The 72,089-nt window shown below is 40.1% G+C and overlaps 2 protein-coding genes across 4 annotated transcripts; one reads left to right on the top strand and one right to left on the bottom strand.

The window, feature by feature from the left end:
* Window positions 1-19,750: 19,750 nt before the first annotated feature.
* SLC9A2 (solute carrier family 9 member A2) lies at window positions 19,751-53,807 on the top strand. 2 transcript variants are annotated; one of them, XM_082062425.1, is made up of 12 exons: window positions 19,751-20,155; window positions 25,732-26,195; window positions 31,697-31,947; window positions 38,124-38,341; window positions 39,661-39,863; window positions 42,661-42,750; window positions 44,013-44,083; window positions 45,568-45,729; window positions 46,318-46,414; window positions 47,310-47,441; window positions 49,297-49,387; window positions 51,474-53,807. In XM_082062425.1, the coding sequence occupies exons 1-12, from the start codon at window positions 19,867-19,869 to the stop codon at window positions 51,842-51,844; spliced, it is 2,439 nt and encodes an 812-aa protein (XP_081918551.1). In that variant the 5' UTR covers window positions 19,751-19,866; the 3' UTR covers window positions 51,845-53,807. The 2 variants fall into 2 exon arrangements, with proteins under 2 accessions (XP_081918551.1, XP_081918552.1); XM_082062426.1 differs by lacking the exon at window positions 19,751-20,155 and adding an exon at window positions 25,023-25,090.
* Window positions 53,808-57,041: 3,234 nt separating this feature from the next.
* MFSD9 (major facilitator superfamily domain containing 9) lies at window positions 57,042-68,650 on the bottom strand (the record flags this gene model as incomplete). Of its 2 annotated transcripts, XR_014185069.1 has the most annotated exons (7): window positions 57,046-58,586; window positions 59,411-61,581; window positions 62,114-62,323; window positions 63,639-63,768; window positions 64,783-64,826; window positions 66,113-66,200; window positions 68,501-68,633. XR_014185069.1 is itself a non-coding variant. In XM_082062439.1 (6 exons), the coding sequence occupies 6 exons, from the start codon at window positions 68,648-68,650 to the stop codon at window positions 60,791-60,793; spliced, it is 1,413 nt and encodes a 470-aa protein (XP_081918565.1). In that variant the 3' UTR covers window positions 57,042-60,790. The 2 variants fall into 2 exon arrangements, 1 of the variants encoding a protein (XP_081918565.1); XM_082062439.1 differs by having other exon boundaries at window positions 57,042-61,581; window positions 68,501-68,650.
* Between the last annotated feature and the right edge of the window lie 3,439 nt (window positions 68,651-72,089).

Here is a 72,089-nt window from a genome sequence, read left to right on the forward strand (position 1 = left end):
ACAGATACAAACTGTGTGAGATATAGGTTAACGGGATGTCTGGAGTGGCATGGTAAAGGACTAGACATACAACATGAAAAAGACAAGTCTGTTCAATTTTGTCAGTGTATGTTTGAAAGGCATATCTAAAACTGGCTCCCAAATGCTTTATTAAATATAATTAGAATTGTGGAGCATTTATATAATTACTGATTGTAAGCAGGAAGAAAAGCATTCAATTTCTAATTACTATTTATATTAGGACTAGAGAAAAATATGTCTTTCTAAAATAGAAATAAAACTAGTGCATAGCTGGAGTAAAATCTCCCACTCATGGTTCATTCCTAATCTTTCCTCTGATGAAATCAGTGAGCTGGATCATCAGAGATTGTAAAGCCATCGAGCATCTAGAAGTCAACAGAGCTCTCTCAGCTTTTGCAGTCTGACCTTCAAACATGTAAAGTCTATTTTCAGTTTTCTTTCTTAGCAATTAGAAAATAGGACTGGAAGACTATTTCCTTCTGCACCATTAGTTGCTGCTAGTGGTTTTGCTGGCTATTAGCCAAGTAACGATGCTGCAGATGCCTGTATAAAATATGTTCTAATATATCAAGTTGCACTGTTTATTTGTTTTCATGGGTATTTCATACTTGTGGAAGAAAGAGTTCTCCTTGAAGAAGCACAATGCTTGGGTTTTAAATCATGATAATTAAAGCAATATTTCATCACAAGTAACTTACTCTGTGTCTATAGGCTCTCAGACCTGGTCCATAAAGAAAACTGAAGTGGTTTAGGGCATGAATTGAAATCCCCTATGTGTGGGCATCCTTAAACTCTTTAACCTGGGCCACATTCAGGAAACTTGTGCTGATAATTTGCAAAGGTGAGTTAATTCAAGATCTCCTTTTTCAGGCTGGTACAGCACTATTTACTCAGAAATTTAAATTGTACTCAGATTTAAGATGAACTAGCAGAGGAAACTCAGGCCCAGAAGGTGGGGAATTATTATTCAAAATCCAGAGAGGAAACAGGAACTCAGGGAATTAAGACTATTTCCTTGAGGTGGGAGGATAGTCAAAGACAGGTGAGTTTCAGGAAGTAATAATAATGAATAACCTGTACCTTCAACAGTAGAGAAAACAGGAGATACACTTGAACAGTACTTGCTAACCAATGAGTAAAGTAAGACAATCATGAGAACAGTCATGATGAGAAAATATTTTAATAGTAAAAGCAACAATGGACAAATAGAGTAGTGCAGAAAAAGGGAGGGAGTTATCAAGGTCACTAGTACATTGTGAGCCACCGGCAATACTTTCATACTTATTGCATGGTGTGGTTAACTGTTAGATCCTGTTGTTCTTTCTGAAGCTATTATTCTTCAAATACTGTTCCAGACAAGTAGGAACATGTAGTGAAAGGAGAATCTTTTCCTCAGATTGCTTAGAGAATCTCTTCCTCAGAGAGCTTACCACCAAGGATGCGGCAGCAAGGGGAGCGCTGGCAGCCAGGACACAACTGCAGCCAGCATGGGGAGTGCCCAAGCTGTGACCTTCAGAAATACCATTTGACAGAGTGTAAAGAAAGAAGGCATCACTGTGGCCCTTCTTCCAGGGAAGGCGGTGCCCACTGGGAACATCTGCAACGACGTGGTCGGAGCTGCTGCTGCCATCTGTATGGCACCTGGGGAAACAACATGTTGGCTAGGTGGTGACACCATCAAGCAGGACTGGGAAGGGTGCTGTGAAGGACAGAAAAGCTGTTTGTGTGTTGCACAGGGGGAGGAGAGAGGCAGGGGGGATAATTCACCTAATAATGTGGCTCAAGTCCAGTGCGTGAAGCAGGTGTGTGTCCATCAAAGCCTGAGAGGAGAAGCTATAATACCCGGGAAAAGAAAGAACACCCTGGTAGGAGGATGGACGGGTTTACCACTGTGCATGTGAGCCAAAAAAGCAGACCAAATTAAAAGAAAAAAGTTACTTCAGATGCATTTAGGGCAATTAAGAAAGTTTATATGAGATCAGAAAAGTGGGCAAGGTTTTCAGACTGGAGGGACTGGTAAGGAAGAACCAACTGTGAATATCTTCAGCAGGAGTAGGACAGCTTATGAGCAAGCTAGTCAGAGAAAGAGGACCAGTGATATCTGCAGGGGAAATCATCAAATTGCTATGGATGAAAAACTTGACTTTTATGTAAATAGAACACAAAAATAATTGTGAAGTGATTCTTACTTTCTTGCTGGTATGTACATTTTAAGAACTGACACAGTGATTTTTCTGCACCCGTTAGACCCTGAAAACTCATGTTTTATTGTATTATATGAGTAGTAGCTATTATTTAAAAGCCTATGTGAGACTCTGGAAAACATAACAAATATTTCTAAGCTTCCTTTCTTCATAGGCACTCTTTCTAATTTTCTGTCTACATAAATGGTAGAACACAAACATTAAGAGTGGAAAAACAGATAACCTTATCTTTATATTTTATTTGCTTTTTAGGTAGGACAATTACATTCATTGTTTTGCCAAACTCACTGTACTTAAGAACCTTAAAATCAGAGCTCTGAGGTAACATGAGTAATATTCTGAACTAGTTAAGAGGACTTATTGAGCTAAGTTGCCTAATTTATTTCCTTTTGAGACTGTCTCAATGTTAATCACAAGTGAAACTCCTTTTTCTTTCCTGCTTTGGTTTCACGGGTGTGAAATTTCAAAAGTTAATATCAGTTCTCGTTTTTTTCTAGTCTACCCTTCCTCCTGGAAAAAAATTAGTTTCTACTGCCTTTCAAACATAAGGAATGAGATACGGACTGAAGAAAATAATACCAAGCTCTGATTTTCAGAGTTTTCTTTCTTTGTCATGGTAGACTGCAGCCACACCAACAGTGAAGAGAGCAGACAACCAAACTGGACATCATCGCTGACTCTTTTTTCCACTGTCCCTGTGGGAGAAAGCTAGGAGAAAAGAAGTATCTGTCAAGAATAGCCACGGTGAACTGTGGGCATAGGTATTAGTCATCTGCAACATCACTTTTACACACACAAACACAGGTCAGATCATTAGACATCTGCTCAGTGCTTTCTCATCAATAACTTATTTCACTAAATACAAAATTATCATGAAAGAAACCTGAAATTAAACTGCTTTTTTCACTGGTATGTACATCAGGTATTAATTTAGGCTCATTAGTTCGTACTGGGCCTAATGCCATTTGCTCCTTGCTCTACTGTATTATCAGCAGTGATAAGGGGTGAAAATAATGAGCTATGCACAAAAGCCAAAATAAAAGAGCTCTTTTTTTTTTTTTTAAGATATCTTGGAATAAACCCTCTAGCCCTCTAGCTAGCTTTATTCATGCCTTTTTTTAAGGGCAGATTTCCCATCACAGAAGCCACCTGCCCACATATATTCAGCTTCACTATTACATGATGATTAATATTGATAATACTTGCAGGGGTGCACAGTGTCTTTCAGGTGCTGTGTGAACACAAGGCACAGAGAGTTCAGACACAGGACACCCTGAGAATTATGCCAATGTTAAAACACAACGTGAAAGGTGGGGAAACTTGCACAAAGCAAATGAGCCGTGTGTACACGTAATGCAGGAACAGTGCCAGGAACCAAACACGAGACCCTGGTCCCTTGACCCTATGTCTACCTTTACTTCCCTTAGGCTTTCAGATGACTGAAACCTACAGAAAGGAACAAAAGAACAGGCTGAAACTGTTCCTCTGGCTCTCACCACAAAAAGGGAACAATCTGCACAAAAATTACATTGTTTGTGCACTGCTTCTAGCCAGGCATCAGGACCTGCTGCTTACAAACACTCACTGTCTTGGAAGATACCATTAAATTTTGCCATATTTAATATACTTATATAAAATACATGTAATGTAAAAAAGATGTAATTCTTCACTCATTCCCCCCTAGTACATTCACTGTTACTACTTCCAAAAAACTACATAGGTACTACATGTTCTGCATAGTTATAAAAACTTGGTAACATTGAAGAGTCTTGTGAATATACCATGGCAAATACAACTTTTCATTAGAATGTGGAACAGAAACACTTTGAACTTACTTGTTCCTCATTTTGTTCAAGTGAGGGAGGCTGTAGGTGTTTAGCACGGGTGTTAGACCAAGGACAAATCTCTTCAGCTTTCTATGCCCCCATTTTCTCACATATACAAAAGAGATAAAGACACTCAGGGCTAAGTTATACAAAGGTGCCACAAGCCATTTGGGTGGCACAAGGAGCCACAAGAGCCCTTTGCTTCCTGGATCAGCAGCTGGAGGCCAGGGAGGTCCCTTGGGGCACTTTCATGGCAGCTGGACTGCACCCCTGGGACTGGAGTCGGTGGGGATCTGCACAGACCAGACAATGGCACAAAGCATTTGAATGGATGTGAACAGCTACTTTGAGGCGATCTGATGAAGAGCTGTGATTCCACTAGCTCCACTGGGAACTCAGTCACCTGCCCCACATGTAGACACCTTTGTGGTGAACATCTAAAGGCACTTGACTGAGTCTCAAGTGGAATTCTGCTGTCCTCATCCTTTAAGTGATTTTGGCACCTGTGAATGAGAAGCAAATTTTCAAATCTGGGCATTAGGATTGCTTTAGCTTTGAGATGAATCTTGCTTTCCTCGTCAATAAACTAAGCTATTTCTGCATGTACACATAAAAGCATTTTTTAACAGTGTCTCACTGTGTACAACTCCTGTTTATTTCTAAAGGGCTCTCTGTCTGTAAGCATATTTGGCTCAATCTGCTGTAACGGGTTTAGCAACAGAAAATTGCAAGGCTCACATTACTGCTGGCTTAAATGGGCTCTTTGGCTTGAATTCCTCTTAATGATAAATATCCCCAAATCTTTCGCCATCATTTTCACAAGTATGCAAACATAGATTCAAATGAAAATGATGACTGCTGAAAAATTTGTTAATCAAGTCTTAGCAACTTGAAGGAGCTCTTTCAGGAGCTCTTTATTCCCTAATGCAAAAATGCCTGATACTGATTTACCATGCACTGTAGAGGAGATATAACAGCTCATGCCAAGACCAGATTTAGAGGTCTTGTTCCTAGGTAATGAGAAGAAAGACAGATGTAGTGACAAGACTCAAAGCATCACTGTAAACAAGGTTGCATAAATTAGGTTAAGTACCAAAGCTCAAAAGAACTGTCTTTACTACTATTATGATATTTGTTTATTTATTGTTTGTTTGTGGGTTTTCCTCTTAGACTCCCACTATGCATACATTTTCCTGCATCAGTCTCTAATGGATAAACTAACACTATGCTAGATGAGAGCATTAGTTCTGCTTTATCTGCTGGAAAAGGCATGCTTTCACCAAAGAGGAAAAGAGCTGCAGTGACCTCTGTTGATGGAATTAAGCAATATATTTATAGAGCCAAAAAGGAGAGGTGATACATTCACAAATTCAAGTCCTTCGCTAGGACTAAATAAGACCAAAAGTAAACTGTGCAAATAGGGAGTGGCTTTGAGGTTGCATATGAAAATGACTATTTCCCAACACCCACTAAAGTCACAATCCTCATAAGGACAGTTGTCTTTTAAAAATTATTTTTGGAAAATTTTTTTCTTTTTAATGTGGAATTAGAAACTATTGGTGTGAAGACAGAGGACAGAACACACTGGGGGAGATGTGGTTTTTTTTCAAGTGCTATACTGCATTCCAGGAGTTCAGATCACCACAGGAAAACATCATGCCTGTATGTATTGCGTGGTCTGAATTTAGTGACCGGTTCCCTGTGCCAGCCTGACACACAGTACTGAAGTTTTGAAGCAAAGAAGCTTTCCAGTTGGCGAGCTGCCTGCGGCAAGGAGAAGTATCTAGGAACTGTCATGCCTTTATGACCAGGAATTTGGAACATGTCTTTATGGGCTAGTTCTGATCCAGGAAAATAATTAAACACATAAATACCCACAAGGATCTGGACCTTAATGCTTAACTTCAAGGTTGGGAGTAGTCTTAGTAAAGCCAAGCATTTAAGGATTTATCCTGTATGATTAAAGTTAATGAAATCAATAAGGAATCTTCCATTAACTGCTAAGTGGAAATGCTTGTGGAAATCAGGCTATTATGTCCTTGTTTTTTCAGACCTGAGCTTTTGCTAAGGACTACTTGGTGTTAAACAGAGGCACCAATGAGGATCAGGGTTTCTTACTGTTAGAGTTATTTAATGCTTCTGTGCTGTTCAGTACCCACATCACTTTTCTAGGACTCACAGCGATACAGATTGGTGTCTTTTTCCCTCTATGGCTAGTGTTATGTCAGGTCTAACCATGAACACAAAGCTGGAGGTTTTCCCAGTTTAGCTATTTTAATTTGTTAATGCCTCTACTAGAGCCTGAGAAGATATTTTTAGTATACTTTCTAGAACCAGTGCTGTCCTTCTGATTCTAAAACATCCTTCTCACAAGAGGAAAATCGATATTGGTAATGACGCTTAACTAGTATCCACTATGATATCCTTGTTCAGGCTTTGTAGAGAATACTTTCTGCAAGTGTAAGGAGGAAAAATAAAAACCACAAGTTTTTTTAAATTAAAAAAACAAGTATTTTTAATAAAAATTATAAAAAACTGCACACAAAGCAATATCTTACTTTGATATAGATAAAATCAGAAAAATAAATCATATATCAGCGCATTATGGTAACACTAACTGTATATTAGAGGTGTTCTTGCTCTGCCAGTCTAAGAACAAGATGGTACACAAAATATGAAGTAATAAAATCAATCCTAGTTTGCATATGTTATAGATGCCATAAATGTTATGGCATCTTATACAAATTTCACAGTAAAGCCAAATATTACAGCTACTGGTTTGAGAATTTCATGCTTTCAGGCATGAAAGAAATATTGATGCATCTTCCATACATAATTAATGATCCTGACATGGATCTTCATTGACTTCTGGGAAATTCTGTCTGTTCTTTTTTCACTGTGCATAAGTCTGACAAATTTTTGTGGAGAGTGGTCAGATTGTGAAGTACAGCTGAGTGGTAGGTTGGATCAAATATTTCTTTGCCTCAACCTCTGCATGTTAAAGGACTCCAGTTACCCACTCACTCTTCTAAAGAGACCTCGAAGAAAAGCCTCTATTCCTGGGAGAATGTATACATTAAGTAAATTAATTTTATGATAGAATAGCACGTACAAGCATTCTATATGAATTCTATATGTTTACATTCTAGATATGAATTCTATATGTTTACATTCTATATATTTACAATGAGGGTGGTGAAACACTGGCCCAGGTTGCCCACAGAGGTGGTAGATGCCCCATCCCTGGAGACATTCTGGGCCAGGCTGGATGAGGCTCTGAGCAACCTGATCTAGTTGCAGATGTCCCTGCTCATTGCAGCGGGGTTGGACTAGATGACCTTTGAAGGTCCCTTCCAACCCAAACTATTCTATGATTCTATGTAAAGAAAAATTTTTTTCTGCCAAGCTTACCTAGTGACAGAACATTATTTTTTTTTAGGTTGCTTGACATAATTCTAGAATTAACATTTGTAATATTGCATATAGCTACAACTTTTGCACTGAAGGCTGAAATAATCCATACACTGATATCTGTATTAAAGCTGAGCCCCAAGTCCACATATATTAGCTTTGCTACCTCAAGTATAGTTTAGGAAGCAGGTTGTTACTCAAAAGAAAACAAAATATCTTATTGCCATTTTTCTACTCTGCATTCTTATTACCCAGCATTCAAGCTTTATAATTTAGTTGTTTTCCCATTTAATCTCACAGTGCATTTATGAACAAGTTCCTGAGTGCTTATTTATGTGCCAGTCTTCAGAGGTCAGCTCTTTTGGCTTATCTTACAGAAGAGAAAGGAAAAAGTCAGCAGTTATCTTTTTTTTTTTTTTTTTTTTTTTTTTTTTTTTTGCATCTGGAAAAGTATCTTTTTTCATACAATTATAACTGTTTGACAGGAATTTGCTCAAAGTTAAAGAATATCTTTGGATGGAGATTAAAAATGGAAAATTACATCTTCAGAGATGTACTTTTCTTTAAATTACTAGTATGTGAAAACTGTTTTGGAACTTTAATTGCTGCTACAGACTTACTACAAAATAAACTTTGCAATAAACTCTGGCTGATCCTTATCTATAACCAAAAATCTCCACACTGGCAAGAGTACAATATAGAGTGAAATCACATTTGGATTTGGATTTTTTTGCAACTGAGTTCAACAAGGCAGGATTTCCTCTTTCGAAGAGCCCCAAAATTCTCCTCCTCTGTGTATGTGGAGATTATCTGGATTCTGCAATAATTGCTGGTTGGGTCAATTGCTTGATTTCTTACAGTGAGGAAAGTTACATACTTTCTGGTTTTGGCCTCACACAGAAGCATTTGGGCATGATTTCTCAGGGTAAACTGGACAGCCCAAGCCCAGAGTTTGAGTGACCTCCTGAGTTAGAAGCCAACTTCTCTGCTCAGTGCCAGCTCTGAACCCTAACAATTATGCCTGTTTCCAAAAACTGCATCTGAAGCTGCCATTCTTTTAACCATTGTGATCTGGGTAATCTGCATCTCTCTGCTCATCTTGTTTTAGTGTGCTGCAGGTGGGACAAACCTGAGGCTCAACCCAAGGAGAGAAGGCTTCTTCAGAAGTTCCCAGAATACCAACAACTGCAAAGTTGATAGGTAAAATCCCTTCTCATCATAGAATCACAAAATGGTTTAGAATGCATCTCTGGAGGTCATCTAGGCCAACCCTTCATCCGTGGCTCCTTTCCCCTCTTGTGAGTAGTCACTTGGAGATGACCTGAACAATGCACACAGCTGCAATTCTCTTAGCAATGGCCAACACTCATATTCCATCTCAGCAATGTAAGAAAAAAGTCATGAAAAGAGGTACATGCAGTGAACAGTGAGGTAGAAGGCACCTTATTCAGCTTGGCCTGTGACTTCAGTAGCAACAGAAAGACAAATGAGGGGTTGGAATCCACTACATCTGGCTTCAGACATGTGTGCCAGCCTGTCATCCCTGGGCTCCTTTCGTGCTCAGCTCTAAGAGTCAGCATCTACAGGCAGTGATTGATGGGCCCTTTTGAAGTGCCTGCTGCTTTCCAGGAGCCATAAATAGAGCCCAGGGTGACAAGCTGGGACACAGATGCCATTGCTAAAGGACAGATGAGCCATACCAAAAATAAAATTAAGACTACCTTTTACTGATGGGTTGAAGGGGTTTTAATAGATTTTGGTCTTTCTATAAGCAGCATCTGTACACATTTTGTTGGATGCTAGGCCTGAACTTGTGATGAGTTGTTAAAGGCAGATACTTGCATTAGCTCTAAAAAATCAGTTTCCAGAACCAGAATAGCTTCATCAACATCTGCATAATGAGCCCTGTGCCCACGTTCATCTGAGAAGCCCAGCTATATTGCCCTAAGGACATATCTGCCCACATGTGTACTGTCCTGAGCCAACCTGGGACTACTTGTAGGATCAAAAATTTGTTAGTCCCTCATTGCTGGACTTCATGTAGCTTCAAGTTTTAAGACTTTTGACTTGTACAAAAGAAAATACAGTTTAGACTGACTCCTCTTTCCTCTCTGAGGTTTTTCAGATAACTAGCTGCTCTGTTTTATTTCAAACACTGTGGGATGGTTTTTGCTGCCATTACAGGACTGGCACCAACATGCTCATCTAGTGGAAATGGGAACCAAACTGCTTATGTGACAAAGTTACTTCACCACAAGAAAGCAGAGGTTGATTGCACAGGACAGATATGCAGCCTCTGTTTCTCTCCTCAGGACCGGCATTGTTATTTTCCTGGTGTTTTCCAAGGTATTTGCAAATGGAAAAGGGGATTTACTTATCTCTGTGTATCAAGAGAAGATAACTTATTTTGCCAATTCTGTTAGAAATTTTGCTAATTCAATTTTTTGGCAGCACATTCCTTCCTCAGGAAGTATAGATGGAATGTCACAAAGGAGGAGTTAAAAAAGATACTGGTAGTTAATGGCTATAAACATAATAGCTTCACTTTTTTTTTTCCGTGATGTAACATTCCAAGAAAGACTGTTGCACAAGAAAGCAATCAGAGACAAGTTAAAATACAAAGAAATGAATATAATCTTCTCAATAAAGTAATACTGTCCTGACATGGCTTGTGTGAGTAGATTGCTTGTTGTAGGGGTCAGAAGGCACTTTACCATTCCTCTGCGGTTTCCTGCTATACTCATTAAAATGGTCTTCTTGAGTTTGTTGTTGTTTGTTTTTTTCCCTGTGCAACCTTTTTTTCTGATTAAAAGGTATGCTTACATTTTGATCCCCATAAGTAACTGAGAGAACAAATTTGATTGTTTTTTTTATAACTTGTAAACACTTGGAATTAAGTTGGGAGCCCTAACATTTAAGTATCCATGCCTAGCTGAAATGATTTAAAAACACATAAGTAGATTCCAGTCGCAATATCTGCATTTGTGAAGAAAGGGAGAAACAATTTAAAATGTAGGACTGTTGATCAGAGCTAATTGCACGGAGGATATATAAACAAGATGATACACATATATATGTGTGTTTGTGTGTAAATGTATATGAAATATGAAAGGAGAAGATGTTGGATGTTAGACCGTACAGAAGGAGTAAATTTGTTCTCTACTGAATTATTAGTGTTGCAGTATAATCAAACCCAAAATATAGGTAGATACAGAGGGTATGGGAGTCAGAGTAATACTGATGCTCACCAAAGGACTGTGGCCACTGAAAAGGTTAGTCAGATTTTTCTAGTGGTATAAGTTACAGATATCTTGCATTTTAAAAGTTTATCAAATGCTGTTAACTGAAGTTATTTCGCTGTCTTCCTTAAGACATCAATGGGCCTAGTTTGTTTTATAGCAGCCAGCAACCATTAGTTTGTTAACAAAAGTTTCCACTCATCTGGAAGCTTTCCAAAGAAGTGTCCACATTTTCCATTCCTGAAAGCTCTTATATCCATCCCCCCAACTTAAAATGCTATTAAAATTATTTGAAAAGTTTTATAATATTAGTAATTCTACCTAGTACTATTTGGAAGTCTCTGCTAATGACAACATTGCACATTTTTCTTTATACTATTTTGGAAAGTTAAATGAGGCACGGGGTTCAGCTATATAATCTCTGAGATCAAGAGAAAGCTCTTTCTAGAAAACAAAGGATTTTGACGCTTGTCTGCCGCTTACTCTAACCACTGCAACATCAAATATTTCAGGCTGAAGCTCTGTTAACTCCATGTACTGATTCTGTTCCATTTAGGAAGTGCTAAAACCGGGCTGTAGGTTAGGGAGGGTTTTGGGTGCAGCTGAATACCATGCCCTTTATTCTCTAGAGCAGAGACAGAGTTTAACAGTCATAGTCCTTTTGACTCTATGGTGCCTACAGGGAACTTCAAAGGTTTTCTTCTAACACTCACAGCCTCACTGACTATATTCTCCCAAACACACTTTATATTTATGCAGCAATGTGGAGGGTGGACTTTCCCATGATATTTCTTCTTGAATGAATGAATGTTTTTCATTTCTTACCTGATGGTTCTATGCTAACTTTCCCAAGGACAAGATTATGTGAAGAGGTGAGGAATGTTTATTTCTACCCATGCCTTTGGAACAGCAATGAACTGGACTACTTTTTATTAGAAACAAGCTATATATAACGTTCTATGTAAAATTTAAAGCGGAACTCCCACAAAGTCAAGTGGAAAACCAATGTTCACACCAACTGTCTTTTGTTCGTAAAGCCAAGCAGCTGAGATCAACAGTTAAAGACTCTGCAAGGGTTTATTAACCTCCTGCAATAAAAATATGGTGACATAAGGCATGCGAGCAATGGCTAATTCATTTCATTGAGTAGGCTGGATAAAGAGAAATACGAAATAAGGAAAACTGGGGAGAGATAAGCAAAGCGTGTACTCAATCCACTGAAAAGAAGCAAGAGTTCATCAACTCCTGAAGCGTGTATTTCTGAACCCTAACATAAAGTTATATATATAGTGTATAGAAAATATCACCTACTCTAGGTCTCTTTCTAGATAACATATGCGCACTATTTAACCCCTGCATACACAGTATTAGTATGCAAGCACTTAATTCTTTGGCTCACCACTGCAGCAATTTACAAACTACCTTTTAGTGCAAATCAAACTGCAAAATGCCTTCTTTTGTATTGGAGCTGCTGCTTCTTCAGCCGTCAGGAATGCTTCCCTGGCTTCAGTGGGATACAGGTAGCATCACCCAAGACAAAGAGTCAGCTCTGAGGATTATGGAAGGCTCAAGGTAGTTTCAACATGCATTGCTAAAGGATGGTTCCACTTGTCTCAGTGATGATCAGTGCTGGTCAGGTCTGACTGAGCAAGCACAGGGTATATGTATTCCTATTTTGCAGGTGGGTTCTTGGTGTAAAGGAGAGACAAGGAGAGACAAGAGGGTGTCAGAAACAAAGGGGCAAGTGAGAAAGGGGCCATGGCGTGAACAGCTCCCTATACTTCCCTCATACATAAAGCAATTCCAGCCACTGGTTATAAACTGACCTGCATCACTGACTACAGGATGATGCTCTGTGAGGCACCCGATAGACTCTTCCTGAAGATCTAAGACTTCTTAGAAAAGCCCTATCAAGGGCTTTAATCTAACCTGCTATGCCTATACCAACCAGCTTGTGTTGGTCAAGGGGAAAGTAAACTTTGGTTCTCTTTGTGAGCTGAGTGCAAATACAGAGGAAAAACGGTCCTAGACCAGAGGAGAGTCTGAGAATAAGGTGGCAGCTGATCTGGTTCAAGAGGGAGCACAGCCTGGACACATTTTTTGCTTGCTTCAGAACTGCTTGAAAAACATTGTAACATTAATTTTAAAACAAAATTTTCTTCAGGAAAAAAATCCAACCCGTCAGCATATTTGAAAGCAACATTTGTTCAACACATTTGTGCCACTAATCTACTGAAAAAGGACAAGTAAGAAATGTAGCTTAGCAGAAGGCCTCCGAGGACTCTAGGACTGGATCAGCCTTTACCTTGCCCTTTGCAAACAAAGGTTACGCCTCTATGCTTTAAAGGTTGCCAGAGTTGTAAATATAGGCTATAGCACTAAAGGAATCACTTCAGTCACCAACTCCAACACTTGAACTCATGGGAGAGCAATTAAAAACATATTTATAAACCTGCCGAACTCTGCTTTAAAAGGAAAATTCTTGTTGTCAGTTATGATGCCATAGTAAGGCTGAAACTGGAGGCATTCTTTTAGCCATTAACTATTTTCCCCAACAAGTTAAACATTGAAATAAGTATTTCTGTATTCATGGCAGTGACAGGTGCTAGTCTTAGAGAAAAGTGGCTATTTTTGACAGCCAGCGTGGGGACACAGCCTCAGAAATTGTCCAACGACTAAGCGTCCTGGTGCAGAATGAGCTAAAGAGGGAATTTACAGTTTAAACATTAAACATGTTGCTTAGCTATTAAACAATTAGATTGCTCTAATCCTTGAGAGATGGAGACTAGTCTGTCATCTTTGGTTCTGGGCTTCCAGCAAATGTGCTCAGCAATGTCATTTTCCACTAATGCTCAGATCACCCAGGACAAAAGTAATGAAAGAATGGAAAAACAGCACAAGCCCCCTCTGGGCAGCTCCTCTCGATTTTGCCTGTCTTACGAACAGAAGAAGTGCACTTTACTTTCAAGTAATGGCAAAAATTAACTTCATGGGTTATTAGTGTTCTTGGGTTTTAAATGTCTCTCTGGAGCCAGAAACATCACTTAGCCCTCCTGCAGTGGCTGAAAGCAGGTCCCTTTTTCATTCTTGAGGATGATATTTAATGCTGATGCCCTGCAGCACTGCAAAAACCTCTCTGTTATTTGGTATGAGGTATAAAATGCTTCCCCAGAGCTTCCTGGGTGAACGTGCTAGAGATGCTTACTCATGGTGAGCACAAGTGCCTGTGTACACACCAGCTGCTGGGGAAGGCCTTAGGAGAAGTCTTTAGGAGGGCGTTCACAGGGGTGCAATTACTCTGATACCCAGATTAGCTCTGGCTCTGGGGAGGTGGTTGCCCATAATCCTCAGAAGCACCAGCACGTTGCTCCCTCAGGGCTTCACTTTGCAATAACTGCACCCGATGATGCGGCATGGCAGCTCCTTCCTGCGTGAGGCCTCCGGGGACCCCAAAAAAGCAGAGTTCATCACTCTGAATTCAGCACTGGCCATCTCCACTCTGCACCACAACCTCACGCTCAGCTGCTGCTTTGTTCATGGGGCTGCTTTTGAAGTTTAAAAAAATAGCTCTGCTCCTTCCTTCACGCTTCGTGCTTGTAGTTGTGTGGCCTTCTGCTCCTGCCATTCCTCAAGTTCTGGAAAGTTAGGTGGCTGCCAGTACCTGTGCCCTTTCTCAACCCTTTCCAATTTAAAAACTGAGTTGTGCAGACACAACAGTTAATGCCGTAAGGGCCTTAAAACGGCTTATCAAAGTTCAGACCTGTGCAAGTAAATTGCTGCCATTAAAGTGCCCATATTAGGAAGGTATTACGCCTCTGGTTTATGGGGACGGTTGCTAAGCAGCCCTGGAAAAGGCTGTGGAAAAACACATCCTCAATGGACTATTGATTTTACGTAATAAATCACTCGATAGTTGAGATATTCTTTCACTAATGAATGGATTTAGAAACAGAGTTACACCGTCAAGGCCCTCATGACATAACCCTCATAAAAAGGATCCAGCCTTTAATGGAAGAGAGACTTTGAGAAATGTTTGCTAGCATAATGCACACAGGTGAGCACCCAGCTCCCCACTCAAAGAAAAGAACTCTCAGTCAAGCACGTTTGTATTTTATAATCCTTAAATCTCTAGTGAAGCTATTTCTGAATAAATAAAAAAGGTCTATGTCACCTCTTTGGTTCTTAGTTCTTTGAACATCCTCATTGCAGGTATCACGGGCACAGGTACCACGGGCACAGGTTTTTCCCACAGGTTTTTCCCACTCTGATTCCCGTGCAGCTGCAGATGTCAAACTTCTTTTTTCTAATGGAAATACTCAAATTAAAAAAAACCCACCAAAATTAGTAACACACTGATATATTTCAGCAAGTTGGTCTGGTTTTATCTCTTCATTACTATACTTTTGGGAAAAATTGGAGAAAACCATTTTCTGTTTTAGAGAAGTGGCTAGGAAGAAGGGTGAAATTTCTACTTTTCTTCTGAACCAGGAACACAGGTTTTTACAATACTTCTACGTGGACTGTGTAAGAGAAAATTTTAAAAGTATGGAACCTAAAAGCTCCTCTACACAGATTGAATTTGCATCAAAATAAAATAACATCAGTAGAATATAATGAATTTTTTAATCTTCTGAAAATGTCTGTCAAACTAAAATAGCAATGAAAATATCTGGGATTTTTCCCCAAACCATTTTGGTTGCTTGATCGTATTTATTTACTAGAGAACACCTACAACACAGCTCGTAGAAGATCCAGTTATTGAAATAGTCACAATAACATTTTCCAGAAAGGCTTCTTTGATATCAAAGAGAGGTCAGAAAATAAGGTATGAAAATGTGATCTCATAAGTTTTAGGGAATGCCTAAAAATGGAGCTACATTTATAATACCGTGAAAATTCTCATTTGTTCAAATTGTTTTTTTGTTTGTTTGTTTGTTTGTTCATTTTTTATTGTGTGAGTTTTTATAACAGCAGTAATGATAGATCTTTTCCTATGATATAGGTAAAGATGGATGAATAGTAACAGATGACTTACAACCCTGTAACTCAAAGCCGTGCCTACAGCAAAAAAGTCTCAATGCCTACTACAGCAAAAGTAAAACTAAACTGATGTAACACCTGTATGAACCACCTATAGTGAACCTGCATGGTATGTCTACAAAAGCCTTTCCCAAACGGTATACCGTGGGCAGCCTGAGCAGCTCCTTGCTCTGGTAGTAATTTCCAGTAGTAATCAATAAATGGATTTAAAAGGTAAAAAAACTGAATTATGTGAGTTGTCATCTGGATGTATAAAATAGCATGCACTCCGTCATGTGAAATGCTGTTAGCACTGTATCTGGGAAAACAGATAATGCCTGTGAGCAGAATTACAGAGATTAAAGTACGCCCGGCTGCAGATGGCACGGCACAGCACGGGCAGCAAGGCAGTGGTGGGGGCATTGCAGGAAGGTCCTCTATGGATCAGTTGCAACCAGGCAAGTGCGGCGTACGTGCTTTCTGTTTGTGCTATCATTGAAATGGTGCGGAGCGACCCGACAGAAAATTGTTCAGAAGTGGGAGCAGATGCATTGAGCTGTCAGGGGCAGAGCCATGACGAGACACTGTGGCGCCAGGGACACACCTTCACGTCTCCTCTATCACCCTCCCTGGCTGACGGGACCCCCCTTCTTCCCCTTCCCTGGGCAGCTTTGAAACTCAGGACTATTTTTCTCCAAATGGTGATGTCCCTGACCATGCCCTCGGGAGGAGCTGTTTATTGTGCAGATACGAGCAGGGTTGGGCACAAGGTGAGTGATGGTGAAGAGCAGTGAAGCTATTGCTGCTGTTTCATGTAGCCCGGGTGAAGCAGAGATAATAAGAATATCAGATCCCACTCTGCTGTCCCAGGCAAAGCTCTGCCTGGATTTAAAGACCTTCCACTGATGGTGAAACCCTTCAGCATCTGTGGGACCAGCTGCACAGGGCTGGTAGCAATGAAAAGCAGCACATGCTGCAAATACTGAAACTCCGCAAGAACTTCAGCATCTTACACTGTATTGAGCTTCACTGAGTCTATTTCAACAAGCTCCAAAGTCAAATATGGTCCATTTCCCTGCTGTATCATGCTATCGTGTAAAGGCAAGTCCTATTCAAATGTTGGATATTCTCATCTATACACTCCATACATAAAACAGATTATTTTGGTGTAACAACAGACATTATCAACTCAAGTAACTAATCTCAACTCTTTGCTTTCCCAGTTTTTTTTCTTATTTTCCCATTTACTTCTCATTTTCATAATATTATTGAAAAACAAAAAAATGCAAAATAAAGAAAGAAGACCAAAACCAACCAACCAAAACCCACCAAAAACCCCTAGTAACCAGACCCCCAGCAGTGCCTAAGTTAGAAGGATTTCTGTCATGTGTGCCCTTTCATTTTTGGAGAGGAGGAAAGTAAGAGGACAAATAATGGCAAATATGTGGATGGTGCCCCAAGGAAGGGTCCATATTCGTGTGTCTGGGAGAAACTTTGTGGCTGTAAAGGCATGACTTGCATGCCAAAGCATTGCGCTCTCTCTGCTAGTCCACAGCAGCCAGACTCTGTCATCCCTCAGTGCCTGTAATGAAAAGGGCAGCAATGAAGCACGTTTTCCATGAGAAGGGACCTTCCTTGACTTTCTCATGCCTCCACACCTTCCCATCCAAGATCTTCCTTCCTCTCCTGTGGCAAAGTGAAAATCCTCTGCCAGCTGTTCATGATTTCCAGACACCCATGGGGCTATTGTACGGTGGTCTGGTTCCCTGCTCTACAGCATGTTTCTGCTGTGACTATTGAATGAGGATATGAACCCCAGCATAAAGGTTATCAGGTGATATTAGAGAAAAAAGACGATCAGGCAGTATATAAACTATACTGTCAATAACCTTGGCCAGCTGCCTCTTCCCAGTGCTTTTTCATTGACATTATTGAAGATAATTCTCAGTCCCATGCAATGTCCTGAAGGCACAGGTCAGGTAATTAGGGAGAATTTGTAACATTGCTCTTAGGAATGCAGGTATTGACAGTTTCATAACTGTATATTTCAGAAAGGCTTTCTTCATCTGCAGAAGAGGTCATAAAATGAGACATACAAGTACAATTACAGGTCTTTCGATTTTAGACTGAATCAAATTTATGATTTTCAGGCTGATTTGCATGTGAGAGATAACACTCTCTTTCACCTGAGGGTTAGACTTCTCTTCTTATGAATCATCTTTTGACAGGGATCAGGAGAGCCAGGAGTGATGGAACATTTTCTTTTTATATTTTTTTCCCTATAAAGGAAATGTCCTTAGAATTGGCGATATTTAGCTGTTTCTCTTATTTCAGAGAATCTTATATAACAAAGAAAAGGACCTATGAAGATATGATATGGAGATAGAGGGTTAGATGGTGTATACACTGGTTAGGTGTTCAAGACAGTTCTTCTGGCTGAATTTTAGATAAAAGAATGAAAACAACTTTTGCTAGTGTCATGGTTTTAAATTTATCATTAAAACCGTAGCCTTAGTGCCCTATTTTCAGCTTGTGGGAGTAAATGACAAATACAGATACTCAGCTAATTGATTCTAACATTTAACTCCCTACGGTTAAAAGAAACGGTAGCAACTGCTTCCTTTTTGCCATTTGGGGAAAAAAAGAAGAGCTCTTACTACCTGCTTTAGTTTAATCTGAAGTCAGGAAAGACATGCTTTGCTATAAAGGCAGGGCGAATGGTGTGCTATGAAGATTTTATGAGTCTGAGCTTTGGCATACTGTCTTACTCACAAGTGGTGAAGTCATAAGCAAATCATGGCAGAGATTCCATTCTTTCAGGAAATACAGAAAGCTGGTGTTCAGCAGTATCTGAGAGAATCAGATCCCAGTGCCTTCAGGAACAGGATTTTGCCAGTCACATGCTCAATGTCAGCAACGTACACTCACACACATGTAAATATATTATTAATTATATATTTACATACATATATATTGGAATGTATGCATGAACACTAATAGATGTTAATAATGTGTTATTTTAACTGTCTGAATCAACTGAATGTAAATCTCTTAATTAATAGGAACAGAACTGTGCCTATTACATATTTGATGGGGGTAGCGTATATATAATACATATTCATACTTTTTATATATTATATAGGCTATATAAAATACTATACACTATATGTATTTATATAGCATATATTGTACGATATATATATTATAACATGTGTGTGTATATATATATATATGAACCTATATATGTATACAGAGTGTGTTCTTTTAACTCTCTAAATTAACATAATTTAACTCTTGATTAGAAGAAACAGAATGTTGCCTTTCGTGTAGTTGGTAGAAGCACCTTGCCTGTATTTGGTAATAGGAACATATATATGTACATAAACATACACACACATGTATATATACATACATAGAACTTCTTAAAATATATATGCATACATATGCACATTCACATGTATATATCAATATACACATTTGGACTTGTGTATATACATATACAGACATACTTATATCTGAATTACTTCTAGTAATGTAATGTTTATGTATATGTAGGCGTGTACATATCCATGTATGTTTACAGAGCGTGTCAAATCTCTAAATTAGTTTGTATAAATATATATATGCATGTGCGTTTGTACGACCGCATTCAGATCTCTTTTAAAGCACTTTAGAGCTAACAACACACTCCGGCTTCATCGATACCTTTGCAAGCCTGTTCTCTTCCGCGGGGACTGGGGAGCAGGAATTGGTGCTTGTGTGCCTGACCACCCGGGTACTGCGTCGCACCGCACGCCGCTGTCAAGCAGCTCCGCATCCAGTCCCAGCGGCTGGGATCCGGCCCCCGCTCGGGCGCTCCCGTGGCGTCCGATAGCGATCGCCCGGCCCGGGGGCGCGGGGGCGGCCGGCTGCGGCGGGGCGAGCCCGCGGCTTTGCCCGGCGGGGGCGGCCCCGGGGGCGGCCCGGGGGGAGCGGGGAGCCGCTGCCGGCCGGCGGCGCCGGGCCGGGACTCGCCCAGTCACCGGGGAGGAGGCGGAGCCGGCGGGGCCGCGGCGGCGGCAGGTGTCCGCGGCGGCGGGATGGTGGCGGCGGCGGCCAGAGCGGGGCCGTAGGGCAGCGGCGCACCGGGCCGGGAGCGGGGACGCCATGGGCAGCCGCGGCGGCCCCCGGCGCCCTGCCGCGCCTCTGCTGCCAGTGCTGCTGGCCGTGCTGCTGCCGGTGCTGGCCGTGCTGGCGGCCGGGACGGCGGAGGCGCGGGCCACCTCGGAGAGCCAGCCGTCCGGCGCCTCGGCGATGGGCACCGGCACCCCGCCGAGCCCCAGCGGCACAGCCTTCGAGGAGACGCGGCTCCACGTCTTTACCCTGGACTACCCCCACGTGCAAATCCCCTTCGAGATCACCCTCTGGATCCTGCTGGCTTCCTTCGCCAAGATCGGTGAGCGGGGCCGTCGGGCGACCCTCCCTCCCTCTGCCTTCCCGGGCCGCCCGCTCCCCCGGGCAGCCGAGCTGGGGCCCTCCGCGGGCGGCGGCGGCGGGGAAACGGGTGTGGGGGCAGCCGGTGGCTGATGCTCTTTGGCGGGGCGGGGTGCCCGGGCGTGATTTGAGTGGCAGCAGATGGGGTTTTATCGGTTAGGAAAAGTGCGGAGGAGAAAAGAGATGACCTCCAGCCCTCTGCAGCAAGGCGTGAACCTCAGGCTATGAGGACTGTAAAACCCAGAGTTCACCCAGGGTGCGACTGTCTCTTCCTTGATCGCCCTGCTGTCATTTGAGCGCTATCTTCTTAAAATAACGCCACATATAATGACAGCTTCAGAACAGAAAAACAGATCAATGGAAAGCAGATATTTATGAGGAGAGAGTAAGCTGCCTCCTTGTACTTTCCCACCATTCACTTGTGTCCCGAGAAAGATAAAAAAGACAGCACTGAATGAGTAAGAAAGGCCACCTCTTCCCTCATGTGGAAAATATTTGTATTGCATAGTTTCACTGTGTTTTGTGTAGCTTATATATAATGCTTTTAATTAGCTTTCTGTGTCCCAAACAGAAAAACAAGTACACTATAATAAACTGCAGAGTGTCAGGTACAGGTGTACTAGAGAGCTATTTACTAATCAGTAAATCTCCATAAATTATGAACTTTTTATCTTCTTACCTAGAAGATAATCATAATGTAAGGAATAAAGCCGTGCGAACAACAACAGAAGTTTACTCATACTCCAGTTGTTTGATTCAGAGCTCTGATTTAGCAGCACAGATTTCCATTAAAAACTATGATCATACTCATTCTGATAAAATATTTTGATAAAACCTAAAACTTTGGCTTCTGCTTGTGACATTAAAATAGACTGTGTCACATTCTGCTTAGTGATCAGGTAATTAGGATTCTGCAAAAACAAAACATTGTACTCATCTCCTGCCATGGCTAGTGTTATACTTGGGAGCCTGATCCTCTGCTCAAGCAACTTGCTATGGCTTCATTACTTTCTGCAGAAATATTGTATGTTGCATCCATTAAGGATGCATGTATCTTGATGCATGTATCTTAATGCATTAAAGATGAATGCTTATCTTGAGTATGTATTTAAGTGTTTGCAGAATCAGGACAGAGTTCAAATATGATACACCCAAGTATGTAATAAACTATAATAGCCAGAAAATACTGAGTTTGGTAAAGAATTTATTTCAAACAGTTGAGTATTGTAAAATTGTTCTGGCTTCTGAGTTTAGATACATCAAGAACTCTTGAATAAGCTAAGACTGGTGAAAAAGTTTCTGTTTTATTGAAGACTACAGGGAAGCTATTTGGAACACGTAAGCACATACATCATAATATATCATTTCTGTAGGACTTCACATTTTGACTATCATGATATTTTGCTAGTGCAGAGGCATCTAACAAGTAAAAAAAAAAAAAAAAAAAAAGTGACTTGACTACTTTAATTTTCCAAGCTGATTGCAGTACAATTAGCAAGCAAACAGTGTAGATGAGAAATGCATATAATTTTTAAAACCCATCAGTTACACCAAATGAAAGCTGGTGTGGCTAATCTAGGGCATTGCCTCTGCTGTTCTAAGCGTGCGTGCACTAAGCAATGAGGGCCGGATCCAGGAGAGGCCCTGGGTGTGGCGGTCCTCAGCTTTGCCACACCTAACGACAGGCGCCCTGACTCTGGGACTGGAATTAGGAACATCCAGTTCTTGCTCCTGGAGTTCCGTCTGTGCTTCCTTATCCAGTGAGTGCATCAGGTAAACCTTCCCAGGACAGACTCCCATCTCTTTTAAGTCGCAATCCCATGGCATTAATTTTTCCCTCACTTGTGCCTTCTTTTATGTTGAAGGTAGCCCAGATTGGCGGAGTTCTCTAACCACTGAGATACAGAAATGTCAGCTCTGCCGCATCCTACTGTGTTACTAAGAGTGGGCCATATGTTTCATTTCAAAGGGATGAAAAGTGGTTTTCCAGCCCACCTCACTGCCTGTAGCCCCAAGATCATCCCTGTGAGAGCGGAGGCTCCCCAGTGCATTCCCTTCCCCAGGTTTTCCTGCTGAGCAGCACAGGCATCTCTCCGTTGTCACGCCAGGCACCTTGAGTCTCATGCACTGCCCAGGAAACTTTGGTGCTTAATCTGGCATCGCAAATTCCTTTCTGGGGCTCGGCACCGAGTGCTTACGCTTGGCACTGCCAAGTAGCAAACCTTTATGAACTGAGCCCTAAGGTCTTTTCAGCTGCAAGGAGCTCGGAAGACAGAGTCGCATTTAATAACGGTGCTCAGAATGTTTGAAGGATCCCAAAGACAACTGTATTGCAGCATCTGCTTATCACTTGACTGGAGCCTTTTTGCACAAATGTGTTTTTTTACAGAGTGAAGTTTCACTGAAGTTGAAGGGTTTTAGCACCTGAAAGGTGTCCCAGATACTAGCTGTGATTGTGTCATCATAAGCTAGGTTTAGAGAGAGCAAAAATGGCAGCATGAAAAAGGAAAATCTGAAGTGGTCAAGTTGCCAGCTTGAACATTTTGACAAATTACATTTTCACGAAGACATTAGAAACTTGGTGCTTTTTATTGCAGCAGAGAACAAGGGCACATTTAGAAATTTAAGAAGTTGCCTTGAACAGCATTGTTATTTTCTGGCTACCTCTACTTATGTAACATCTTGGCTGGTGATACTATATATAAGGTATGTTACTTACATGCTGATGGACTCTGCCAGTATATTAGGTGGGACCCAGTGCACCTGAAATATGCTGCAGTCTCTGGTTAGTGAGACTAGTCTATTTATCTCCCAGTTCTGCCTAATTCCTGTGCTGCTAGACCTACAAAATGTTGTCTAGCCCATCCAGATTTCCATTACTTCTACATTTAATCACAAATGCACAATTAGAAGTGCTTCTGAGAACAGAGCTGAAAACCTTCCAACACTTCTCTCCTGAAAAAAAATAGTTTAAGTTGTCCAGAGGGCCCTTGGAAAGCTCACGTATAAGTACACATCTCAGTGGCATTTCCATCATCAAAGAGCACTGGATTTCACCCAAGAAATAAGAAACCAGGACTCTAAGGACTTTCAGCTTGAAAAATACTGAACTTGCACTTTAGGCAAGTGTCCTAATGCCCAGTAGCCTGAGGGTAAACATCATCTTTGCTGTTGAAGCTGGGTCACTGCATAGTCAGGAGCCCAAGAACAAGGACAGAGGAGGAGAAAGTACCTCTGGTCCTGGGTTTAGCATAAAAGTCCAAGCATTCATGTACTGCAGGGGATCTGCTCCCAGGGTGTACCTGCCCATGTGGCTGTTGGTCCATCAGAGCAGGGCAGATGTCCCTCATACTGCAGGGCACCTGCACCTGACGTGGTGTGCACTGGATCCTAAATCCTAGCTGTCTGCTCTTAAACGGGGAACCACAACCTGTCCTTCATCAGTTTTGAATGTCTTTCATGGAGGCAGGCAGTCTTTTAGGAGTATTGATGCTGTTGACATGGATAAAAAGCACATTTAACTTAGTGGCAGCTTTTCCATTACCTTAAAGGGTGAGCAGGGGTCCCAAAAGCTCTGAGAGGTATGGATTTTTTAAAGAGGGACTTGTAAAGACGAGAAGTCAAAGTTTTTTCTTTTGTATTCACAATAGACATTTCATTGCCATCGCATTACAACTGGTTGGGATGGTTTTGTTTTCATTAAAAGCTGAGTTACTGCATAGTCAGGAGTTCAAGAACAGGGTTAAAATTACCCTACCCTCCAATTTTTACTGAGAAAATGATTTCAGATACTCGTAAAAACTTTTCTTTTAGCAAAACCTTACTCAGGGGAAAGTTGATCACTGTATTGGAAATTTTGGCATCCCACCACAGCAGAAACTAAGACAAACCATAAAAGGTTTGTGTGGAAGTGGCTGAAAGGTGAAGACTCAAGTCTCCAACCACAAGTTTTTGTGTTTCCAGGGTCATTACCTGGTCTGCCAGTGTAGGATATTGGTGATTCTGGTTTCAAGGAATGACAGTGAATTTGACATTCCTAATGAGCCACATAGGCTGTGTTTATAAATATTAAAAAGCAGTCTGTATCCGCCCAGAAAGGAAAAAAAAATGCAGCTTGAGCTTCTTACTTTTAAAAATATCTTTAATAGGTATAGAACATATAGTAAGTGAAAAATACATAGAGTAAAACAGCTTTCTCCTTGATCCTTCTTAACCATTTGTTTTTCCTAACTATAAGTTCAGGCTTTCTTTTACCTGGAAAAAAATCTATAATGAAAGGTGAATTAACAAAATCAGTGTTACAAGATACAGAAGCCTGACATTGGGAAACTGGATGTGAACTATGCCAAGATTGCACTAGTTTAACTGTTTCAACTACAGGTGTGATTTTTACTGAAATAGTTTTACTAAAATAGATGCCCGTTATTACCACACCCAGTGTTTCCATGCAGCTCTCATTTAAAATAATTTAAATGCTTTTTAGTTAGGCAGGAATTGTGGGATCTTGTGGGTGTGGATAGTTTTCTATATAATTATGTGGGCCAAATATAGATAAGGAGGAGCCTGGAAAAGATTGGCATCGTCAAGACCTGGAATGTGACCTTGGTTCATAAGGTTGATTGTTCCATTGGATTGGCCAGAGTAAGTTCCTTCAAAACTTTTCCCATTCATTTCCAAAATCATCCTTAAACAGTCAACTTTTAAAAGTAACAGGAAATCTTTAAATCAGAACTGCATGGCTTGGAGAGTTTTAGTAGGCTATGGAACATTCAGCCATTAAGTCCTCATTCAGAACCTTTTTCTATGCATTTGTTTCAGTACTGTGCACAGATTTTTATGAGAGATTCCTGATGCTACCACAATTCATATAATACAGAGCACAAGCATAATAATACAGGTTACAGCTATTGTCACCTTATGGAAAACATGTTAATTCTTGTGAAATTAAATTGGAGGCTCTGCTAAAATTAAAAGAATAATTTTGTCTGTAAATGCTTCCTCGTAGTCACTGGGGAAGTGACCGTGGGTGACTGGACGTGGGTCACATGTTCTAGTTCCCCTCCATAGCTTTGAGACTCTAAAAGACACCTAAAAATAAAATGAATGTATTCATTAAGTGCTTTTGTGAAGCTGTGCATGGAGGAAGGAGTGATTAGTATGATTTTTTTTCTCTATCTAGATGTTATTTGCCTTAGTAAAGTGTTTGGATTGTGTTTCCGGAGGATTCCACATCACAAAAACCCTCATGCTTTCACAAACAGAAACCTTGCACATGGTTGCTCCAGCCAGCCTAGCTATTAGCTGGAACATCTCACTATTAAATTGACTCTCCACCAAATTATCTTAATTAACTGCCCTAGCTGACAAATTTGCCTTGACCTGTTGTGGTGGTTCAGCTCAGTCTTTGCAATGAAAATGAAATTGCCCTGTGATTGTTGTTTGTTTACTATAGAAACTAAGATAACAGAATCTAGAATAATAGTTTGGATTCAGTACAAATAACCATTTTACTTTCTTGTGTTTGAATTTCCTTTGAAGGCTTTCATCTCTATCACAAGTTGCCCTCAATAGTACCTGAAAGCTGTCTCCTCATTCTGGTTGGATTGCTTCTTGGTGGGATTATTTTTGGAGCAGAGGAGAAGTCCCCACCTGTAATGAACAGTGATGTTTTTTTCTTGTATCTTTTACCACCTATTGTACTCGACGCTGGATATTTTATGCCAACTCGTCTTTTCTTTGAGAACTTTGGTACCATATTCTGGTATGCCGTGGTGGGTACGCTCTGGAACGCCATTGGCATTGGAATTTCACTTTATGGAATTTGCCAGATCAGTGCATTTGGTTTGACTGATATCACATTGCTGCAGAATTTGCTCTTTGGCAGCCTCATTTCAGCTGTGGATCCTGTGGCGGTGTTAGCTGTTTTTGAAAACATTCATGTCAATGAGCAGCTTTACATCCTGGTGTTTGGAGAGTCTTTGCTGAATGATGCTATAACTGTGGTAAGTTACTTGATGAATAATGAATTGATAAAAATGACAAATGATTGTTTGCATACCACTCCATTATATCTCTGTATCTGGTTATTACAGTTTGCTAATAGATGGAAGTCAAGTAGTGCTAATGTGTTTATGTAATACTCTGAACTATAGATTTAGAAACTACCTCAGTAGTCTCTTGCTACACCAGAGTAATGTGTAATGGTAGCATGTTTGCTCTAGGGATTGTACTACCTGATCTCTTCAGTTTCTGTATCTTTGAGTTCTGTTACTTCTGTAATCTGAAACTGGAGGTTTTCCTCACCTGCAGAAATGTTGTTGGACAGGAGAGGGCAAAGGGCCAGTGTGGGGTGTCCCAGTGTGTTCACAGGGAGCATGGGCAAATCACTGAGATAGCACAGGACCTGGTTGATGTGAGTCTTGTGCATGTGCCCATCCAGTTGGAGCTACCCTGAGACCACCAATACATTTCTCCCAGGCTGCAGATGAGATAGGACCGGTATCTGGAGGCAATAATTTCTAATCATTAACTAGCTGAACTGGATTTCTGGTGCTGACCTGAGGACAGCAATCTGCAAATTCCATTAACACCCCCAGTGCCCCTTGTTTGCACCTGATGACACCATGTCTGGGACATTACTCCCATTTATCCATGCCTTACTTGAAATCCTGCCCATGCCAACTATGTCCTGGCATGCTTTCTGTTTTGTGAGATGTGGAGGTCCAGTTTTTCATATGCCAGCAGGATCAGATAGATTCATGAATTGGGTCTGCACCTTCCCTGTCACTGGCTTCTTATTCCTGTCCCATTCTATGCACAATTGTCCTTTGGTTTTCCCCTTTTCTAGGACTTTGCCTCACCTGCTTAGCACAGGTACATCTTATCATTTAATCTGAGCCTTGGTCCTGATCCTTTCTTGTGTGTTTGTGGGAGTACTGTTTTGTTTTGTTTTTTTCACTTATGCTCCATGCTTTACCTGATTCTGTTGCTACCTGGTCAGCTGTATCACATCCTCTTTTATGGGTTTGCCTTAAAGCCTAGCTTTTCTTATTATCTTACAGCTGAAACTGCCTGCCATTACTAAACTGGTACTTAAGCCAGTCCTGAAAATAAGTGGGTGTAAATACTGAGTTTCTAAAGGCTTAGCAGTTCCGCCATGGCCCTGTCTATCTCTATTCACTTTTAGTAGCCACTCGTGCAGTGGAATTCTTCCTACACAAGTTTTTGTTTTTGTTTGTTTGTTTGTTTTAATTTGTTTGTTTGTTTTCTGGGGAAAAAGGTAGGTTTTATATTAATGTAAGCTTTTTTTTTTTTTTGGTGGATTTTTCCAACCAAAATCACTTTTTCCAATCACAAAATCAATCACCTTTCCACTGGAGCAGCAGTTAACCCAGCAAGATTTGCTACGAAAAACACTGCATCCTGATGATAGAAGTATTCATGCATGCCATTGCCCAGTGGCAAATTACTCCAAAATGCCGTTTTTATAGCACTGGCATGGCAATTTAATAACCGTGATGCATGGATTTCCTGTAGACGTCATTGTTGCCTCCTTTGGAGGTAATGCTTTCTCACAGCATGCCTGGCCAGATGCTCTAGCACAGGAAAGATACTCTGAGGAGTCACAGAATCATAGAGTCTGTAGGGCCAGCCCAGCATACGCGCTGGTCATACATATATTCATGAAGGAGTGAAAGGAATTTAGAGTACCTTCAGTCTTACTTCCCAGCTATCACTTAAAGATAGCACTTGGCAAGAGAACAAGCAGTTTTCACATGCTAAGCATTGGTCTGCTAATGGTTCCTTTTTATGATTTTGCACACCTGCAATCATATGATTATACTTAAAACATGACCCAGGCTGTCACACAGATCCTCACCTCCCCTGCCCATGGCAGTGCTGCTGGACCAGTCCTCGCTGTGGTGCTGCCTGGGTTCTGCACCTATTTGCTCAAAGATGATGTTTTGTAAATAGGATTTATTCCTCTGCCTTCGTTGGGTTACTGGGAGAGCTGATAAAACCAGCCAGCAGGAAGAGCTCAGCACCTTCCAGCTTTTGTTTGCTGGAGACCTTGAGTCCTACCTACCCTAGCTGGTGCCCCCAGTGGGATGCAGGGACAAAGCTGTGAGGGGAGTTGAATGCAGACTGGCCATCCGTGGAAGCTGCTTAATTCCTATGGCCACTGCAGTATCAAAAACCCCAGGGGCTACACATGGGCAGTGCAGAACAGTGTGGCTTTAGTAAACATGCTTTGTAAGTACTTTAAGCCCTTTTTCCTGCTTTCCGCTTGCACTGCCTGGCTGCTTCTAACAAAAGCTTTTATTAGGATAGCAGTGTCATCTATGCTTTCCTTTTTCAGAAAACGTGCTACTACACCTTCATTTTAGATGCAAAGCGAGATGTGCCTTCTCAGGAATCTCAGCTCTGTTGCATTTCTCAGATGGTCCTTCATGCTTGGTAGTTTTTGTGATATGCCCATGCATTTGGATGATTGTTTTCCCCCACTGATGGAATTTTGGAGCTTGAATTTGGCTGAGGACAATGTTTGCTAGTTGGCATCTTGTTTAGAGCTGGTCTTTTACTGAAAGATCAGGTCAGTGATGACTAGCACAAGTTATATTAAATGGCAAGGTCACAGTTGAAGTTTAGTGTTAGCAGTTGAAATTCCAATTCTGGGCTTAAAATCACAAAGAAGGAGCCAGTGTAATTACAATAATATTATTCCCATGTTAGAAAACATTACAGCGGTGCTTTGTATTCTGCCTCTACTGAAAACATTATTTTAGAGAGTTTTAAAGTAATTTCAGAATTAAACACTAATAACTGAGAACTGATGAAAATAGGCAATTAGTGTCTAGGAAGAACAGAGAGACTCTGGGACAAGATTAAAAACTGATTGGTGACTAATATTCCTTGGTGTTATCTTCAGTGAGTTCAGCTGAAGGATGTTGAGTAAATGCAAATCTTGAACTTGAAAAAACCCCTGTTCTCATACCAAATGCCTTACAAAATGTGACCAGAGCTGATGTTGTTTAACTCACCTGAAAGCTTAGAGAGAGCTGTAAAACTGAACTGCTGTAGAGTAAAAGGGTAGTGAACCTGATTTTTATCTCATTTGCAGCAGTGTAAATAAAGAACAATAGGAATGAGATTAAAATTGTGTTCATGACATTCTGTAGTCCCAGCTGCTGCTTCTACCATAGCGGTCTGGTTTTGATCTGAGGTACAAAGGAGACCATTGCTTTTCTTCTTTCGAATAACTTATGGTCAGACTTGAGATTTATGGGGATGTTTGTATGTGGAAACAGGCTCTATTCTGTCTGCAGGGTGGTGCATGAGGTGACGTTAGGGAAAGGCTGTCACTTGAGAAGATCAAAATTTTATGCTTCTCTACAAGCAGTTCTCAGTGGCCTTACTTTGGAGACTCGCCTTATATAAATTTATATAGTTACTTTTTAAAAAATGTAAGAAAGGCTATTTAAAACTCTGATTAAAGAAAATAATCATCTTCCCTAATACATTCAAAGCGGCTATTGCCACGTCAAATTCTGTAGATCTCTTGAAGACTAGCACAACTCTGGAGTAGTCACAAGTTTCAGCCAATGACTCAGGGGAACTCCTCTCCTTGCAAACACAAATCAACAATATTTTTTCTTCACTCTGTGATTCATGGAGTCCTGTGAGTCTGTGGACTGAGAGGTCCTTGTAAAATGAATCATCAAAGGTACACGTATTGTCAATAGGCTTAATTCTGGTATACTTCACGCAAATCCGTCAGGTCCATAAATCAAAACAGGTTGAAAAAGAGTGGAGCCTATGACATAATTTTCTTGTCCTGCACAGGACATAGTAACAAGGAACAGTGCCAAAAATCTGGGAGTCTGCATCAGAGTAGCAAGATTAAGTGGTTAGTCCAGGTGAAAAAGGACACTTTTCCCAAGTGAACTCATCTGAGGGCATCATTTGTATCAAATCAATAGTTCATGCTCCTGCTCTTCTTCTGTTTGTTGCTTTGTAATGAAAGTTTTTGGTGACCATGATAGGTTTGATTTAACCTTCTTGTTTCATGCTTGCCCTGGAATATGTTTTTTTCTTTTCTTTCTCAGTTCTTTCCTCTCACTTAACCCGAAGGACCCTCAATAGGCCATGTTTTTGCATTATTCTATAGTGAGAACTTTTGCGTCTGTAAGACCTATCAAATTTTGGCCAAGAAGAGCTGTACAAATTACTTTCTGTCATGTGTGAGAGAACAAGACTGCTAACATGGCAAATCCCTCCCAGTCACGATTCAAACACCTACGTTGTTGGCACAATGCAAGTACTGATGAAACATTGTTCTCTCAAATAGCATTTGTGATTCAGAAATTTGTTTGGTTTCATAATACATCCTGAAAGAAAGCAGAGGTTTAACTCCTTCAAGCTGTCCAAGATGACCAGTCAGATGTTTATTATGACCAACGTGGCTTGACCTGTGAACCCACTGTGACAGGAGTAGGTGCCTAAGACCAAGCTTAGGTCTTTACAAGGGGACTACATAGCCATCATGGTACTGTATTGCTGGGAGCACCAGGCAATGCTTAAATCTCCCAAGTAAGTCTGTGAACGGGGAGACTCTTTAAGGTTTCTGTAGGAGTAGCTGATTCCATTGTTATCTGTTTTGTAGTAACTAAAATACTGGATATTAGAAAAATGTGGGCTTTACATTGTTCTGTTTCCTGTGTAAAACAAAAAAGGCTCTCTGACTAAGAAAATACAATAATCCCATTGGCCCAATTTATTTTGGAGAGTGGTTATAAACACTTTGGAAATTAAACTGGGCAAACACATGGTAATGGATCTTTTAATGGGAATTAAATCCAAATCTCTAGAATTAATCTGAAGTTTGAAAAGTCTTCAAGTCATTGGATTCCTAATGGTTAATAAGTCAGAGAAAGAGTACTTAATGAATGGCAGGTTTCTTGGACTCCTTGGGGTGGTCACTGTCTCTCCACTTTCTGCCCCACCCTATGCCAGATGGATCTATGGTCTAATTCAGTACTGCAGCTCTTGGTGTCTTCTGTAGATCAAACACACTTGAAAATAATGTGATTTTTCATTGATTATGAAACTGTTTTTTTTCCTTCTTTTTTAAAAAAAAAAATATTTGATTCTTAGGAAAATATGAAATGGCCATTTATGGAGAAATTAGAAGCTCTCCAATTAATTGAATTTAAAAAATATATATATATTAGACAGATCTATGGTCCTCTCCTGCAGAATGGCATGGGTTAAGAAACCTATTCCATATGCCAAAATGGGAATAATTATATTTGCCCTTCTCTGTATATCTTCCTGATATTTATAAATGACAAGTAATATGCCAGAGGTAAACAACAGTGTATCTCAAAACTGAGTTCAAGGTAGATAGAGAAATTAAAAGTTCAGCATTAAAGCAGAGGAGCATAATGACATGAAGGGAAATAAGAACAGTTCAGAAACATAATGTGCTTTCTTTTTCTCATAGGTCCTGTACAATTTGTTCAAGTCTTTCTGCCAGATGCGCACAATTAAGGTTATTGACATATTCGCTGGGATTGCTAACTTCTTTATAGTGGGGATCGGTGGAGTGTTGATTGGAATCCTTTTGGGATTTGTAGCAGCCTTTACCACCCGTTTCACCCATAAAATCCGAGTGATTGAGCCACTCTTTGTCTTCCTGTACAGTTACTTGTCATACATAACAGCTGAAATGTTCCATCTCTCGGGCATCATGGCGTAAGTACTCCCAACTTCAGTAATAATAACACCCAAGTAAGAATGCCAAAGGAAATTGCAGCAAGGATCAAATTTTGCAAAGTTTGCCATATGGCATCGTTCCACCGTGTATGGCAGTGATACTGGCTTGAGGATTTCCGGCCTCTCCCCTCCTGCTTCCATCCCATCCTCTCAGCTTCCACCACACCAGCTGTGTCACTAAAACTGGTCATGGCATCACAACCATAAACCATGTCTTTGAAATGTTCCAAGTTAAAAATAATCCCTTGTATTTTTGTTGGGGTTATTTTTAACCCAGATCAGTTGGGTGACCTGTGTCCTTGTGTGACCCTACAACTAGTCATAAGGGCATGGCTGAGGGGTGGCCCACAGTGATGCGGGGACAGCGGTGGCTGGGAGGGAGTGGGAGTGGTAGCTGGAAACTTCATGAACTGGCTTCACTTCCAATGCCAATATATTGTGAAAGTGCATCTTAACTCTTAGTCATATGAGCAACCAGTAAGTACCATTCAGTGAAGACGATGTATATATCGTTAACGCAAACTCCTGCTGGATTACAAGCACAGTAAGGATTGGGTGGATATAAAATTTGCAGAATCTAGTCCTATGCTAATATAACCATTTAGTATCTTGCTATGTATGCCTGTGTGTTACAATGCTCTCTGTATACATCATTACGTCTAAAACAATATTATTTTTCTCACTTCCAACAGATAAAAATATTTTCATTCCTGTTTTTTTTTACTCCTGGGCTTCAGTAGAGAGAGAGCACAGTCTCTCGCTTGATCCTGTTTATACTGTAACAACCTCAACTTTAGAAGGAACCTTTATGACATTCGATATACTTAAACAGTTTGTTCTAATTCTAAGTAATATTTTTAAAAGCCAATCTTCTTTAATGACTTTGTATTGTTCTAGTGGTAAATATGAGTCATTCGGGCATTAGGAGTATAGCTTTTTGTGGAAGCTTAGATGTTACTTCTGAGTATCACTAATACTTGATAAAACCTCCTCTGATGATTATCTTTCAGGAAAATGAAGATAGGTTTGATATCATAGCCATGCTTTCTGGGGCTGGGAAGCAATTTGCATCAAAACTGATAGCTGATGGTTTCATTTCAGTATAAAAATACAAATATGCCATGAAATGGGAGGGGTTAGTTCTTTAATGTAAGTAAAGAGCTAAAGATTGCATGGATTTCTTTCTTTGATATGAGCCTAAATAAAGTAACATATGCATCCACTTTGACCGAGTTCATAAATGTGCCATCTCTTTCCCTAGCTTCTATTCATAGCATTTGCGTGGTTTCTGGTTTCCTCCACTTCTTAAGTCAAATGTCCTTGACATCCTATGATCAAATACTTAAAGGGCTTCTAAATCAAAAATGTGTGGCTAAACTGTACATGGAAAAAATTATAGCAGTATGCATGAAAATACTGATTTGGAGAGTACTGGAATGGAAAGGGCATGGCGGGTCTGCTGGTGGGTCAGTGGACCCACCACATACCAGTGCCTGCCACCAGCACACCAGTGTTTCCCATGGCACTAACAACTTGTTGCTTTTCATTTATAACTGGCCCCTGAGTGGTCCAAAATGGCAGGGGAAACATGAAGTATTTTTTTCCCTCCAACAGCACAACAGAAAATAAGTTATCTTTAAAATACCCTCTGTATATGTTGACTCTAAATGTATTTTGTAACAGCTAAAGCAGATGGATGCATCTGTAACACCAATGGGGAGCAGGAGGGGCTCTCTGCAGCCCTGTAGTGTCTCAGCTCTCATGAGGTGTAAAGCATGCCCCCTCCCAGCAGTGCTGCCGAGGATCTTATAGCTCCCATAATCTCCGTATCCCCTTTGAGTAAACTTGTCTTGTGCTTTTCACATTTTGTTAGGCTTTGAACTGCAGAGAGTATTTTGCTCAGTGTCACAGTGCAACGTGCTCTGATATTGAGTTCCCTGATATTTTCTGCAACAAATGACTCATGGCGGGATTACCTGGATCTGACTTCAAAGTCAGCCCTCCTTTGAGCATGGAGTTGGACCGAACGACCTTGGAGTGTCCCTAATAACCTGGGTCATTTGTTCATTATATGCTTCTATGGCCATTTATAGTCCAGGTTATGGAGGAAAATTGCCTGATATCCTCTTTTTCACCCATATCCACTTGAATCTGTTAAACTATTCATTCCCGGTTCCTTCATAAGCAGATTCTTAAAGACACTCAGCGAGACTTGAGGTTACATGCTGTACCATACTTTAGGTGGAGGAAATCAGCAGGAACGTACAGTGCTATCAATTAAATAAGATACATACACAAAGTGCAAGTAGGAATTCACTGGCAGAGGAATAGAAGGCAATGAAAGGTGCTTGTCCTTCTTCTGATAAGTCTGTGTACTCATTCTGGGGACAAATGATTCTTAAAATACCTGTGTATAACCCCTGCAGCGGGTTACCTGGCTGAAATAGCGACGGGACTGAACCATGTCCCTGTGAGCTGCAGCAAGAAAGTCCTGTTCAGAAGGAAGCAGCTTCTACTGTAATTAGTGCCAGGCTTGAATCGGAAGCACGGGTGTAAAACGTACAGATGTGAATCTGAACTTTATTTGCTTCCTTCCATTTCTAGCTATAAAGCTGCATTTTCTGCTTACTAATTTCTCATAAAGGCTATGAAGCAGCAGAACTATTAGTATGTGTTTCTCTTTTTTTGCAACAGTGAGTTAGCAGGCTGAAAGGAACAAACATTGAAACTACTGTAAATTTAGTAGGTCAAGGAAACTTGAGGATTGAACCCAGTGGCCTAGTTTATTGCAGTCATGACAGAAACCGTGCTGTTTGTACAGGAGGACTTTTATTCTTCAAAAGCACAGAAGTTTGCAGTCTAATTGTAATTAACTGTTTTTTCCTTCCCCTTCTTGAACAAGACAGCTACCTTAGGTCACAGAAGTGGAAGCCAGAATTAATGCATGTGGATAAGAAATGTAAAATAAAACATACCTAAGCTTTTGCTTTGGTTATGGTGACAGTAAAAGTTTAGTTTGGAAAGAACATATAATGATATACATAAAATCTTGCATATTTAAAGAAACTGATTTTATGTTAGAAGGTAGCACTCTACTGCCTTATCATTTTCAAATTAAGGACACTTCAACAGTTTTTTTTTTTCTAATGTAAATAAGTACTCTGAAGAGATACCAGATCTAGTGAGCAGTGATTAGCTGTGGAATATTACTTAGCTGAAGAGTAAAAAATAATGTACAGCACTATTTGTTATACTGGTGAATCAACTCATCAGTTAGTTGACACTAATTGAATGAATGCAAAATATGACTGAAAATAAAATTAAGAGTGTCGTCCCTTTAAATTCTAGTGGTTAAGCATGGTAGGTGTTTTAAATTACAGCTTGCAAAGATCCTGATTAATCTGGTGACAGATTCTTATCAGACATCTATTTACAGCGTCTCCATTACCTCAGGATCCAAAAACAAACTGTGTCCTGTCCAGAGCATGCTTCCCCACCGCCCAAGCTGCAAGGCTTTCCTAAATGACTATAATAATGAAAACTATTTATTTTAAGAGGATAGTAAATAATACTGAGTGTATTGTTGTGTCTTTGGTGCAGACTTGCCAGCCCTGATGCTTTGAGCAGAAAGCTGCATCTTTGAGACTCTGAAGGGATTGTGGCTCTGGAAATGGCTGTTTTGCAGCCTGATAACTGCGTTCTTCCTATATTGCATTTGCTGCCCCTGCACTTGCCAGCTCTACTGGTTTTGCGATTGGCTGGAAGTAGCTGTGGTGCATTGGACTTGTTGCACTTGTGCAGATAAGCAGGACATGCACAGGAAAGCTGTCACAACCCATGACATAACCAGAGAGCAGCCTCTGTCTTGTGAAGAGCTGGTTTGCCACTGACTATGAGAGTTCTGGAGCGATGAAGGTGTTAAGCAGACTTGAGACGCTTCGTCATGTATACTTTTGAGGTTGGTCACCAGAACTATGTGCAAACCGAAGAACCTGGGAATATTTGACAGTTTCTGGGCTTGGCCATATGTCCCAGCCAGGTCATCCCTCCTTGTCAGGACAAACTCCATGCATGGCCCAAGTCCTCTCCCACTTTCTACCTGAGATATGTAGGCACATATGTTTGTGTGAGCTATGACAAGTATCCAGTCTGGGCAACAGGGAGATCAGAACAAGAAGGAGAGCTGTGAAGAGTATTGGCAATCTGTCAGTGTGGGCAAAAATGCAGGACCTCTGTTGTCCCAACCACGTGCTCAAACTGGAAATGTTACTTAAACCTCTGAGTATTGCAGGGAGGAAGTTTGTGAAATCTGTATAATTTCTTCCACAGTAGATCCCATGTAACCATGATGCGCTCTGCTTCCCAGACAGTGTGCTTCTTTTGGGCCCCAGAGTATCTTTCTGTTCAAGACTGTGGTGAAATCAGCTGACAATGACAAGAGAGATGACAATTATGTCACTACTAAATGCAGATGGGGTTCTGGGATAATTTTAGTAAAGCTTTCCTTCTTCATAGTCTTGGAGTCTGCTTAGGGTTAGAGCTAGTTTTTGCATGACAATGGCCATTTTATTTTGAGCTGACTAGTTCTGCTTCTCTATCACCAAGTGCAGCTGAACAAAAATGCAGGGTAAAGGCTAGGATAGGTGCACTGCTTTGCTAGCAAAGCCTCTCCACTTGTATTTGTAAGCCACTACCTGCCCCATTGGTTGCATCTGTCCCCACATCAGACCCTCTTCCTTGGGTTTTATTCAGCCTAATGTGCTTGCAGGAGCTGTGCTGCTTGACAGAGGTCAGCAAAGTACACTGTGTCCTCTCCCAGTGTCCACATGTCCTCCCAGATTTGTCCCTCAGAAGTAATGCTGCCAGTCACGTTGGGGGTGTGGATGTGTTGGTGAGGTCAGAGATCTACCATATTTCAGATCTTGGCTGTGGTCATCCAAAGTAGGCTGTGCTAGCTCCATGTAAGATAAGGTAACGTCAGTTCAAAACTAACTTTAGTTAATGAAGAGAAACATGTTCAGAGTTTGCCAGTAACTACAGCCTCAGCTGCTGCTATGGACACCCTCTTGCAAAAAGCTAAGAAAGTTTACTATGCAAAGGTCCTTTTGAAGTAACTGCTGCTCCTGTGATTCCTCTTTCTGCTTTGCAAAAAAATTTTTAATCTGTTCTTTTCTACGAAAGAACCTAGACATGCGTGTTCATAATGTCAGTGAGCTTTTTTTGAGCTCTCCCTAGGTCTGCTTTTCCATTCACACTCACAACCAGGAATGTTTGAGTTGTTCAGAGGTGGGGCTTTTGGCTTAAAGGCAGAAGGCTTTCTGCAGTGGCATCTCCGTAAGACATTGCACCATAGGCAACTGTACCAAGCAAGCGATGTACAGCCAGTTATGTCATTCTTTGCTCTTCTTCCTGCTGATTAAGAAACTCTGTTTACTAACACAGGCTCAGAGCATGAACACACAGGTGTACTTATAATAAGCCTTGTCTGTTCTCTCATGAATCAGCCTAGATGCCCATTTCATTCATTAGTAGGGGTTTTAAATATGCAACTGCACCATCATTTCTGGTGGTGTTTTTTCTCCTATTCGACCCTATGCACAGGCAAAGCAAGCAGTGGCCTAAAGTGCCAGAGGCTGACAAATTGCCTGTAGCCTTGCTGCTTTTTTGCCTGGAAAGAGGAGCTGGCTACTGTCACTGCCATTGAGGAGTGGAATGGTTTGGTGGGACAACTGCTGGTGAGAAGGGAGGGAAACCCTGTCCCAGAACATGCTGCTGCATCCTGTCTGATGTCCCTGAGCAGCAATAGAAGAGGCAATCCCTGTTTTCCAGGGCTGCCTCTGGCTCTCCTCAGCTCTCCCTCTTTCAAAACACAAAGTTTGAGTGACCCCTGCACAGATGATGTGGATTTAGTATGCGGCAAAATTCTCCATATACCGATGTCTTCTCAGAAAACTCCCCACTGCGGAAACAAGTCTTATGCCCTAAACTTAGGTTCACCAAGTTTGAGATTGGTTATGGAATTTGAGATTGGTTATGGAATAAGTTATGCTTTGTAGTTTGATGAGGACTATGGAAAAGAGAATAATATTCTGTAGAAATGAGAGGCTAAAAAAACAGTCAAACCAGATAAATACAGGGTAATGTTTGTCTTTCAGGATTACAGCTTGTGCCATGACCATGAACAAATATGTGGAAGAAAATGTTTCTCAAAAATCCTATACAACAATAAAGTATTTCATGAAGATGCTGAGCAGTGTCAGTGAGACTTTAATCTTCATCTTCATGGGAGTGTCTACAGTTGGGAAGAACCATGAGTGGAACTGGGCCTTCGTTAGCTTCACCCTCCTTTTCTGTTTAATCTGGAGGGCACTGGGTAAGCAAGTCTTGGACTACATGTCAATATTCTTTGCAAGTTAAGCTTTTAAACTCTTCTCAAGTAGAAAATGCCAAAATTTAGACAGAGTCATATTAGCTTGCAGCATGGTCTTCTTATTTGCAATGTGTCCTAGATAACAGAGACAGCTTCCACCTTCCCCCGAAATGGAACCCAAAAATCAGTTTAGTCCTGATTCTGTCCATCTAACATCAGAGGCAGTCTGCTTGTTAATCAAAGTACATGTATTTAACTAAACATTTACTTACAAAATAAGCAAATTTTGCTTAAAAGAATTAGTAGTTGTACAACAATTAAACAGGTTGTGGTGGGGTTTTTTTTAGATTTTTTTTTTTTTTTTAATTTCTATTTGCTAGCTTTGAGATTTTCCCAGTCATTGGCATGGATAGCATCAAAACGGGAAATGCTGTAGTTCAAGTTGTTGTTCAGAGACATATTGTGAAGAAAAAATTCCTATAAGAAACTGCTTGATCCCTCCTGAGTTTGCAGTAGTAGCTATTTTTCTTTTGCCTTGGGAGCTAAATGCAGTTTCATCTGTAATGATTCAGTCACTCCATGTGCAAAGATGGCTCATGCTCTGATCTGCCTCTGCACCCCTACTTCCAGCTCCCAAATCTCCTTCCAGTGCAGAGATCTGGATTATTTTGCCTCCTGCACCTGCAAACCCACAATTAATACCTTATGCTGAAAAGCAGCCAGGCAGCCTGACTGCCCCCCAGCTCCTGGCTCCCAAGCTCCCTTCACCTGCCTTTATACCTTTGATCCAGTCTGCCACGTCCCTGAAGCTTTTGCCTTTGGGACACCAGCATGCACTGGCATCTTCTCCCTCCATCCCCAGTCCTGCATCCTTCCTGTCTGTGCAAGTAAAGCTAAATGAGTGAGTAAGAGTTTGCAGGATTCGAAGCACAGATCGATGAAGGTGACAAGGCGAAGCATTCAAAAGCACCTCAAATCCTATTAAAAAAAATTAGAAGTCTTGTTCTTTACTGACACAGAGAATTATTGCTGTTTTAGAGGTGTGGAGTCTATCAGATAGCTGGCTTGTGGAGATCAGTTAGCTGCTTCAGGTCCTAAATGCAGCAGACCTGAGGTGGTTAAGATTACACTCCTTAGTCATTTTAAATTTTTCTTCCATGGTGTTTTCAAGCTGCTAAGTAACATTTCATTTCTTTGGTAGTATGTAGGTAAGAAGCAATTAAAAGTGTTTTAAAACAAATATTATCATTATGGGGAATTTGTGTGTAATTTAATTTCCCTTTTTTTTCCTTTCTCCCTGTATTTCTTCTTTTTACCCACAGGTGTTTTTGTTTTGACTCAGATCATTAATGTGTTCCGGACAATTCCTCTCACTTTTAAGGACCAATTTATTATCGCCTATGGAGGCCTCCGAGGAGCTATTTGTTTTTCACTTGTGTTTCTGCTTCCTCCTGCTGTATTTCCCAGGAAGAAATTGTTCATCACTGCTGTTATCGTGGTGATATTCTTTACTGTTTTCATTCAGGTAATGCTTTTCCTCTTCTGGACTTCTCCTTTCTCAGGTTGTAAATAAGCAGTGGGCAGAAAAACAAATGTCCTAACCTACTAGAAGAAATATACTTGAAGATACTCCCCATTGTCATAGTTTAAAAAAAATGCTATGCAGACTGCAGACAGGTAGACAGAAGTATGCCATATAATAAGTACTCCTGCTAACATATAAGTAGTATTAAGCATTTAAGACCTAGTGAGGTTGGAGTAGAGATAAAAGATAATCTGGGTACAGCCCCAGCACTAATTCCTTGTTAGAGTAGTTTATGTTGTGCATTTACTCAGGAGTTTGGTGTTGGATACAGTGCACAGTGAGCAGGGGATGGAAGACACCAAGGGCACTGAGAAGTGAAGTGTTTGAGTCTGTGCGTAGGGCAGTGATGCTGCAAGCCAGCTAGACATCCATCCAAAAGCACTAGGTGTGCGGAAGAACATGAAGAACTTGTCTCTGGTGGCAACCTGGCCATGGAGGCCTGGCCAAGAGTGATCAAGAGAGTGGGAAGTGACTGAAAGCAGCAAGATGAAGAGGTGGCCGAGGCCCTCAAATAAACGTGTCAGACTAGGTGTTATCCAGAGTGGTGAGAGAGATGTGAGAGGATAGTATAAGGAATTTCAGGTCTGTGGGGAAAAAAAAAATATTTTTTAGCCTGTCTTTTCCATGGATAAATGTGTTATGGGAAGTAGCGAGTATCTGTGCTCATGCTTGGGAAAGGAGAGAAATGTGGCTGGAGCAGCTGGAGGTCAGGTAGTTGACCTTAACATGTAAGCTGTGAAAATGGATTTTGAAGAATGGATTAATTTAAAATATGGAGGTAAATGGAATGTGTTATGAAATGCAACGTGGTTTACTAAATGGAAACCTGAGATCATTCTTTGATATGGAAATTTATTTTCTAGAGTAAGCTCCTCTAACTGGACTATTGTAAATCTTCAGGGCAGGGGGCTACATAGGCAGTTGTTAGCTTAACTGCTTGTTAAACTGAGGCTTAGATTGACGTTAGAATGATTGTAAAGTGAATGAGGAAGAAGCTGACAGTTTCTCCTATAGAGGGAAATAGAAGCATATGGTCCTTTGGGTCAGAAAGGATCTCTGGGGGTCTCTGGTCCAACCCTGTGCACAAAGCAAAGTCACCTTCAAAGATAGATCGTGTTGCTCAGGTCCATGTCAAGTTGAGTTCTGAATATCTCAATGGGTGGAAATTCTGCAGCCTCTCTGGGCACCTATTCCAGCATTCGACCACCCTGGTCAGATAATAGGCTGATGAGATGTTCTTAATGTAACTCCTCAAGTATGGTTCCTGGGGATAGTTTTTTTGTTTAATATTCTCATTATTGACTGTGGCTCTCGAAGGTGTTCTCAGGGTGACAGTGAATGGGGTATCATGTAGAGAGATGAAAATAACTGAGGGCAAATACAATAAACAGAATGAAATTTAATAGTAATAAGTGCAAAAGTGTTCTCACTAGGATTTTTTTTACTAGAGATTTGTCTTATGAAATGGGAGCCTTTTATTTGGAAAAAATAGAAAGGGGAAAATGCACAGGTGTACTAGTTGATAACAGAATAGAGTTTAAGCCACTAGTGCAGTGGGGACAGAAGAAAGTTAAATCTGATCTCAAGACATCCTGAGACAGGTATTTCCATCAGAGAATAGTGCCATATTCTGGAGCGATCATGGGACTGGTAAGCCTGTCATGTGAAAGGGCCAGGATGCCTTTGCCTTAGCAAAATGAAGAGGGAATATAATTACTGTTTATATGAAGGAGTGAACACCAGAGAAGGGGGAACACTGTTTAAACTAAAAAGACAAATGTTGGCACAAGAACAAAGTGGTACAAAGTGACCATGATGCAATTAAGAAGCAGCTTTATAATTATCAGAACAATGAGGTTCAGGATGAATGTTCCAGTATGAGCAATGGGGCAAAGAAACCCAACTACTTTTAAGATAAAGCTTGATTCATCTATGAAGAGAAATATGTGACCTGGTTGTCAGTGATCGTACAGACTGATCTCAACACCATGAGAGATTCATTCCTCTCCCTGTGCCAGTGTGTCTGTACAAATAAACAAATTATGTCAATTCTTCCACAAATAATTGTTCAAAACCATTATATCATTCAGGAACAGCCAAAACTTCTTGTTCTTTCTCTGAGAATAGTCAGGCAAGGACACATATTTACAAAGGTCATAGTGTCACGATCTTGACTAACGATTTTAGTGCTACTGTTGACACATCTTTGAGTACCTGTTTTGGAAGTAATCACTAAAAAAGAAGACTTTATATGTTTGCTTTGGAATGATGGTGGATCTGTTTATTAATTCAGAAAATAAGTGTTGTGGGGTTTTTTGGGTTTTGTTGTTGTTGTTGTTGTTTAATACATAACAGGACTGAAAAAAAAGTTTAAAAATACTGTGGATGGGATAAGTGACTTATTCCTGATGGGGTTTGTCAGGTTGCCCCTATTGGACCTCCAAGCTCTAGGGGGCCCCTTCCTTCTGTTGCATTAGTGGAGTCTGTGTGCTGACAAGGACTTCATAGCTAAGTGCAACACCTGCTAATCCCAAGAGTGAATTCACTGTTGTAATTATTGTGTCAGGCTGGATTTGGGGGTCAGGAAGGCGAAGGGGTATCCAGAGCTAACAAGGTATCCACAGCCATTTTCAATGCTGTGACAGAAACAGAAAAGACTGAAAGGCTTGTTTTTTTTCTTGATGTTTATGGAAAAAAAACCACCCAGAACTATTTGCCTTTTTTTTTTTCTTCACAGGGAATAACAATTCGCCCACTGGTGGAGTTTCTTGATGTCAAAAGGTCAAATAAAAAGCAGCCTGCTGTCAGTGAAGAAATTTATAACCGGGTATGTTGCAGCTTCACTGTCACAAATGAAACCCTTGTATAAATGAAATTCCTAGTGGCTTTCAGTAAGACAAGGATTCAGCACACACTCTTCAGGAAGGCACACACTCTTTTAGATTTCTTTTTGATAGCTGTTACAAGCACAATAACTGCAGAATTTATATTTAACCTTTGGCAATTACCAAAATTAGCATTATTACATATCATTATTTTGGAATCTTCACTTTCTTAATTGTTCATCTCTTGAGGATGCTCATCTCTCTTCATCTCTTGGCTACATTAGGAAACCTTTGCCAATTTAATTATATTACATTTGAGCAAGTCTAATTAAACAAATGCAAATTCCTCTTAAACGCACTCTTAACTTAACTCTCACATCATCAGCCTCTTTATGGATTTGTATTTGTACATGTATATATCTAATTATTGCAGTTTATTAGCCATGCATATTCTTGAATGTATTTCTCTTGCAGCATAACTGTGGCAGGTGGCTTGAAATTCCAAAGATGAGGAATAATAAGGGCCACATTCAGCAAGGAAGTCAAACTAAGCATCTAAAAGTCCGTCCTTTTAGAGCTTATCCTTTGGACATATCTACCAGGATTTCCCTCTGAGTTTGAGAGACCCCTACTATGGTACTTCAGTTAAGAACAAATGAGCTGCGTTTGGGGATCAAGCGAGAACCTGGCTGAACTGATTCACTCTTTTGTAATTCCTAATAGGCCGAGGAACAGTGTGTTTCTAATACTAGATGATTAGGATGCTTTGAGGTGAGGCTACACCACAGTTCCTTAAAATAGGAGCTCAGGACCTGATACTAGGTGTCTCAGCTCTGTCCTGTGCATACCGAGGGGTCGATGCTGATGTGGGGAGCTGCTGCCCACTCAGGCTCTCTCCTCCACAAAGTCATATCTGGTTCACTGTGATGCCTGGGGAAGTCCCTGGAGAAGTCCTAAGCATAGCCATGAGTGGTTAGGGAATTTAACAGAAGTGGAAATATGGGAAGAACCTTCAGATTCAGGCAGGTGCTCAGCAAGATTGACATTGAGGAAATTAACAACTAACTTCTGTCCTTTTGGGGCTGAGCTAAAGAAGCTCCAGGGGAACAAAACAGAGTCTGTCTCAGTTTAGTTAGACCCCATTTAGTTAAACTGAAGCTTCACACTGAATTTTGACTAGATATTTCTATTTTGAAGTAACTTAGAAACTAATATAAATAAGGGCAAGCCAAGTTTGTGTAATGAACCATCATTTCTCCTTCAGTTCTTTGACCACGTGAAGACTGGAATTGAAGATGTGTGTGGACACTGGGGTCACAACTTTTGGAGAGATAAGTAAGAATGGCATTTAAATCTCTGTTATACAGGAAAGGCTGAACTGGCTCAGCAGCAGCAAGCAAAAGTTGTTGGGCATCATATTTCATTTTCAGCACTTTATTCTTGAAAGTGGATGGTTGTTTTTAGAACGTGTGGGTTACAAAGGCAAAGCAGCAAAACAATGTCTTTTTATTAAACCACAAGCAAGTAGAACAAAATCACCAGCTGGGAAGTAATGCAGCCCTCTGATCCCAGGGTACAGGATTGTACTCTCTGAGGGTGTGTATCATCCCCCTCTTCCTGACTGTTTCAGAGCATTTCCTCTATGTCTGCTGAGCCTTTCATCCCACCTGGCTTTCCTCCTGCAAATTGTACGTCTCTCTGGTGTTAACTGAAGGGTTAGTTCTGTATTTGATGGGAAATACACAAAAGCTTTGGGGCTTTCTCTAGAAACATCAAGGCACTAGCTGGCGTGAGGTGCATGGGAGATCCTGATGGCAGGCAGCTCCACATTTCATGATGGTATTATTTAAGACTGAGTGTCAGTTAAGTAGATTACCACTGGCAATATGTGAATAATTCATGTTTTCAGTTTAGCTGCTGAATCTTCATCATCACTGGTTTGGATCTGATGCCTTTTTCTCAGCAGCACATTCTTTTACACCCAAATCCTTTAGACTCAGAGCATGGGCATTGCTCACCTGTGTTCTAGTCGCTGCTCCAACAGGAATTTAAGTGTTTTCTACAAAGAGGAATAGCACCAGCAGGAAGGGCTGAAAACAGCCCTCTCCCTATGACTTGGGTGCATGACAGTGAGAACATTCTCCTGATACATGAATGACATGGGGACAACTTTCCTTTATTCGTCCTGGTTCTTCTCCAGTCTGTGTGAGAATTTTAACAGTGTATGGAGCAAAGGAGAGAGTCCTACCTCTTCATGACCTTCAGAAGTATTTTTTACCCAAATTCAAGATTAATTTCAAAATGGCTGGAGTGCAAAATATTTTCTAACAAACAAAATCACCCCAGCTATAATCAATATTTTTTCACTAAACGTCCAAGAGGGTTGCAGTTGCTTCAGAGGAAAGGAGAAATTCCAGAGTTTTAAAACAGTAAGCTAAAATTTCAAAGAAAAAAGCAGCCAGTGCAGATTTAGACTTTTTATTTATTATTACAGTAAATATTTAATGTTCTCTTTGTCACAATGAAAATTGAGAATTAAAAATAATATTGTCTAATAACACAGAATACCTAAAAGCGAAAAGTTACTGTTAGGGAGACTGTCGATTAATGGATTAACCAAAACATAGCTTAAGTCTGTCTATCTGAAGAAAATATGAACTTGACCCTTTATTGTGTTACTCAGCAGAAGCTTTTTAATATGAACAGACAAATTCTGAGGGAATAAACTCCTTTGCAATTGCCTTAGCTACGGTATATTGCCTTTTCTTAACTATGCTCAGTAAAAATTAACTAGTTGGGTTGTTTTGCCTCATGTACAGGTTTAAAAAGTTTGACAATAAATACCTGCGAAGACTTCTAATCCGGGAGAACCAGCCCAAATCCAGCATTGTTTCTTTATACAAGAAGCTGGAAATAAAACATGCCATTGAGATGGCAGAGAGTGGAATGATAAGCAAGGTCCCTTCATCAGTGTCTCTCAGGTAAGCAAGTGATGCCAGCATGGCCTAGAATTTCGCCTGGGTCATGTAATTTATTTCCCAGCCCAGGCTGTAGGCAGGTTAAACACTTTGACTTAGGACATTTTGTGTCTAAATGTGACCTGAACAGTAAGAGGACACAAACCAAGAGCATTTTACTTGCAGCTCACACACAAAGTGCTCGGTGAGCTGTGCTTGTCTGGAGCGTGTGTTTTTTATAAGGGCAACTGCTCATGGGAACACTGATTTGCCATGTAGAGCAGAGCTAGATTTGAACCAGTGTCTGCACATCTGCTGCGAAGCCTGAGGGGCATTTTCAAAAGTACCTTAATGAAATTTGCAATTTAATGTAATCTATATCAAATTTTGGAGGCTGAGTTTTGAGCCTTACCACTGCCTCAAATGAGATTAAGGTTTCATTCCTACACGTTACATTTTTACCTGTTCCTCTGTTGATTTGAAATGTTGTTTTGAAATGTGTTTCCAACACCAACAAAGGAAATAGTTCAAATGTAATTCCCAATCATAAAAATAATAACATTCTTTCTGTCTCTCTCTTTCCTCTATTTTCTGGGTTTTATTCTGCCACAGTGAATATCATGAAGGAAAAATAAAGCCACTTTCTCCCACTGAAATGGAAAACATGCGAGAAATATTAACGAAGAATCTCTACCAAATACGACATCGAGTAAGGATGAAGTTTTACCTACTTAGATACCCCACTACTCTTTGAATATACTGATTATCTTCCTAACATATCTTCGGGCTAGTGCAGCATCTACTGTAACATAGCATCATAATTAATGTTGTTATTTACTTCTGTTGCCTGTGAATCCATATCCTGTCACATGTACAGAAACATTTTCATAGTCCTTTATGTAAATAGCTTCCTTGATCTTATACTATGGATAAAGATTAATGTTTTTGTTTTATATTATCTGAAATGTATTTTAAAAAGATCATCAGTTCAAAGTCAACCCAACATTGTCTCACTTATATTAGTATTTTGGTCACTTCATGATATGGGATTAGATTTCCCATTTGCCTCCAGTTGTGAAGTTGTTTGTATTAAAAGCAGAGGTGATGAGCTGGAAAAATAGTGAAATAAAAGCAAAAGGACATTTCATATTTACTCTCCTGTGGCTAAGTAGTTTGAATGTCTCAGCCCTTGGAAAACCTTCAAAAGTGGAGCAAGCTTCAGCTTGCTGGAGGTAAAAATGACTTCCCCCTAGGTGATTCATCTTATCACTTTCAAATATGTGTCCTCTGTTGACATATTGACTGAGTTAGTACAATGTGGGGGTAAACACTGTATTAAGCCAGCTTTTTCCAATTTATCTTTCATAATAAACATCAGCAGGTTAAAAAAAAAAAAAGGCAAGTGCTTGTGAAGTAAACGGCTAAAAAAATACTGGCATAATTACTGCCCTTGTTCTTAATCATCTTTGATATGATTTTGTTCAGAAGGATTTAATGATGCTTATTAAAACATTAAAGCAGAAAGACTGCTTTGCACTGTGCTTATAGTTCAGCACATTTGACATTGTGCTTTTCAGAGTCTAACTACTGCTTTTACATTTCAGACAATGTCATATAACCGACATAGCTTGGCTGCAGATGCAAGTGAAAAGCAGGCCAAAGAAATTCTCATTCGTCGCCGGCACAGCCTTAGGGAGAGCCTGAGGAAAACTAACAGCCTGTCAAGAGAAAGACCGGTACTTACATTTTAGTTGTTTTACAGAAAACAGTTCTTTGTAGCTAAATGTCATGCAGAAAAAAATCTTCTGAAATGCAGAAAAAGATAAATCCTGAATTTGGAAGACATCTGCACATCAAATGTTACACACACCTTGAATTGCACACATGGACCTCTTAATTCATGTTGACCCCTTCAGGAAAGCTTCAGTCTTGTAGTGGGGGTGGGATCGGCTGCCACAATTTTATCTTGGAGGGGCTGAACAGGCTCCATACAGAATATACTTCTAAGAGATGGTCAATATTTTCATGAAGTGTGAATGATCGAGGTAAAAAGTTACTTTGAGACAGGCAGACTACTTACAACATGCTTCAAATTTGGGAAAGAGGAGAGCTTTTGATCAAGTCAGTCAGGGTGAGCTCTTACTTTAATATTCATGAAATGTAGTCAGGACTTCAGGTTTTGAGCCAGAATAGGAAAAACCCCTCCACCTACAAGAAACATCATGGCATGATGACATTTGGCTCTCTGAGGCAATCCTGCAATACCTTCGTTATAAACTTTGGACCATATTTGACAGACACGCTGATTCAGCAGGAAAGCTGATCCCCCAAATCATCTTCCTATTTTAGGTACTGGGGAAATTACCCATCCTATAAATATGCATTTTCATGTTACATGAATACTTAGGGACTGCTGCCTTTATTGATACAGTTGTCCTTCAGCAGCTGAAGCTGGAATGATGTCTTCAATAAGTGCTATATCTCATTTGTGATCATTACCACAGTTACTGTGCCATTAACTCTGTCAATAAGTCTGTCCCTGAATTATTTTTACCCTCTCAAGCACAGTTATATATGTTGTCTTTGTCATACAAATAAATTATTTACTAGGTGCAATAATGAAGAGACTTTGCGGGATTGAGACTTTTTTGGGGCAGGGAAACAGGGTGTCTGACAGCTTTTTAAAATGCATGGGCTGTGATTTTAAAAATAATTATCCTTGGGTAAATTCACCATAGAGGGCAGCATAGTGGTCCTGAGCAGCACAAAAATATCCAAAGAGGAAAAACGTCTCATGGAAAATTAATTTCCTTTCGGGTTCCCTTTCAGTGTGCAACAGTGAATGGTACAAGCAGGGAAGAGCTGGTAGACTGTAAAGGTTTTAAAAAATCTTTGTAACAAGTGTAAGAAAGGATGCCCTTGAGAAATGTTTGAATTTTAAAGAAAAGCAACCTGTTCTGGAAAGTACCTCTCATGTTCCAGGAAGTGTGAGGTGTGCTCTGCACCCAGGACCTTTAGAGCTTAGTCCTGGGAAAACAAGGATTTTATGCCCTGAACTGGTAAATGATCACACTGGTGCCTAACTTCCCCAGCAACTTCAGCGTGACTAGTCAACTGTATAAAGTCACTTATATGTATAAAGTGCTTGCAAGATCAGAATACAAATTAGTTCATGTGCCTGAGCTTCAGTCACAAGCAAATTTTTGCAGCTGACTAATGAAAAGTTCCAAACTGGAGCTGCATGAAGTGATGCTTGCAGAGTTTGCCTTCCTTAGGAAAACCTGTACAGGTAAGGTTGAGGTTAGAGAGCTTACATTTTTTAATTTTTATTTTAGAGGCCATATCACTAGGCTTTCCTTTGATTAAACTGCCTGAGATTACTCAGTCTTTACCTTTGTTAGCACAGACCTCAGCCATCAATAAGTGTTAACTTGAATGTGTAGTAAAAGATCACGTATTAGCTAATCCCAAACTACTCTCCAGCCCTTTAGCTACATAAGCCCATTCCAGTCTCAGTTGTATATCTTAAAATACGTTATGCAAGTACTTCAGTCTGCAGTGACTTAACATTTCTTACATTTCTTTGCACAGGCTCCTGCAAATACAAAAAGATTTCTTTCACTTCCTAAAAACACTAAACTCCCAGAGAAATTACGAGTGAGAAATAAAACATCTTCCAGAGGTAATGGAAACATTTCTGCTGTCTCTTACTGTGCTGCCCTAATATTGCCAATGTAGAAGGAATTTCTAGGGATGATGTACAGAAATCAGCATGTTCATTTTCAAATACCTGTTAAATGTTTTATGTTTACGTACTTTCATTCTAGAGTTAATACCTTCATAGCATATTTCAAGGTGTTGGATATTTGTCAGGAGTGTTACAACATTAAAAGCAATGGGTCCAAAAGCAGTTATTTGAGTGTAGAGAAACGTCCCAGCAAGAGAGTCTCATGGGGCTTTTCCAGTTCAAATGCTGAAGCAGCGCAGTCATCACAGCACATCTCCTGGTGTGACCAAGAAGCAGCCTTAAATGCTTCTGTACCAGAAACATCACCATGGCTCATTCGGTTTGTCTCTGTTCCATATTTTCCATATCCCCCTCTTGGTTTACATGGTTTCTTTTTCCTTTGGGGTCAGGGTAGAGGACACTGCCCTGAAAACCAAACCAGAGAGGAAAGTGAGGACATCTGATCTATAGATTTTATGAAGAACTTCTCAAAATGCTGTGGTTTACAACCAAAATGTCAATTATTTTTCTGCCTAATCTCACAAATGTTTCATACTGGAGTTCTTGAATTCTAAATAAACAAACAAAAATCTGGAGGAAGACAACCATTTGATGTGAAAACTTTGTCCAGTTCTATATACTAATTTGATTATTACCTTCCCATGCTCCGGAGCATTCTCTTTTGTACCAAGCAGCCATCCAGGTCTCTTCTTGGGAAGATTAAATCTCTGCACAATCACTAATATGTCCTGATCCCCATCCCAATTAGTTTCCTACTCTTCCAAATCAATTCAGCAATAGACAATGGTTTTGTTTGTTAATAGTTATGTCTTTGCTCTCTTGAATGTAGGATCCCTTTTATTCTGTAGTTACATTTGCAGAGGTCACCTACTGTCACCTAGAATTAAAGAGAAAATGTGCCTCCAGATTATTCAATTGTCAAAAGATATATTATTTGACATATTTTGGGGGGGGAAGCCTGAAAACACAGTCTGATGAAGACCTTCCTTGACATATAATTATCTGGGTGAATGGACAATTATGTGGCAATACATTTTGGTGACTCCTTCCTCACCTTTTTAAAAGAAATAACATGCAGGCTACTAATGGAAGTTGTTCTTATGACAGTTCAACAGTAAACAATTCTTTTTTTTAATATATTTATCTGACTTAGCTCTAAGAACAAATCTGAGTAATTCATAAATGATTATTAAAATTATTATCAAATGACAGAAGTGTGCTAATTTTGATTAAGACATTACTCAATTTGAGGAATTCTGTTGGGGAAAGTGTATGCACATCCAGAATGTATGTGTACACCCAGAATGTGTATGTATACACATCTGGAATGTTTCCAGCTTTGTTTACCTGGTAGCGATCATTTAAGAGTATTCCGTGAATGATTATGCCAGCTTCCCCTTGACCATCTTCTACCCTGCTGTGAGGGACAGAAGGAGCCTGCAGCACTTGCAACCTGTGAAGATTGCCCTGTGGATTTTCTTTGATATCTGACATTCAAGAGTATTAAGGATGGGACATTTCCTCCCATCTGTTCATTGACCTTGGGACATCCTTTGCCTGGGGAAGTATTGACACTCCTTTTCCAAAGTCAAGTTTCTAGAGCCCCTCCGATTAGATTCCATGGGAAGTGAGGGTAAGAAATCTCATTTCTCTATGCTACTTGGAAATCAGCAGGAACTACAGCCCAAGTAGCTCAGAGAGAGGCAGGTTTTTCTAAATCCAAAGGCAGAACTGGGGAAATGGCAACTCAAATGGCATGCCACTCAGTGATTTAGGAGCAGCTGAGTGAGGGCTTTCTAAAAATCACAGTTTTTAGGGGAGGGGTGTTTGTAAGTCACATCTATCCTTGTTCCTGGTAGAGTTAAGTGTCTATTACTGGACCTAATCAGACGACACTGAGTTTAGGAACCACAGGGAAACTTTCCTCTATGTCTGCTAGTGCTCAGTCTGCTGTTATTCAGATACTCCTGAAACAATAATATTCTGCACCTAAAATTTTTATTTTGTTTTCAATTAACAGTGGGTGACAGCAGTGACTCTGAGATGGATGCCGCTACCACGGTGCTCAATTTAAGACCCAGAGCAGGGAAGATCTTGAGAGACCAGAGACTGAGGCAGCAGAGGCCACCACCTGAGTTTAGGGTGGAGTGGAAGAACGAAGTTGACGGGAGCCAGGACGGCCAAGGAGAGCAGCAGGAGCCGAGCACCTTGCCTCAGCCATCCACTGGGTTCAGGCAGCCACTGCTGACAAGACCAAGATTTGGCACTTTGAGCAGGGAAGATTTGACTGCAGACCACGGGTCAGCAAGACCTGTCCCACCACCACGGTTAGTTAGGCAGGCGTCGCAAGGGGAAAGGCAGAGAAATAAGCCTGAGAACGAGCCGTACTGAACGCAGCAAAAAGAGAACTATTGGTAATGAAACGTGGATGTATCGAATGAGGATTCTAAACTATCTGATCAGACTGTGGGATCCATTAAAAACAAAACCAAACCAAACCTCAGTGTGGATCTAACCACTTCCATTTGGGTGAAGTCAATGCCATTAACTAAGTGAAAGGAATACTGGAGCAATTGTAAAGATGAAGATATATAAAAAAAAAGAAAACCTCTTTTATAAATAACTTATGCCAATGCTTTAATTACATTATTTCCACTATTAAGATAGGATGGAAATGTGCCTTATCACATCATCTCTTGTGGAACCAAGTCATGCAGGTTCAATACCCAGTTATTCATTGAAAATATTCACTGAAAGTCCAGCGATGAATGGGTTCTTAAAAAAATCTGTATCATTTCAGATTTTATTTATAACCAAATAATACTTGTTTTAACCAGAGCTTTAATATAAGTAACACTGAAAATTGCACAATGCACCTATCATATAGACATTGTAAGAAGAATAAATGTATTCCTGAAGCCAAATTTGTTCGAAGAGCTGTGGTGCAGAAAAAGAAGGAGAAGGAACAAGCTGTAGACGCAGAATTGCAAATACAGTTTACAGAGTGGAGTTGCAACAGAAACAAGACCTGAATTGCTTGAATTTTTGCTTTCTGAAATTTTGGCAGTATGTTACATTTGAAAGGTACTGAGGATTACCAAAGGAAATCTGAATTACCTTGACTTTCACTAACGTCAACAAGAGCTGAGAGCAGCTAGCAGGACATCAGAAGCCCTAAAAAGAGAAAACTTCAAGCGAATAAATGACATTCTTATTCAAAATTGCTTTTTGCACCTTAGTTTCTGGGTTGCAGTACAAACACAGCAGTAGAATAGTTGCAGAGCGCTGCACATATACAAAGCGAGCAGTCTCCTATTTGAGTCAGGGACCACAGAGACTCAAGAAAGCTCGCTCACTCATGCTTGTGACCCTGGTCAACTTGTTTTGCTTTTGTTTCCTCATCTGTAAAAGGGGAAAGATAATCTTTTCTTTGTCTGAGCTATGCACTCCAAGGAACAAAAATGTTCCATCTAATTTGTTTGTACAGAAAAGTAGCACAGCGGGGCCCTGGAATCAGTTGAAGTCACTGTGCACCTTAATAACACCCATAAGAAACACAGACTTCTTCAGCCCAGCATAAATGGCTGTCATCTGAGACCATGTGGGAAGGGAGGGTGCATTAAAATAAATGATACTTAACTGTAGCTCTCAGGAATTTGCACTTTCTGTCCCACTTAATTTGTCTTAAGTTTTGGGCTTGCTTTAGCACAAATAGACATTTCAGCACAATGCAGAAATAATTTTCATCCTACTTGTTACCAGATTGATAACTTTCATTGAAGAATGTACACTGTGAAATCATAACTTCTCTTTTTCATTAGCACATTTCTAAATCTGTGGGCAATAAGATTAATTTTTTTTTTTTATTTAAGCTTGTCTTGAAAGAACTATTAAAATCAGAATTTCCTTTTAAAATCACAGGGTATATTTCTTTCAAAGTTTCGTGGGAGGGGTTAATAAATTGGTTTTATAAATGGGGATTAAGACTATCTTTCTTCTTACAGCTTTTCCAAAATATTTATTTCATTTGAAATGTTAAACCTTTCTAAACTCTTTTATTGGCACACGTCTTTTAGTCTTTTTCCTCTGTTGCAGTTATGGAAGTTTCTGCTGTGCATCAAATGCAAAGTCTAAGCTGCAGAGGGATGGCAATGTGAACCCTAGAAATCTTAGTCATCAAATGTTCATGTGAATATCATGATTTTTGTGGAAGGCAGTACTTAGCTATCCTTTAATGATCATCTCTTTTTGGAAATAAAACTGGGTTCAAATAGAGCCAGCAAGCTTTAAAAACAAATTTGATTTTTTCTTTCAACAGGAAAATATGTTTCATCAGTAAAATTGTCAGCAAGTACTCTGTCACTGCATTATTGGGATCATTTTTGAAATAGAAAAAAGCCTTGAGTTTGAATCTGAATTTTAGTTTTGAAACCATGTCCTCCTTGCAGATCAGACTGTTTACATTAGGTGTTTTATATCAGGCCCATCTGAAATCTGACCAAAGAAATAAATATATGGGAAAGGTTGCACATTAATATTTAGTTTACTCCCTGCGGAGCTTTCTTTTCCATGTGCTGGTAATGATCAAGCAATTGGCTTGTATCTGGGAAAAACTGCCTTTTTTTTAATGGTTGACAATTTTCATTTATTTATTTATTTATTGCACAGTTGTTTTAAATACTGAATGTAGTTTTCAGGAACCTTACTGATCTGCTGGTTGTCCATTAGTACAGTGCATGCTCAGATCATTGGTACTTAAACTGGGTGCCTCACAGTACAAGCACATCAAATTAGATGTCGTTTATATGAAATACGGTGTTAAGTTCTTGGTGCTTCAAAACATGCTAGCACGTTGTTACCTTTCCAAAGCACTTTGAGATACAAGCATCAAGGCAGATCTCTAGCACAGTTACACTGTTAAGTAGAATCAGAAATCTCCTGGGACTCTGTCACCTTGCAAGTGCTCTCGCCCTTCCTCACTCCTGCTCCTCCCACCCTTTTCAGGTGCTTTTCCACTACTGCTGGGTCAGACCCTCGTCACCTCTGGGAACTGCTTTCCTGGGTGTTCTCCTTTTCAGTAGCAATGACAGCAGCAGGTGTCACACGCTGTATCCCAGGTAGCTCTTCTTTTGCTCTGGTTTGGGTCAGAGGTTTACGTTTTCCTATATCTTATTTTCCTGCACAGGAAAAACATGTTCAATAGCACTTTTTGATCTCACTATAGGTAGCAGAGGAGACTTCATGGTCTATCAGTTTGTTTGCTGGAGAATGAAATGCCAACTAAATCTGTCCTCGAGCACCATCTGATGGGGAAAGTCATGTATTGACGGGGGACATGTTTTTCACTCTTTCAGGAAACCTTATCTTCAGCAGTGACTGGGAGACATACCAAGTCCACATGCAAACTTTTTGTTTCCAGCTGGAGTCTCCCTGCTACACTCTGTAGTATTGATATTTTACTGCCTTGGTGAGGAAGCACAATGCCCAGTTGTCTGGTTTTAGGAACAGTAAGAAGATATATATGTTACACTGTGAATTAGGGTTTTCTGAGAATTTATTTCTCCCTCTAGCTGCTCAGAGACCTATATATGGAAAGTAAAAAGGATAAGAAAGCATATTTAGCAAGGGCTAGAGAGTAGATAGACATCCAGTTACCTGTTTTAAGCAGCAATTTGAAAGAGAAAATTTGAATAATTTGCCATAAGAGGCAAAATTTTAAGGGCTGTCCTACTTGGTACTAGATTATAATGCAAGCTCCACTGAAACCACAGGTGTTCAACAAAAGAAAAACATCCTGCATAACAATTTAGAAACTTGAAAATATCTTTCTCCACTAAAGCCATGTAGAAATCACATAAAGAAACCAAGTTAAAAATGTATTAATAGCCAAAATGCTGTTGTGAAGGATATCTTGAGGTCTCTGGGGGCAAACACACTGCACCCTGCATGACCTTTTTCAAGATGTGCCTAGTCCACCAATTTCAAACACCAGCAACATTTTAAGGCTGACACTGCAAGAAATGCTTCAGCTGGTCACCATTTCCAAAATTGTCCAAGTTCTGCCAACATCCCCCAGCTCCTGAAGAAAAGATGAAGGATTTTGAAATTGGCTGGAGGAATGCTTTTTGTATGACAAGAGCTTTGATCCTATAAAAATATGCTTATGAATATGCTTGAAACATGGCATCTGCAATATACAGCCCCAGCCAGGCGAACAATAGATTGGAGGCTCATGCCAGAAAACATGGTGGCATCCGAGGATGAGAAGGAGGAACTGCTTCAGGACACGGTAGACAGAAGATATGGACTACTTGATTCAGGTGCTATTTAAATCTGGGAGAGATATGAGGACTGTGAGTTCTTTTTTTCATCCCTCATTTTAGCAGATCATGATATATCTTGCACTTTCTAGATAAACCTGCAGCTTTGCTTGACACTGCGAGTTGTGTGAACAACCATGAGGAAGTGTCGTGGTTTAACCTGAGCTAGCAATATAACCATGATAGCCACTCACTCACTCCCACCCCAAAATAGGGGAGAGAATCAAAAGGGAAAAGAGAAACTTGTGGATTGAGTTACACACAGTTTAATAAGATAACGAACTAACAATAATATACTACTACAACTGCTAATATATTTTAAATTGAAATAGAAAAGATACTGAATGCAATTCCTCATGAACTCTGTCTGCACCAAGCAGCCAGTCCCAGGAAGAGAGAGAACACCGTGGTCCTGAACAGATGATCCCAGAGAGAGAAGAGAGAAAAAGGCAGAAAGGCCCAGAGGCTTCTGCAAAACACCAGGATGGCAAAAGGTCGAAGAAAGTCCCAAAGAGAACTCTCCCAAACAGGTCTCTGTCCCAGCTCTGAGAAAACCTGAACCTAGCCAGAAGACCCCAGCGCTCCTTAGATATGAAGGATGATGCCAATGTGATGGAATATTCTTATTGATCAGCCTGGATGTCAATCAAGCTCTGCCCCATCTATGCCCCCCTGCCCAGCTGCCTCACACCTGTGGGCAGAGCTCAGAGGCCATGGCTCTTAGACCAGAGCAATTAAAAACATTAACTCTGTCCCGGGGTGTTATCTTCTTGTCCTCAAACTAAATCCAAACAATGATCATTCTAGCTATGAAAAAGAAAGGGTTCTAAATGCATGAAGAAAATTAATTTGTTTTAAGTCAAACTAGCACAAAACTGTCTTGCAACTTTAAAGTCAGAGAGTTTCATCTCCTTCTTGGCCTGTATTAGATGGCCAGCTAAATGGGGAGCTACTTAATAAAATAATAATAATTAAAAAAAAAAAAAGCATGTCAGCGTAAGTTGAAGGAACCTGAACACCTGGAGTTAATCAAAGTTGGGGCTAAAAATTGTCCCTTTTGGATACTGTGTTGAGCCAGTTGAGAATCTTATCCATCCGAAGAATTCTTCTTACAGGTGGTAGACAGAACTTCTAATAGCACAACACAATGGTAGATTAGGTTAGCATCATTCCTCTCCCAGGTCAGCAAACACTGAGGTGCTTCAGAAGCCTTTTTGTCCTGTGAGATTTGACAGAATATGAGGGACTAAGATTGCAGAAGGGAAAGCAATAATTATACTGGCTGCTCTGGTGAGCCTCACTGGCTCATGATCTGAAATGTGCTCAGGTTTAAATGTATGAGTTACAACTGCACCCTATTTGCCACAGGTTTTATTTCAAAAAGTAATTTTGTGCCACAAAAAGGAAAAGAGATTTTGAATACACCAGTTTACTTCATTTATTTTTCATATCTAAGAGCTCCTGTTTATTACAAATTTGACAGAAGAGCAACTCCTATGATATAGCACATCTCAAAAATAGTTCTTTGATGCTAATTTAGGATTTAAAACAACCAGAAATTTGCCTTAATTTCTCCTTGCAAGTTATCGCAGAAGTTTTTTCAAGCCTCCCCTTTAAAACCAGCTCTACAAACTCCTTCATTTTAATGAGAAGGAAGTCTGTGCTCCACTCATAGTCATTTGATTCTCAAAGTTCACACTCCAATATACTCCCTTACAGGATTAATGACCAGCTTTTTGTGACCAAGCTTTCAAAATTATAGCAATGACAGCACAACTGGTTTTTGGGTTTTCAAATCCCAAAGTGCCAAGCTATAAAGCATCACTTACTCAGGGTTATTCCCTACTACCCATAACCAAATGAGGGCTGGCAGCACCTGAACAGACTCACAGAGGTTCCCATCAGCTAGAATGTGGTGGCATTACAGACTGCTTGAAGTAACCAGCAAGCCAGTTAGAAATAAACACTTGTCATGTTTTTTTTTCTGTGTTACCTACTCAATAAGCAACCTGTTCTCAGAAAAGGAGAACAGCACTGACCTCTGTGATGGTTTTGCGGTGAGTAAATTCAGAGAAAACACGACAAGGAACTGAAATCTACAGAACTGGTATGTTTATAAAGGATCTCTTCAGTTGTATTCAGCATGCACCAACATGTAATAAATCTGACATTTGCTTCATCATTTAAAAGCAAGAAAATCAGTGCATATCATATGCTACCAGCTCTTTTACAGAAATAAATCACTACATTGGATACACAGCCTCTTCAACATCAGCTGATCATAAAGGTCAGAAAAGTAGTCACTGTTAAAAAGTTAAAATTTCAAAAGGTAAAAGGCAAAAAAACCCAACCCTGCCTACAAGCCCATGAAAACCAACCCAAACCTAAAGTAAGAGCAATCAAGAGAAAAATCTTAATTTGCAGTGATTTGAAGGTAGAATCTTTATTTGTTCCATATTCAGATCTCTGTTTTGTTGAAGTTTTCAGATATCACAGCTGGATTAAAGAACCTGCTGAGTAATTCAGTAAAGCCCACTAGACTGTAGGCAGAAATAGCTGGAACTGTTCCTCCCTCAACAGAAAAGAGGGAGTCACATCTCCTCCTCTCCAGGGAAGCAATTTACTCATCACTTTCTGAACTTGCACAGTTATGGCACTTGAGAGACAACACAGGGTATCCAAATGTGGTCTCCAGGCACTAGGAAGAGCAGCTTTACGCACTCCAACTCAAAACTGGCAAGTTCTCTATTTTCTATTTCTTCTTTTTCATTCACTGTCAAGCCACTTCTTGGTTGACTCCTTCACTCCAGTGCCTTTTATGTGAAAAGAAAGATTCAAATGAATATTTTAAGGAACAGCTTTAAGAAAAAAAAATCTGCACTCCATATTGACTTGAACACCTCTATTTTGTGCTGTATTTTCAGCAGAGTAAAGAAGTCTTCTTCTCTAGCATCAGTTGCAACATGTCCCTGAGACCACAGCCTTCCACAGATTTCTCAGTTAGATTATTTATTTTTGTTTTTATTTAGCTTAGAATTATTTTTCAAAACAAAAATATTTGCTAATTGTGGAAAGCATGTTTTTCACTTATGTATAAATAAAAACAGTGAAGTTTTCAAGTTTTTATAAGCAGAAAAGCAATATTCAGGCAGCTGTATCTGTTAGTATAAAGTGAATTTTATGGTGTCTACAGAATTCAGCTTTAATCAGTGAAGCAGCTTAAAACGGTAAATGGTATCTGTTATCCCATATAATCAACAAATATAGTAAAAGCTACTAAATCTTTCATATGGGTTTTTCCTCCCCTTTTCCTTTACTTCTTGCTGTAGTTGCAAAACGGAAATCCCTGACTTACAGAGGGTTAGTTTTAAGTAAAAAAACCAAACAAACTCCCCAAAAAACAATTTTAAAAGATGGAAAGATAGAAAAAAGGAAATTTAGGGCAAGAATGTTTCAGGACATCTACCAAGCAAGACAGGAGGAGACAAGCACTTAAAATGCCTGAAGTTTCTAGGGAGAAATGAATCACAGATTATTACAATAAGGAACTCTGAGGATATGTACTGAAATCATAGCAGTAATGAGACACACACATGTCAATATATAAAATTAAAACAACTCAGAATTCTATACATACTTCTGTGGTGCTGCCACTGGTATCATAAAGGTTTCAGCAAGGATTTAAATGACAGCAGGCACTGGAAAAGGTAGAGAAGAAAAAAAAAAATAATAAAATGCAAACCACCATCTATGATTCTTCTGAAGCAGCAACACTGTTTGCACAGATGTGTTCAAGAAGATAACTAATTTGTTTTTATCAAAATGCCCCCAACAATTATACATAGCTGACTTTGTACTTTCATCAAGTAATACTAGGAAAAGCATATGGAATGTTATCAGTACAAAATACATTTTTTCATAAGTTTCAAATGAAATGCAAACACTTATGATTGGCAAGTAATATGAGCTTGAACAGTAAATAGCACAGGGAAGTGCTACAACTCTTGGTATAGCTTTGATAGTAAGCTCTCATTAGTAAAACAGTGCAGACAATGAAGATTAAAACACCAACAAATTTGTCACTGAAATGTCACTTATGCCTCCAGAGATGAGATGCGTTAATCCACATCCATGAACTGAGAGTTGCTCCAGCACACCTTTAACAGTCATTCAAAAGAATTAAGAAGCAAATTTATTTTTAAAATGAAGGTAGAAAAATTGCACAGGGAATATTAGCAAATAATTTATGACAAATTTGTTCAGTAGAAGTTTTACTAAACAGAAACCACCAGCTCAAGTTTCAATAAAGCTTACATTCAGTCGCAGTTTCAGTCTGAATGACCCCATATTATTCTAAAATTCTCCGTTTTAGGCCTTCTAATACATAAGTTAGCAAATATCCAATTCTGTTACCTGGGAATGACCAGGAATCAGCAAGGGTCAGATAGCTGCCCTAAGGTATGTCATCATGCTGTGCAGCAAGTTTTGTAGACAAAGTATGCTTAACGAAAGCACAAAATCAAACACTCTGTTAATTAAGCTTCTCTCACAGCAGACAAATGACAGCAGATCACACCATAAGAAATTAAGGCCAAATTCTCCTTCTGATTAAATAACAAAAATTCACCACTGATTAAATAATAAGTATCCATTTGCACCTTTTAACAATCTATCAATCTAAACACTGTTTCAAATGTGAGCTACAAGAGGGAGTTGTGTATTTCATGTAATTATCTTTTTCCCCTCCAAAAAGGTTAAAAATCCATTAAAAAAATCCCAGCCAGTACAATACAGCAACACCTGTCCTCCTCACAAGTGTTCTAGTGGTACCAGTTAGAATAACATTTGTCTGGAGTTAACATCCCTGCAGCAGAAATATTTATATGTACTTGCTTCCACATGAATATGATGTGCCTTCTTAAAAGATCCTGTACAAGTCTGGCAGGTGTAAACGTCACCCCAGGCTGATTCACTTTGCCTCTTCTGTAAGATACCTCTGTGCAATCCAAATTTGCAGCTACTGATTTTTTAACTTAACATTTCCATAGCTACAGTATTTTTGTTTGTTCGCGTTCATTATCAGAATAGCTACTAAAGCTAGTGCAACCCCTAGACTTGGAGGGCCACAAGGAGTGAACTCCTGAGCAATTCCAGAAAGGAGCGGAGCAACTATACGTCCCACCGATGTCACAGACTGTCCAACGCCTAGGAGCGTACCACTGGCCTCATTCCCACCGACAGTCAATTCAAGATCAATGATACAAGTACGACCTATAGTAGTTGAAAAGGCTAAGAACGTGGAAGATAGAATGACCATCCATATGCTCGGCGCTGACGCATACAGGAGAATCAACGTACAGGTAAGTGTGCTGGAGTGCAACAAAACTCTGTAAGTGTTGTGCTGGTAGAACCTTGTTATTGGTCCAAGCAGACAACCAGCCAGGACTCCAAGCGCACTGCTATAGCTCAACAGGTATCCAGAAAACAAGGGTTTCACTCCAAATCTCTCCTCCAAGGCCAGACTAAAATTGCTATAGTAGAGCAGTATGGCAACAGACATCAGCAACCGCACTAAAAATATATCCCACAGATCAGAGCATGCAATTCCTTTAATCCTCTTCAGCACTGTTGTAACTTGGATCCACGGAGACTGGAAAAGACTATCGCTTGCCATAGCTCCATTAGTTTCTGATTTCAAGTGCAGGTCACTATTTGCTTTTGCTGAGAAACTGTCTGTTCCTTTGTTGCCCTGTTGATGTTCCCTATTGCCAGTGTTTTCTTCACTCCAGGGTAACATCCAGACAAGACCTACATAGATCAAGAAAATGATTTCATTCAATTGCATTAACTTTACATGGAAGATATTAGTCTGATTGTAAAAGTTTTCTTAAAGATCAAAATTTTTAAAAAGGACTTTAACAATAATGCCACTTTCAAAAATTACAAAGATTAAGTCTACTGTTATTCACAGTATTGGTACAATTTTAAAGCAGGTGAAAGAAGGAAGGAAAACACTGAGGTGACACATTTGCAATATTTAAACACATCTAATGGCTAAAGCCAAAATTGTGATTTCTAGTCTTCATCTTTGGGCACATTAAAAATTCCCATTCCTATGTCTGAATGTAAAAGATATATACAAAGGAAAAGCATCTGGAGGTTAATGGTTTCAAAATTCTCACCCTTCCACACAGGTTCAAATTCAAAGGGTAGTATCAGTATACAGAGAATGTATGTCATAGATGATAAGTACCATGAATTCAAGGTATTACAAATGGCATAAAAACACAAGAGTGAGGAACGAATGGGCCCAAGATGCAAAATATGACATACAACTTACCAGCATTCAGAAGGAAGATGGAGGCACAGATGAAAGACGTTAGATAAAAGCCATCTTCCAGCTCTGTAAGGTAGCCACCAACAACAGGCCCCAGAATGAAGCCCACACTAGAAGCTGCATTGAAACGTCCCATTACTAATGGGCGGTCTCTCTCAGAAACCAAGTCTGAAAGCAGAGCTTTAGAGATGGAGAGGGTGTGCTTGAAAATACCTGCAACATAATATAAACACAGTGATAAACATATATTGCTCAGTCCAAAAGATTAAAAATTACAGAAGCTATATGAAATAACGAAGTTCAAAAACTCTATGATTGGTATTTTTAAGATTCCATAAGCTACAAATTCTTCAAAGCTAGAGTCATGCAGCCTTTTGGACCGTGACCGTCACCCTGGCTCTTCAAGAATTTGGACTTCAGAATCAAAATTATTCATGCATCTGCTTCTGCAGCCCTGCTGAAAGAAGAAATAGCTCAGCTAAGTGCCGGAGCACAAAAGGAATAAAAGAGTCACTGAAACAGGAAATTATGGGTGGGTAACGGTGGAGCAGGAATGGCTTGTCTGCTTATGAACATAGCTCTGTACCAATTTTGCTGAGCACGGAGATTTCCAGGATTGTAACACACCAAAAACATGTGGGAGACTGGTGGCTGGCAAAAGAAGAGAGCAGGGCGGTAAGCATTGCAGGAATACCTGCAATCTTTTGCAAGGTATGCAATGCAGTCTTTTATGCTCCTTCCCTCTGACCAGGGCAATGCTGTCACAGTCACAATGCTGTTAGCATTAAAAAGTATTACCTCTACTAAGTAATCAAATATCAACCAAATAATTCATTAGCAAATTGTCTTGAAATGAAGAAACAATATTAACAGTTCCTAAATCAAGACTATGGGCCATAAAAATGCCCTTGGGTAGATGTGTTCACAGTAATAGCAATACTTACTATATCACAATACATGTAATGAGTGTTGAGATTATAAGAAATAGATTATAAGAAATCTGACATGAACCCTGGCACAAACTTAGCTTCAGTGCTGCAAGCGTACATGCTTTTGCCCAACATAAATATTCTGCTGAAGAAGTGACCTAAAATTTCAGCCAAATTTTGTAGTATCACCTTGAGGTATACTTTCAGCATGAGAAAAAACAATAACACACATAACATTTCGTTCTGCATTGCAAGTGCAGGTCAAGATTTCCACCAGTGATTTGGTGTATTGTGTACCTGTTATGACTAACCTTACAATAGCTTCTTTCAAGGAACTGCCGCACTCCTATTCTCACAAAATTCTGCCATTCAAGGTGGCATAAAATTTATGACAGTTGTTTAGTATGTATTTCAAATTATTTTCAGAAAAAGGCCATGAGAATGTTTGATTTGTAGAGATTTTTCCATTACTGAGGTTCAGCTGCTGTTGCGTGGTGGTGATGCTATGTGGCCATCCACATACCATGACTTCTCTAGCAATAATTCTCAAGCTGAGACTACAGGGAATTTAAACTGCAAAATGCCAGGCATTTACTCACCTACAGGGACTCTAGAAATGGCAAACAGCAACACAGTGGTAGATGTTCCAAGAAGGAAGTAACCCAGCGCACTGAGAAGAATACAAGCAAGCAGGGAATACCGTCTTCCTACTATGTCACTCCAGCAGCCCTTTCATAGAGCAGGAAATTAAGATTAGCTTTTTATACCATTTAATTATGTACAGTGAACAATCAGTACTTCTAAATTAAATTGAGAAAAGAGATCAAAGGACTGTCAATGAAAGCTTAATAAGCTTATTATACAACATTCCTAAGCACTCAAAATCTGGAACTGATGAGCAGAGCTCTGCCCTGCTGGCAGTGCACCTGCTGGAACTATCATTCTATTTAATGTCATGCATACAGCTTTTTTAAAAAGAATTTCTCTCTTTTAAAAATACAATCCTGCAATAAACACCATGAAATAGTAGTAGCAGCTCTCTGAAAATGTTATCACAACCGACCACAAATATTTCTTTGCAACAATGGTTGCTATGTACTAGACACTTGTTGAGCATCCTAAAAGGAATGATCTTAGCTATGAGGAATTCATCATCTGAGTGTAGACAAGTGGGAAGTATTTATGAGAAGGGTGAACAGTAAATTTGCATGTAGCATGCTTATAAATCAGCTTGATTGCCTACTTCCTGTTTGCAATAGTCTTGCATAGCAAATCCTGAAACAGTTTTTTCCATGGGATGCTCAAAATCTGCTCTTTTGGAAGCTAGGAGGTATCAGGGTAACATTAAAGGTATTCCTGGCTAAATGTAGGGATCTAAGGTATTAATAACTAAGGCATACATTCAAGAGGTTCACCCCTGACATTTAGTCTTTGCACTCTTGCTTAGAACAGGAGGTAAAAAATCAAAAGCTAATGGAAAACAAAACTAAACAAATCTCAAAGGCATAATACATGAGAACAGAATACATGTATTCTGTTTAGTTCTGAAAAATTTGATGATTCCCTACAAAGGAAACAAACATTTTCCACACAAACTAAAAACTGGATACACCAACCAAAAATGCTTATATGAACACTATAAACATTTAAGAAATTTCAAGAAACACTCATTAACCTCCATCCTTTTTTCCCCTAAATCCACAGAAATGCCAGCATACTTAGGAACATAGTGTTAGAACTCACCACAAATGTGCTGGAAAATAGTTGCATTATACCATAGAGAGATCCTAAAACAAACAAGCAAAACATCAATGTTAGAAATCAAACTGAGGTTTTGGGTTTTTTTAAATGAAAACCACAAAAATTTTTAAATGAGGCAGCATGAGAGAAACTCTGCAAATAATTTACTAGAAGAATAAGAAGAGTGAGAAGGACAAACCAAGGGAGAAGTTTAGCACATAACCAAAGAAATAGTTGTACAAGTCTTCAGCAGAAACTATGTAATGAAGAAGGATGCTGCTTTGTGTGATGTATTAAACATTGGCACTCACAATTATTTTGTCAGAATCAGCAAAGAATTTCATTACCGGGAGGTACTTGTTACTTTCCATTTGGCACTCCAACATGTTACAAGGTACCACAGAAGCCCTGAAGAAACCAGAGACCCTCCTCTTTCATTTTGGAGGCTGAGTTTAGTATTATAGCAGTTAGTAACAGGAGAAGCCGCAAAGAGAAGCAGAGAGAAACATCTGCCAGCCTTTTTCGTTTATAAGAACACACCTCAAAACTCAGTTTCTTTTAAAGTTAAAAATCAAAGCAGACTGTTGAAATGAAACATATTTTTGATGAATTGCAACTTTAAATAATACTCCGACAACTCAGAGCAGAACCAGAATTATTTCATGAAAAGTGCTAAATTTCATCCAAAATAAAAGAGCAAGGTAATAAAAACCTGAATAACAGATCCCATGTCAACCATACATAGCTATAAAGAATATCATACATCATACTTGTATCATTAAATACGAACTTTAGAACCATGGAACTTCATCTTACCACTTCCTTTTTAAGACAAAATTCCAAACCTTCAGAATTTACTTGTAAACGCTCTTCAAAGATGATAAATATTTTGCCAAAAGACAGCTGCAAGGAACTTAATCAAACTGGGAGCAAGCATGGGCTTTGGAAAGCTCAGGAGAACTAGCTGCAGAAGTACTGTTTGCAAAGCTTGTAAATAACAACAAAAGTAAAAGCAACACCTCTGGCTTCCAGAGTTGCTGAGCTGTGAATTCCTGCATGGTGGAAAAAGATCTGTACAAGTGTTACTGCAAGATTTTCTTGTTCTTTCCAATAATTCTCTTTTTCAAGCAACTGCTTTTGGCTACTATCAGTATATAAGTTTGGAGGGGTCTTTGGGTCTAACACAGTACGGATGACCTTACATTTCTACTTGGAAACTGGTCTTTTTATTATGCTACTAGCAAGGAAGAACCATGTTACAATGTCCAATTTGCAGTATGGCATAATCCACTTCACATTATCTTTGGTAAATCAGTCAAGCACTGCAACTCACCTATTATTCCAGCAACTGTATGACTTGCTCCTAGAGATTTTATATGAAGGTTCATTAAAGGAACAACCATACTCACACCAAATAAATCCTGAAAAGAAGGCAGGAAAAGTTTTAATAACTGATTCCTTTTACAAAGATGATAGCAACCTGGCTTAATAACAGTAAATATTAAAAAAAAAAAAATTATTTCCATATCAATACAAGATTAAAATACATTTTTTCATGGCCAATGTGGTATGCTGTAACCTCTATAATGCATCCAGTATGTACAAAATTACAAAAACACATAAACTGAAAGATAAAGGGTAGCTTCACAGAGGAGTTAAATCTATGGGAATGGCAATCCTCTTTCCCCCTCCAGATACAATTATTCTGAAGATACATATTTAAACATTAAATATTCCTTTAATAGATACTTAATCTTTTTTAACAAGAAAAGTACTTGGTACCTGTATTTTAAATGCAAAGTGGTCTGTAATTTCAATCACCCAAAAATACTTTTCACTCATGCAATGAGAGTATATTTGGAAAATCTACAGTATTTTAACTCTCAACCACAATGGGGAAGAAGCTCTGGTAGGTCTAAACCTACCTACAGACTGTCTTTGTGTATAACTTGAGAAATGTAGTGAAAAGACAAAAGAAAAAGGAAAAGGGAAAAAGAAAAAAAAAAGAAAAAAAGAAAAAAAGCATAACTTTAAAACATTTTGCAGGAGGAGGGCAAAGGACACTGCCCATCCTGAACAGTACAAAAATCTCCTACTCATTCTTTTTGATTTTTTTATCTTTTGTTAAGCTAACCACATTGAGCCAGTGGTTCTTTCACTACTATCTGGCGCAGCCTACAGTGTCCTATATCAGAGCAGAGCATTACAGAAGATCTGTTGGAGCAAGATCACCTTTTATCAGTGACTGCTTGAGCTGAACTAGACTAGTGTTTCACAGCATGGCCCAAAGCCTGAATAACTGTAACACAGCATATCACTAAGTCAATTCTCACACAGTGTGTCGTTAAGTATCTTTTGATGAGTGAAATTAAGACAAGGTTAGAATCAGTGTTATACAGATGAGCAAACAGAGCACACAGCTTAGGAACATCTTCAATAACACAATCTTAGATGTCACCTGCAGACCTGAAGAGAGGTTCAATGACTTCATCCAGGTCATCGATAGAGACATTAAGGACAGGTCTCAGAATATACTCTGGCACTGTGTTGTTGGCATGCAGGTAGAGCGAGACCCATTAACCACGATCCTCTGATGGGTAGTTATTTCTCATTTCATCTTTAATTTCTTATGTCAAATGATAACTACATTGTGTTTGCTTGGTTACAGGAAGCCTGCATCCCAGGCAGCTGTTCTTCATGACGATATTTCACCACATTCTACACCCTCTAACAGGACATTCCTTGGGCGACTTCAGTGCGTACTCCTGCTCAGTGCAGTGAGGTATGACAAGAGATGAAGAACCACAGTGTTTAGAAGTGAGCTAACAAGCAAAGTTTGTTCTAATGCACCTTTTCCTACAGCCCAACCTAAAAGTTGGTAAGAGAACATACCCACATTTCACAGTGCAAATTTGTACTAATTTTGCATTCATTTTCCAAGTCATCCATTTGAATTGTAAATTAACTAAATAACATTTTTCCCCAAGGCTTGTGAATTGCTACAGAATAGAAACCTTCTTTAAAGACTGTACACTATGTTCTTTCAGTAGGGGGTGCTTTTCTTTTTCCCTAGAAAAATAATTGACCTTTTTTTTTTTTGTTTTGTTTTGGTTTTTTTTTTTTTTTTTCCCAAAGTTTACACCAACTACTTGTATTTCAAGGAAACAAGGCACAGCTCTCTGAGCGACCAGGCCATAACTTAGTTTTAAAGGGCACTGCACTGTTCCATTTCATTCACAGGATAAACCCCATACATTTGCATCAAACTGCAAGCAGTTTGCACAAATAAAACAACACCGCCGCTGCAAACCACTGTCGCTACAAACATTCGAACTCAAAAAAAAAAAAAAAAAAAGCAGCTGAAGGGATAGACCTCATAACCCAGCAGCTTTATCTGAGCCGGAACGGGGGAGTCCCGGGACTCGGCCGGGCAGCGGCAAAAGACGCGGGGCGGGCGCTGGTGGGGGGTGGCGTCTGCCCGACACCGGGCTTTGCAGCATCTCCTGACAACCCTGACAGGACCTCAGGGCTCCGGGGCCTGCCGCTGGGCTGTGCCCCCTCACCTGCTTCCAGCACGACCCCTGCAAGGGCTGCCCCAGAGCCGTGAGGTCGGGCAAGCACTCATGCGAGGTGGGCAGACTTCCCCTCCTCAGGCACGGCCGCCCGTTCCGGGCCGCGCCGGAAGGGCGCTACGGCCGCCGCACTCCGCCTCCCCGCTTACCAGGAAGCCCACCGCGTAAAGGCACCGCACGAAGCGGCCGGACGCCGCCGGGCTCCTGGCAGCTCGCCGGCCTCCATCCTCCTCTTCCTCCTCCATCCGGCCAGCGGCGGCCGTCGGCCCGCAGCCACCGGCGGCGCGGGGCATGCGCATTGCCGGCAGCGGGGCGGGAACATGGCGGCGGCAGGGGGAGAGGGGAGGTTGTACAAGCTCTTGGGATTTTCTTTGCATTAATGAGTGTATTCTTTGTGTTTCTCTTTCTCTCCTTTTTTTTTTTTTTTTTTTTTTTTTTTCTTTTTTTTTTCCTGCACATGAGGAGAAGCAGGAGTAAGGATCCCTGTCCCCCCGCCCCCACACACGCACCTGCAGGACTTTGTCCTTCCTGCCTCTTGCCTGTTTGCGTTTGGAGAGTTTTGCAACGAGTCACCTCAGGGCTGGGTGCTCTAATGAAAGCAGGAACAGCGAGATAGGGTGGAGGGGCTTCGGAGGCAGAAATACACCCTGGGGTCTGTTCCGCCTGGAGAAGAGGAGCCTGACAGGGGATCTTATTAAATATGTCAAGAAGATGAGACCATATGCTTTTCAGTGGTGCCCAACGATACGATGAGGGGCAACAGGCACAGACTGAAGCATAGGAGGTTCCATCTAAACACAGGGAGAAACTACTTTGAGGGTGCCAGAGCACTGGAACAGGCTGCCCAGAGAGGTTGTGGAGTCTCCTTCTCTGGAGACATTCAAAACCTGCCTGAACATATTTCTGTGTGATCTGCTCCAGGTGAACCTGCTTTAGCAGGTGGGTTGGACTAGATGATTTCCAGAGGTCCCTTCCAACACTAACCATTCTGTGATTCTGTGAACGTAGCAACAGGTCCCCTGCACCATTCTCTTGGTTGCTGTAGAAAGATGACTTTTGAACCTGTGTGCCTCAGGGCCTACCTCAATCATGGGGAAAAGCAGCCATGTCCCCCTGCCAGTGCTATGGCTTGGTCCTCTCATGGGGCTCAGCCAGGTGCCTTCATCATGTGTTTCCTGTGACAAAATGTTTTCCTGCCTTGTTACATGGCTGGTGGTTGTGGCACTGAGCTGGCAAATAAGGGCATCCCTCTTTCTGCTTAACATGTATGCTGCTGTGCTGCATTTCCGTAGAAGTCAGGGATAGCTGGAATTGTGGATGGCTATTATGTTATAATGTTTTTGCATCACAGAAGCACAGAATAGTTTGGGTTGGAAGGGACATTCAAAGCTCATCTAGTCCACCTCCCTGCAATGAGCAGGAACATCTTCAACTAGATCAGGTTGCTCAGAGCCCCGTCCAGCCTGGCCTGGAATGTCTCCAGGGATGGGGCATCTCCCACCTCTCTGGGCAACCTGGGCCAGTGTTTCACCACCCTCACTGTAAAAAATTTCTTCTTCATGTCTGGCGTGAATCTCCCCTCCTTTAGTTTAAAATCATTACCCCTTGTCCTGTTGCAACATAAAATTACATTCCTAAATATCTGAGATGCACAGGTGAAAGCAGTTGTCACATGCAAAATACCTTTATATTGAAGGCAGAGGAGATTTTTTTCATACACTTGCTAGGCCATGGATCAGTGAAAGGGCTGCAGCTTTAAATACTTTAAAAATGCACAAGAGAACAGAAGATGCTTTAACTTATTGTTAATTGTCAGTAAGAAGAAACTTTTGGAAAATGATGGTGACTTTGAAAAGTTAGGACTAGTTGCTGAAGTTTGAGAATTATCAGTCAATAACTGACAGTAGGATAACTTCAACTCTATCTTCATGTTTTCAGAATAAGTAAATATTACAGGATTGAGGGTCTCCAACACAGGTCACAAAAAAAGAAGGAAACGTGTTTTTCCTTATGGTTATGAAGAATTAAGCTCAAGATCCAAACAAACACCAAAACAAAACACCAAAACAAACACAAAAAAACCACAACCCAAACACTACCCCAAAACTGGAAAGCAAGACATATTCCTAGATACTCAGTTTATTTATAAGCTACTAAGGCAAAGTGTAGTTCAGCACATGCATAGGGACAAATATGTTATCAGTCTCCAGAATAACTCAATTGTTTAATATACCAGTGGCTGTGATATTTTTATAGTCGACTTAACCAATATATTAATTTAGTTCCCTGAAGAATAACAAATCCTCTGGGTGAGTTTTTTAAAATTCTCAATACAACACTAATGGGGATCACAGTTGCATTCCTCTGAAATGGACAAAATGGTTACAAGATATTTAAATATCAGAGCATCATGGGAATTGACACTACACTGCTCAATATTGCAGTAATGTTACCCTTGGTCAGTTTGACAGAAGAAATGGAGAAGCCTTGATGATTTGTCAGGGGAAACTGTTAAAGAGATGGAGGATTAAGAGGTGTTGCAATGGTATAGGTACTGTTCCTGGGTTATAAGGCAGATTGATTCCTATTCTAGCATTGAGCCCAAATGAAATTTTAGAGGTTACATGTAAATGTCAGTCTCTGCTATAAGCTTCAGAAACCAGAATTAGCAATTCTACCCTCTTAGATTGTGAAGATCAAAATGGTCTAATACAATGTGGACAAGATATTGTAGGCAGGAGTACTGAATTCCCTGACAATGAAAACTCTTTCTTAGTTTTGTCTATTATTTCTAGCTATCTCCATGCAGAATTGCTTGTAAAGCAGAAAATAACCAAACTTTTTGATGCTTCAATAACATCTTCAGTATAAAGTGTTCACGGAGAAAAAAAAAAAAATAGGAAACATTCAGATATCCTTTCTTTTACCAGATCTCTTACTGCTTTTTTATTGGCAAACTTGATTAGGTTATTAAAGAATTGTGCATATTACATGTGCATTAATATGTGGTAACACAGGAAATATCTCTGTTGCCTTTGAAATGGAGGCAGATGGTTCCTGCTGCCTTGGAGGTTCCCACTCATGTTCTGTCATTGAAATTACAAGATACAAGATAAAGGTTCCCAAAGAAAGTGATGGCATGACTGACAAGGGAGTTGCCTAACACAGAATTAAAGGAATGAAATATGATGAAGACCATTTATCACAGTCTGAAGGAAAATAGAAGCAGTCTAGTGTATTTTGGGGGCAGAATTACACAGCTGGTTAAGTAAAATTATACTGTCAATGTAATACACTTATATTACATTAAGGCATTTGACTCGTTGCTATTTTATGGTATTTGCCTTGTTACTGGGTAATTCTTTAGGATAGTGGAGCAAGACATACTTGGAACGGGCAAACAGTATGTGGATTCAAATTGTTTCATGTGTCTTCAGGCTGTATTTGTGAATGGATAATCTTCACTGAAGAAAGAGTATGTCTAGATGGTCCTCTTGTTCCTCACTCTTTTACCATGACCTGGAAGAAGAGGTAGTCAACATTATTGATATTATGGATAATGCTAGGACCAGGAAAATTATGCAGACTACTGACGTAATGCCATCTGAGTACTTTTCCTCATGACATATAAGTATTCTAAGTATAAAGACAACTGGAAACAAAGCATTAAGGCTGCCATCTGTTGTGGCAGTCAATGATTATGAGATGAACTTGGTAGTCACAGTAAATAATCATTGA

The sequence above is a fragment of the Streptopelia decaocto genome (assembly GCF_964273445.1).
Source record: "Streptopelia decaocto genome assembly, chromosome: 1".
NCBI lineage: Eukaryota > Metazoa > Chordata > Aves > Columbiformes > Columbidae > Streptopelia > Streptopelia decaocto.

What these genes read in the sequence shown, in the direction of transcription:
- SLC9A2 (XM_082062425.1), top strand. Translation starts at nt 19,867, where the DNA reads ATGGGCAGCCGCGGCGGCCCCCGGCGCCCTGCCGCGCCTCTGCTGCCA. An exon ending in CACAACTTTTGGAGAGATAA is followed by an intron (nt 44,084 to 45,567) that starts GTAAGAATGGCA and finishes CCTCATGTACAG; the next exon opens with GTTTAAAAAGTTTGACAATA. An exon ending in GCCTGTCAAGAGAAAGACCG is followed by an intron (nt 47,442 to 49,296) that starts GTACTTACATTT and finishes TTCTTTGCACAG; the next exon opens with GCTCCTGCAAATACAAAAAG.